Below are 72089 nucleotides of genomic sequence, written 5' to 3'. Positions count from 1 at the left end.
AATTTCACTGAGCAGCACAAATCTCTCCGACTGACCATCCTCTATTTACAGGAACTACATTGACTTTGCGTGAATTAATTTCTAAGTTTGAAGTGCCAAAAAATTTCTTGTTGGAATTTTTATAAATAGCAACTCTTCCAGCTACTATATATTCTCCTCCCAACTGCGAACAAGGTGCTGTACCTCGACAAACGCCTGACGTGGAACCCTTACCACGACTGAAACCTCAGGAGGTTATGACACGACATAGAGCTCTTACAGGACTTCTTGACAAACGTTCTAATTCACCTCTCAAAAATAAAAGCCTGCTTTACAACATCACAGTTAAGCCCGAATGGACTTACGGCTTGGAAGTGTGGAGTTCAGCCAAACATTCCAACATCCGCCGCTTTGAAACTGCCCAATCCTTAATCCTACGAAACATACTTGATGCTCTATTTGATGTATCGACCCTAACCAAACATACAGACGTATCTCTCTCTTTCAAGATGAAATACGTCCTTGATACCGCAAATTTCACAAAACCCTGCCAACTACCGTAAATCGGCTCATCAGAAACCTCGCATCGCGACGAATTGCCTTGAACCCTCCTCATGGGTCTCAACATCCATGAGTAAAGATGGGAATGTACAGTTGTTGGCGTGGGCGGTGGATCAAATATTTTGATTTTATTTTAATAAGTTTGCTTAGTAATCCCAAACAGTCTAGTCAACAGGACGAAATAGTGCAATCAGTCTGCAATATTTCCTTGTTTCGAAAAGACACGTTGAATCTGTGGAATCGTTTGAGAATTTTTTACCTGACGTTACAACAGCAGTGCGATATATAGTACTTTTGGTTGAATATACAGAGGAGCAGTAAAAGTAGACAGATGGGACAGTTTTTCAGGTATGAGGACAAATTGTGTATTGGTACTTTAGGTTAATTTGTTTTCCATTGCAGGTGCTTGTAGGTGTTTGTGTTGTGTTCTAGTACATGACGATGGGTTTAAAGGATGTAGATGAACATGATTGCTGTACCGTTTGTTTACGCAAAAGTTATTGGTGGGATGCCATGGGGGAGCTATGTAAATTGTGCCCAGTGGGGGAACAAGTATGATTTCCTAGGGAAGGCCAATTCAATAAAAAACCAGTGGTAATGATATTCAAATGTTAAAAAACCTGTACGAAATATACGAAGTTTGTAATAATTGAATAACTACGGGAATTGAGATGTTTCAATAAATGCGGTCCGAAAGGATAAAAGTTCGTGAGGATTTATAACACCACGTCCACAAATGCCTCCGCATTAACAACAAACCACGCCTGTTGTTTACGATAAATCGACACCCGACGATATGATCGCACCTTTTATAATTGCTACGTGCCGAAAAAAATATCTTTTACAAAATAGTCGTAGCTGGTCTGAGCCGCCCCGGGGCCTAGAAAATAGTCGAAGGATAAATCACTGCATCGTTACAGGGATGGACTATTAGCCGTGACTTATGACCTGTACCGGCCTTGATCCTCTCGAGCTGAAGGCGTGTGCCAAAGAGCTATCGCTCTCAAATGTTTTCAATTTTTCAAAAATCGATAATCCTCTCCGTAATTTATTAACTGGAAGTAGATAAGAGTCTACGTACTTCAACCAATAATCTAATCTCGTCTATTAAAAGTTGTGTACCCTGGAGAGAGGTGCCGTCTATTAAATAATTAAAACCTGATTATTTCTAAACACTTGGAACTCCCATTTCATAAACTGTATGTCTATCAAATATCATAAAAGAAATCAATTCTACTTACTTTCTTTACCACTTTTCATTTATTCGTTATTTTATTATTCGATAAATTTTGGTAATAGTTACAACTATTATAAAATGGAAGAGCTAGATTGTGAACACGAGAGAGTCGACAGGTTGTGACTATTCTGAATAAAAAATGTACCTAAAAACAAAAATAATTGCAATAATTGTGTAATGATTCGACACGACTCCCTCAGCGCGGCTACTGCTGTTCGGGAAGGTTTTCCGTCGACGTTCTCGTGGCTTTTGATTGAAAGATACCACGAACTGGAGCATCTCGGCAAAACGGTGGCTATTTTCTGGGTGCCTAGACACATATGTCTGAAGGGTAACCAAAAGGCGGACGAGGAGGCTAAGGCAGGGACGTCCCAACTTCCGGACTTAACTACCGCGATAAGGCCTGATGCTAAAAATGCAACAAAAATATGATTAAAAGAAAGCGGACCGGATCGGCGAAGAAGCTCTGACATATCAAGATCACTGCCGATAGGTGGCCATCGGAGGGTATGACTCGTAAAAGCGGGGTGATCCTTACCCGATACTCTATACGAGGTTGACACATGGACAATTAATTTTGGGCCTTTTCAACCATTTCACATTTTAATCCAAGGAGAAGCCAGAGCAGCAACCCACAGGAACATAAATGGACAACAATCTGCTAGGATAGGCCATATGAATAAACAATTGAAACTGAGGAAGGAGATAAAAGTAGATGCCATTCTAGGAATGCCAATTCATGCCACTACTCCAAAGTACAACTTCACCAAGGAGTACAAAGTCCTGATACCAGAACGGGAAGAATGGGCCAAGGGAACACCACTAAAGGCAAATTACTACTGGTATACTGACGGCTCCAAAACCGACAAGGGTACGGAAGCTGGGGTCTTTGGAATGAACCCCAAGACCGAACTGACTAGGAATATATTCCTGGAAGATAGCCATTTTCTCTGACCGTGAGGCAGCTCTCAGGGCCTTAGCCTCATGCGAAGGCAAAGAGTGCTTGGAAATGCATGGAGGCCCTGACGGAAGTCAGCGACACTAACGACCTGACCCTGGCATTGGTCCCTGATTATTCGGGGCATAGAGGCAACGAAAAGGTTGGCATGCTTGCCAAAATCGGAGCCAACATGGATTCTATGGGCCAGAAACCTACTGCGGTCTAGCACCCTGCCACAAAAGAGGATACATCTTAAAATGGATCCTTAGTGAGTCCAAAACATGTTGAAACAATACCTCAGGTTGGTTACCTACAATTACCTAAGGTGGATCTTAGAAGGTCAATCCACAAAACTTTGAAAAGAATTACTGGAAGGCTACCGCAACCGAACCACGATTCTGGTCGGACTCCTGACGGGGCACTGCCACATGCACCCGATAGGAGTACAGACCGAAGAAACACTGGTCAGATACTGCCAGGGAAAGGAGGAATCCGCAGAACACATTTTATGCTTCTGTGAAGGTCTATGCTGGGGCAGGTTCTTGCAACTAGGACAATAAAATCCACAAGCAAGATCTTACATCAAGGAACCGCTGGTAAAGCTGTGGATGGTGGTTTTTTAGTGCTGATTGTTAAAAATGTTTGAAGTCGTGAGGAGTGGTCAAAAATGAAGTAGTTTAGAAGAACACCTTTATACTTTTTCGATCTTCATCTTAACTGCATGTCTAAGGGCTGTACTATCAATTTTGGTGTAGTTTGGCACAACCAATAAGTATCTTAACTGCTGAAATGTACTTTTGCAGACGTACCAGCGACGTCGTAGTCCGGAATGCGTAAGCGAATGTAATACATAGCACACAAAAAATGATGTATTCAAGGTATAATTTAAATGCAGTTTTAATTTACGTGGAACTATAGAATTTAAGAAAGTTTCCTCATTTTTTGATAGAATCCATCCTAATTTTGTGGAACTCCATAATAAATTGTCTTTTTCACAATGGGCGTTTATTTCGTCAGATGCGTTTCAGTCTAATACAGATCATCTTCAGTGACTTTTTTAAAATAAAGTAGCTTGACGAGCTATTGAGCCCATTCTTGACAGACTCGCCATGTCTATAGTCGCCCAGTTATCCACTTTTAAACTTTTAAGTATGTAACAAACCGCCAAACTACTTTGTATAAAACAAAGTCACTGAAGATGGTCTATATTAGACCGAAAGCGACTGACGAAATAAATGCCTATTGCAGAAAAGATAATTTATTTTCTACCCATCAACTTAAAGTTTTCTAAATATAATACGTGATTTTTATGTTTAATTGGAGTCTGAACGCTCTGTTAAAACCTTTTTTCTAACTTTTCTAAAATGCCAAACTTGAGCAGCAGTAAATAAATTACACCATATGAGCAAAATGCTAAAGTATGGAATCAATGTATAGATCAGAGTATGTATTAGAGAAACCCCTTATTAAACAAATTAAGCGGTTTTTAATTCCATTTAATATGGTTAAAAGCAAGTGGGGTAGTCAGTTCTCATAACGATTTGGAAGGCGGCTGGAGGAAAGATTCCCTCTTCTGGGAATAATTAAACCGTGGTGTTGAGCAAACGCCATTTCAAGTCTCGTACCAAAACGTGTAAAGCACCTTCGCAGGGCAATTAAATAATTAGAAAAAGCAAACAAAAGCACCCGAAGGAAATGGGCTTTGCCCGCAATAGTCTCTAATCCCTTGTAATAGGCTAAAGGAGTCGTAAACTCGGAATGGGTTTTCGACCCAAATTTCCACACCGTATTTACTTAACAGCTACCTAATGGATGATGTCCCGTTTACTGTTGTGACGAATGGGAAGATGAGAGCTTCGAATAGCCACTGATACCTTTTAGACTTCGGAAATGAGCTTTCGGACGAACTGTAAAAAGCGGTAGCTAATTTTTCCGATTGTTTCTGGCCGTTGCCCCCAATTTTGTCAAAGTAGTGATAAACTCTAAAATGCTGTGGCGTCCGAAATTCGTTCTCACCGAGCCTTTTTGTCCCTCAGACGGGTAAATTAAAATCATCAAGGAAAGCAATAGAAAAAATTTGTTCATACAGAGTGTAACATGTGAATTGCGATGGTGACGATGAAACAAACCTCCAGCACAATTGCATAACATATTTCGTTGTAATTTGGTTGATACTGATTATTTTGATTTGCCAGGCGCGTTCGGCCTTTTGCCATCTTCAGTGTGCCTGTAAGGACTGATACAAGTTCATCAACCCGCAGAGCACACTTGCAAATCTACAATGCATTAATATATTTAGAGGTAGAGGCTGGTCGGCGAGGCATCAACAACAACAAACATGTTAAACAGGCCGGCTCTTGATCACTCTGCACTCTTGTGAAACTGCGCTTATATAAAAAAAAGTTATAAAGGTTAGTTATAATAGTCAAAGAAGCTTTTTAACACATTAGCAAGTTACCTATTTGAAAATTATCTCGGCCATTGTAGTTTGTCGAGTGGAACGTACTTTCTGATAGACTGCCTGCATATAAACTATAAAAAAAAATTAGGTTAGTTGTTTCGTATCATTTTGGTCTGCCATCCTCGATGTTTTGGTGTGTCAGACACGCAGTGTAGGCTGTAAAATAAGGCCTTGAGCTTTTCAATATTTTCATTCTATCTGCCTTACGTTTTAAGGGTATTACGTTTGTAAGATGTTAACTCGTGTTAACTCGAATAAAGAAATGTCCAGTAAGATCGTGAACGCGCCCTTCTTTTCTTAGCATGTTAAATGTTACCTTTTCAACAATGCTGCGCGTGGCGATTGGTAGAACCAAAAATAAAGCTATAACAGTCCTTGAAGGCTTGCTGTTGTTTGTTTTGGTTTTCGTCTAAGAGCCTACTACTTTGATGTTGATCTGTAAGATGCCAGATGTTAATAAAAAAGGAAAATTAATCAACTCTTTCATTCAAAATGGTATCTATGCACTCNAAACATCTTGGAGGAATTCTTTAGTCAATAGAAATGATCAATGATGGAGTGAGTGTAGTGTTCAATCCTTTTTGTAAAAAGATAGAACCTACTCACAGTAAGTCCTTGAAGCCTTGCTGTTGTTTGTTTTGGTTTTCGTCTAAGAGCCTACTACTTTGATGTTGATCTGTAAGATGCCAGATGTTAATAAAAAAGGAAAATTAATCAACTCTTTCATTCAAAATGGTATCTATGCACTCAAAAAGTACTAACAAATGGCACGCTTCAATTCGTGCCGACGTACCTAACCTGTATCCTAACGTCTAACAGCGTACAACTTTATAGGACATGGGATGTATCTATTATGACTGAGAGTATAAGGACAGGTCAGAAATTAGCAAAAGAAATGTATTTGTTTGATTTAATTAATGCGTATTCAATAATAAAAATACGTGTAAACAAAAAGCAGCTATTAAATTCATGGCTGCCATGTTGGTTACCTAAGCCCTAACGGATAGCAATGTGACTACATTTTCGACACAACCCCTAACATTGGCTCTGGGCTGCTAGATCGATCAATGTTAACCAGCCGATTCTTACAAGTCTACGTCCTCATTTTTCTCGATCTAAAAGCACCTAACAGCGTTAACATGGTTAACACAAAGATCGCGAATACCCCTAGTATTTATTTAGCCAATGTTTAAATATTCTGAAAAGCGATTATTGGAGGTGTTTTTATTCATCAGTTTCATAAGAGGTCTCAAATCGAAGAATTTAAATTGGGAGAAAATATTGATTTTATTATTTTTTTTATTAATGCAAACGGAAAACTACAGCTCAGACTTCTAAGAAAATTTGTGTTGTGTATGGTTCTTTCGCTTGCAACAAAAACGTTCCATTTTGAAAATATAACTGGGGATGAATTTGGATCCTTTATAACAATGTTAAAAAGGATACTTGATTACTTTCGAAGAAGGTACTGCGTATGGAATAGGAAAGGGGTGCTTTTTATGAACTTTTTCAGTCTAAGCAAACCGTCATTTCTAGTGTATACTGCATACATTTAGAGTGATTAAAATCAGCAATGCACGAATAATTGACCAAAAAACGACCACCATTGGCTATTGCAATGAAATATTTTCCATTATCTTGCCCTACATTTTTTTACAGGCACGCCAAAGATTGTTGTTGCTTGGCTGGGCTGTGCTACTCACCAACTTAATATGCCTGACATTACTCCTTCAGATTTTCAATTATACTCTAAAACACTTTATTAATGGGAAATTTTTTAATAAACTTGAATCTTACAGAAAACACATTGAGGAGTACTTCGTTCAGAAACGTGAAAAAATCTGGGAGAACGAAATTACAAAATTACATTCACTAATTTCTTGGTCCGCTTGACCAATTAATATATTACAATTAATTAAAAATGGCAAAAAGGAGGGAAAACTCATAAGGTGGGGTTGAGATGGGAAGTTGATGTCCGAGTGGATCGAGGTCACGATAGCTCAGGTGGTAGAGCAGCGGCGTATCTAGCCGAAGGTCGTGGGTTCGAATCCCGCTCGTGCCATTGACTTTTTTATCTCAAATAAAAACCTTAATTAATTGTAATACAAAATTACATGGAAGGTGGCAGTTGATAGATCAACAAAATCGAAAAACAAAAAACAACGTATATTGTTGATTAAATTTATTTTCAAATATTTGGAATTTTCATTTGATTTATTGTCTAAAATATTATTACCAGATTTTAAATAAATGTGAATGTATATTATATTCTTCTAAAATTATGTTCCCTTATACAGGGTGGTTCACTACTAATACGACAAAGTACGTCAAGTGCTTCTCCACCTCAAATTCAACAAAATAGTTCGTACGAACCATGGTCTGAATTTGAACCCTTTCTTGGACTGTGTCGTGATTAGTGACCGTTAATCGATAATTATTCAGAAATCGTGAGATGCGGTCTGGTGTGATGTTGGTCTTTCTTAGACATTCAACATTTTATGATTTTGTCAACGATGTACGGTTTTTGTCACAATCTAGCTGATTACCTAGTACTAGTAGGGTGCCTCCATAAAGGAAATTTAACGCGTTTTCAATGCTATTTTTTTGTTCCCACAAAAATGAAGTTCAAGAACTACGAGTTCTATCTATGACTGAATATCTGCGAAAGGGTGGGCCATGCGAACTTTTTGTCGCCCGAGTTAATCACCCTGTTATGTTAAATATTAAAGATGCTTACAATGTAAGTGAAATCCTTCTAAAAATAAAAAAAAAAGAAAATCAGCTGGAAATTAAAAGTTTCAGTTTTATTGATTCAACCTTTGAAAATATTTTACAGACCTCTGCGATTCTTGGCATACCAGGAAAATTACGAAATTGTATTATTTCTATAAGCAGAAGGGCTTCACGACCAACTACCCGTTGGGTGTTGCGAATGTGGGGTCAAACCACTTTACAATACTTTTTTCTTATTATTCTCAATTTAATTCATGAGCTAAGCCGGGATTCGAACCCAGTGCAGCTTGGCAATACGAGTCAGACGTCATTATTACGACCGACTCCCCCCCCCTCCATATTACATTATTATTGTTCGTATCTTAAAATGTGAAGCTCTTTGTAAAGTTGTATGAAATTTATTTGTTGAAAATAAATAATTTAGGTAATTCAATCCTACCCACAATTGATATGATGATGGCCAATGGCCGAAATGCGCCTGACAGACCAAAATGATCGGAAACTCATCTTCCCGATGTGTTAAATTTCACGATAAGGACGTCTTTAATAGGACAATCTAAAAAAGACAAACTAAGAAAGTAAAAATATCGTATATTTTCGAAAAAATTTACATTTATAAGAATATATTTGTTTTAAACCTGTTATAAGGTCGGTCAAAGTAATAAAAAGGCTCATTAAAATGAAAGTTTCCTTTTCTATTTTTCCATTTTTCGGTGGCGTGAATCCGGAGTACACTAATTTTCCAAACTAGTTTCGCATTATAGTTGATTCATGGACGAAAACTTTCTGTGGACCTGCTTTACGACCGTTCGCAAATTGTCCTCCGGTCCAAAATTCCCGCTGTGATCTGAAATACAGCGTGAGCAGCTTTTGGTTTTCTGTTTTTTTTAACCTCCATTCAACAAATGCAAATTAGCTACCATCCTTCGTACAAAATGCAATTTGAAGAGGATCACAAATTTCGGGATGTTTTAAATAAAATTCGTCTTTTAAATCCCCAATATATTTGTGAATTAATGATAAATTTATATTTATAAATTAATAAATTAAATTAAAAACAAACACAACAAAATGTTAAAAGTTGCTTTTTTTTCCAATGATTATTATTTATACCCAATAATATTTTATTTATCTGTGTCAATTTTTACCATTAATATTTTTCAGTACTTCAGAGAAAAACGGATATAGTTTTTAGTAATAATGTTCAAAGTCCATTAAAAAAGATTACTTTTAAAACTCTTAATGCCCATCCTAGATTTACATACTGTCATTTCTTCACACCGATTTTGTTTCAGACTTTTATTCCATGTTTCAGTAACGTTTCAGGATTGTTGGCACTATTACCTCTCTTCTAGAGAACGAAGAGTACTGCTCGGGTACATTGCTAGACATGTCCCAAGCTTTTGCCAAGGTCTAGCACCAGGGAGTTTTCCTCAAACAAGCAATTCCTATCCACTACTTATCACCAAATAAAAAAATCCTATCTAACCGACCGTTGCTTCAGAGTAAGATGAGGCAATGAGTTTTCGGAAGACAGACCCATCAAGGACGGCGTCCCACAAGGGAGCATTCTTGAACCCATCCTACATTAAACTGCTGATCTGCAAAAACATTCCAAACTTACAACCTACTTGGGCGATATTACAATTATATTTTCTAACTCCAATCCTACAAAACGTCCTCCAATAAACAAGATCATCCTGAGCTCGTCGAACAATGATGCAAAACGTGTATTATGAAACTGAACGAGGACAAATGCGCCAAAATATTCACGTTAAACAAATATCCTTGCCCACGTATGTATGTTAATAGCAAGGAACCACCGACATCTACAGAGATAAAATAATTAGATCATTACTTAGGCAGTAGACTGACATTGAATCCTTACAATAGAGACAAGCTGAATAGAAGATTTTCACAACTACTTCACTACGAAGTAGAACTACTACGAAAATTCATAGGACTGGGAGAAGCACTTACCACATATAGGGGTTAATAATAAGGCTGAGTGCTGAGTAAGAAGCGTTCCTCCTCACCAAACGGGAAAGAAAAGGTAAAAAGGGAAGGTTCAGGTTCCGAAATCAGACATGAATGTAAAGAACAAAGTGACCCTGGACAAAACAATACTTCGTCCTATATGGGCGTCGTACCTGTGCTGCGTAATGAAACCAAGCCCTCTAATAACCGACTAAACCAAGCATTCCAATCAAAAGTCTTTGGAAGAATTTTCCAAACTCCTTACAACCCTATAAACCTATTGTTCAAGACCTCTCAACTACCAACCTTCCCATAACAACTACTTCACATCAATTGACGATAGCTGCGAGACCTCCTCGCCCATCGTTCGGACCGAAAATAGACATGACTGTAAAAAACAAACCAACCATGCCCAAAACAATACTTTGGCATCTTTGGACATACGGAGCTATGCTACGGAATGAAACCAAGCTTCAAAAGTCCTCAGAAGAATCTTCCAAACTCTCTATTACTTACAAATGCACCACAATACAAGTTAAGCAAAAAAGCCAATAGGCCTATTGCTCAATCCCTCTCAACTACCACCCTTCCCATAACGACTACGTCACATCAATTGACGATGGCCCCGAGACCGCCTCGCCCATCGTTCGAACCGAACGTAGACATGTAGAAAACAAATTAACCATATACAAAACAATACTTTGGCATCTTTGGACATATGGAGCTGCGGAATGAAACCAAGCCTTCTAACCAAACCAAACATTCCAATCAAAAGTCCTCAGAAGAATTTTCTAAACTCTTTAGTACGTCTATAACCTCGCTATCCACATGACCTTCACATCCTTTCGTTCAAGTATTGACCCGGTCATGCTTTCTTAAGTTTCACTACATTCTTTCACCCATTCTAATCTGCTCAAGCCCTCTCAACTACCACGCCTCAATCAACGATATCCTCGTGACTTCGCCCGTTACTAAATTGAGTACCTGAGCTGGCTTCTCATAACACATTTTTCCAAGTGCAGTGCTGGCACAGTATTAGTAGGGGGCAGGCATAAATATTACTATTAAAAAAGTTTTTAGTTTAGATTTGTACAATTCGGCTTTTGAAAAATATCCCAAAGAAATTAAATTAGTACAGATTGATCAAGTAAGCAGTGGCGAGAATCTATTTAATAGGCCAGGGCCAATGTTAGGTGTTAGGTCGAAAATGTAGTCACATTGCTATCCGTTAGGGCGTAGGTAATCAACATGGCAGCCATGAATTTAACAGCTGCTTTTTGTTTACACGTATATTTATTCTTGAATACGCATTAATTAAATCAGACAAATACATTTCTTTTGCTAATTTCTGATCTGTCCTTACACTCTCATTCATAATAGATACATCCCATAACCTATAAAGTTGTACGCTGTTAGACGTTTGGATACAAGTTAGGTATGTCGACACGAATTGAAGCGTGTCATTTGTTAGTACTTTTCGAGTGCTTAGATTGCATTTTAAATGAAAGAGTTGATTAATTTTCCTTTTTATTAACTTCTCGCATCTTACAATTTAACACAGTACAAAACCTAACAAGCCTTCAAGGACTGTTATAGCCTTATTGTTGGTTCTACCAATCGCCACGCGCAGCATTCCAGAAAAATTAACGTTTAACGTGCTAAGAAAAGAAGGAAGTGTTCACGATCTTACTGACATTTTTCTTTCGAGTTAACACGAGTTAACATCTTACAAACATCGTGAATACACCTAATATTTCTAAGGGTGAAATTCAACTTCAACAAAAATAAAACTTTTGTAAGCACAACTATCGATTCAAAATTGGACTTTCTGTCTTATAATTTAGTTTTCTAAAACTGATTTGATATGCCGTTATACAAATTGTGGAGGAAACCCGCCGATCATGCTAGTTCAACTATAACTGAAGAAAGTTTGTTGTTTAAGACTTTTGTATAAGCCACAATTAACTAATTTGTACCCAATAAAGGGCCGTCAATAAACACCTCGGGAGTTTCAAATTTATTTAATTAAATTAATAACGGGAGATACAGGCGGAGGAAGGAGCGGTATGCTGTTAATGGGCGGAAACGGAGAGCGTGACCGAAAGCGGTCTCCCCATACCGAAATTGCTTTCCGGCAACGTACAGAACTAATGCTTCGCCAGACCTTTAATTTCCTAACAGATGTTTCTAAATTAACTTGCGGTAAAGTGATTGATGCAAAAGTAAATATTCATTTCCAATCAATAATGATATTTTTCTCCCCACTCATTCTTACAATACAAGAACACGTACAACACAAATCTCACTAAGCTTCTTTTCATTTATCCCCTTTAAAAGTAAAAGAAACAAAATACAGTAAATAATTTAACTGAATGAAGCTGCGGAGGAAACTTGGAAAGGAAGAGTCTATCTGGTAACTGTATGTTCATGCCAATTCAAAAGTGCACAATGCTGACTAGCAGCTGAGTCCACCTGCAGTTTTCCCGAAGCACACTGACATTCTTAAAAAAAAACCATGCTAAATAATCAGGTTATAATTTTTTGACTTGTCACTTTTCTAGTGGATGTCTGATATGTGTTGTCCGGATTTGATGTTTTATAACTCAATCAATCAACATATTTTAAAAGTTCGATTAAATTTAATTCCAATTTCCATTAAAACATTAGTCCATGTGGATCTATGTTGAACTCTATTGAAACCGCCCGCACGCCAAAAATCATTTGAAATGTGCTGGTATATGTTTTAGACCGAGAAGGTCCGCTCTGTACACTTTTCTTCTGGCCGCATCCATAAATTTGTCAAATTAACAATCTCTCGATGTCATCTAGGTGGACCAGGTACTCTCTAAGGGTGACGGCGAGAAGGGATCAAGATGAAGAAACTGACCGAGCTGATCAATATTAATGTACGTCGTCACCTGGGCGGACAGATTCTATCGCCAGTCACCCCCGTAAATGTCACATCCACTTTTTCCAGCCACTTTACAGCTCTTGCGCATTTTTTTTACCTAGGTCAGAGCGCCATGGGAAACGTCCAAAGTGCCCGACCATGTCCGATCAAACGGTACATTTAACAATAGTATAAAAAAGGTCTTCCTTCAAAATCAGTATCCCTCTGAGCAGCCTTTGTTCGACTAGCAATTAATAATTATATATTAAATAATAAATAATAATAATAATTATTATTATTATTTATTTTAGTATAATTATACCTATTTATAAACTTTATAATTTCTTCATTTATCTTTTAGTGGTCTAATTGTCCAAGTTACTTCTTTCAATTAATTATCCTTTTTATGTAAGGTCTTGGTTGAGATATGAAAAAATTAGTGTCAAGAGCGTGATTCGAACCCACGACCTTTGGCTAAATACGCTGCTTCTCTACCACTTGATCTATAGTGACTTCGATCCTCACGGACACCAACTCTCCATCTCAACCTACGTTCGGAATTTCCCTCTTTTGGCCATTTTCAAATTTCTAATCACGATTCGATTCTCAGCGACTTAAGAAGTGGCCACGGCTATTAGTGAAGTGATACTTCTTTTATTTATTAAATATTAAATCATTTATGTTTTAGTAATTGACCAATTGATTAATTGACCAAGTACTTCTTTCAATTAATTATTCTTTGTATATAAGGTATTGATTGAGATAAAAAAGTCAGTGTTACGAGCGGGATTCGAACCCACTATCTTCGGCTAAATACGCCGCTGCTCTACCACTTGAGCTATCGTGATTTCGATCCTCTCGGACACCAACTCTCCATGACAACCTACAAACGTTCAAATTTTCCCTCTTTTGGCCATTTTCAAATGTCCTGTAATCAGGATTTAAGTTTTATCTCAACCAAGACCTTAAATAAAAAGAATAATTAATTGAAAGAAGTAACTTGGTCAATTAGACCACGTAAACATAAATGGATTAATATTTAATACGTAAAAGAATTATCACCTCACTAACAGCACCCCGTGGCCGCTTGATAAGTCGTTGAGAATCCAATCCTGATTACACGACATTTGAAAATGGCCAAAAGAGGGAAAATTCGAACGGTTGTAGCTTGAGATGTAGAGGGTGTCCGAGAAGATCGAAGTCACGATAGCTCAAGTGGTAGAGCAGCGGAGTATTTAGCCGAAGGTCGTGGGTTCGAATCTCGCTCGTAACACTGACTTTTTTATCTCAACCAAGACCTTACATAAAAAGAATAACTTATAATTTCTACTTACCTCACATCGCATTTCTGGAAATTGGTATTGCTTCAGGAAAATTAATGTTGTTAACCCAATACCAGGACGGTTGAGGAAAATACCATTTGTCGGTGGCATTTTCTCTAACGATATTTTTCAACGAAATGATCAAAATTTCTATGCATATATTTTAAATAAAAGCCAAAAAATGTTGAAAACTTTCTTTTGGAGTTAATTGACATCTACGTATCTAAAAGAAATGTATTGTGAAAATGAGCCATTTTCGGAATGTTATTCAAGTTGCTACAGACCCATTATTCGTCCTGAGTTTCTTTGGCAGCCAAGTTATTTGAAATCGAGATGTTTTCCATTCTGTTCCAGGGACGAGCGGCACTGAAAATGAAGAACGCCGCGCTTATTAAAATGTCTTAATTAGCAGTTATCCCAGGAAGATAAGAACTACTGACCTTTAACACGAAATCAGGAACGCTACGGGAATAATATTGATCTACGACAATGCTCAACAAGCCAGAGTTGTGAGAACCTAAGTACAATTATTGTACTTAAGTACTTCCTTCATTTGAATAAATGTGTGAATGTTTTATTTCAGGAACTTCAGTGAAAGAAAGGGCAGGACAACGCAGGTATTTGAAAGTCTCAAGTTCTTCAAAAGTAATTGCAAGTACAAGTACTTTTACACGTACTTGCAATTTGACTTCCAGCGAGAACAAGTACAAGTAAAAGTACTTGACACAGGTAGTACAAGTACAGTACTTGTGTTTGTACTTAGGAACATTGAATACAATTACAAGTACTTGTACCTCTACTTGCGTGTTCCTGAGTACAATTACTTCTACTTAAACTTGTACTTGTACTTCCGTTTACAAGTAGTTGTAGTTGAAACTGTTGTCGTTGTAAATTATTAATATCGCAATATTATTACCACAATATGAATTACACTTATAATAATTTTTTTCAACCAATGTTTTTAAACAATTTTACCGTATAGCTTTATTCATTCAATTTTATTCTTTTCTCACTCACAATCAATCCTTTCCTATTCAAATCGCCGTTATCGAATGGTTTTACTCCAATCAATTTGAATGTGATCGGTGTTAATTCTTATGGAAAAAATATCTATTTCGAAATTTCGAATAAAAGAGGTAAAGAAAACCAGGTGATTTCAGAATAGGCCGCGAGGTAAAAGATATATACACAATGTCAAGGAGATTCATTGAACTTTATTTATAAATTTTCATTAAAAAAAGAAATAAAATTAAAACTAATATATCAATGAGGAAAAATAAAAATTACTTCAAAGCATGATAAAAAAATAATAAATAAATAAGATTTATTTTACCGGAGAAACAAAAAATAATTTTACAATCTTCTAGGAGTTAGTTACGAGAGAAATATCAAAACAAAATAAAATTATTTTCAAATAAAATTATTACTTTTTAAAATTACTCTCGCCTCAAAGTTTTTGTCTGTTAAACGATTTGCTTTGGGTGCATTAGTCATCGAGGCGAACGAGAAAAGTCTTTCGACTGGAGCAGATGAGGGGAGAATCACATTTGTTTTAAAAAAATACTTGCTTTATAGCTGGATAAATTTCTAGCATTTGAAATTCTTGAGAGCAGTTCGTAAAATAGTTGTAAATTTGCTGCTGGGCACTGATGGAGCTCACTCCTCCTCGCCGAAATCGAAATACTTCATGTAGGCAGATGACGTTGTAGCTTCTATCGGGATCGGCCTCCCGGAATCCTCTTCTATCTCCTTCATCAAGCCGCTGTAAACATGTCCAACAATTCATCGTGTTTGCCTTTGTCGAAACATTGTAGCCATCGTCTTTTCATGGCTGGATGAGAAAAGGCCGCTATGGCAGCCGTCTTTGCAATTTCTGACTGGACGCTTAGGTAGTCTTGAAATCGGGTTTCCACACTCTTGATATAGTTTTCAATAATAGGGCGGCAAAAGATCCACGTTTTTTTGGCCAACGCTTCTAACTTTCGTTGCAGTGAAAGTAACAAGGGGAGTAAAATCCCGAAGTATATATCTTTTTCTCCTTGTAAAATATCAAGGAAACAAGCCAGAGGTTGTGAGCATTCGATGTACTCCTGAAAGTATACAAAATCTGTGTTTGTGAGTTATTGTTGAGGCTTACATTTCAACAAACGATACAAGTCAGGGCATTTGCCTTTTATTTTGGAAATTTGGACCAGTGAATCGTATAGTAAATTCCTCCTTGTTATTCCCGGCCTTGAAAGTGCGTGGCCTAATACATGCTGTAATATTTCTTCGGATTTGTATTTTGATGCAACATTTCCACAAGACACTGGATTTTGACATTACTGACTTGTTAAGTTCACCTATATTAAAATGCTGAGACATCAACTTATTCAAGTCAGAGTCGGCACACAAACTGAGAGTATGGGAGCAACATCTTATGTGATTAGGCAGGACTTGGACGGCAGATGGCACCATTTCTGTGGCCGCAGACGTCGGTACATGTTCCATTTCGTTACCCATTTAGATGTCACTTTCCGAAGAAATCCTGTTAAATTATTGTTGAGCACTTTGGTCGCTATCTGATTCCAGTCGCTCACTATCGTCAGGGAAGGTGTAGGTCTCTTCGCAAGCTAGCACTTCTTTGCTGATACCGAATCGTTTAAAGGCCTTAACGAAATTAGATCCATTGTCCGTCACTGTGGCCACGACATTGTTCGAATTCAACCCAAACTCCGCAAAAATATCTTGGAGCAAATCCGCAATTCTCTCGTTTGTGTGGGACCCTTTGAAACGCTTGCAAGCCAGAGCAGCAGACTGCCTTTCATAGGAATTGCTTATCCAATGAACTGTAACCCCCATAAAACTGCGCTTCTTCTCCGACCAAATATCTGCTGTTGCACAGACGTATGTTGTCTCCTGAAGCAGATTTCGGAGATTTTCATTATTTTTTTCGAATAATGCAGAGGTAGTTTTTACGACTGACTGCCTGCTCGGAAGAGAAATACCAGAAAACTCAATTTTCAACTGGTTTAAAATCTCCTTGAACCATTTATCCTCGACGACACGAAATGGAATCATGGTACTTACGATGGCTTTAGCTATGAGATTTTCAGTCTTCTTGATTCAGAGAATCTTCGCACTTGTTCTTCCACCCGCCTCAACTCTTTTTTGAATATTTTTAAATTTAAATATTCTTTGTAACTGTCAACAGCAGCCTGTCCATGTTTTCTTTTTAAATGCCTGAGGAAGTTTTTGGAAGCATTAAATTGTCCTTTAATATGAACGGCTTTTGGCTCACAGAGATGACAAAGACCTACTGCTTTGTTACATAGGACATCAGATTTTTAATTTATTAGAGAGAAAAACTTCCCGTCGAGAATTGAGAGCCCATTCCAGTGCGTTTCGTGATCTCCTTCATCTTCTGACCTCATCTCTAAATCTGATGCACTCCAATCACATTCACTTTTACTCATTGTGGAAAAAATGCAAACGATTCACCTTCTAATTATAAATAAAACGCGGACAACAACTGACCGTGTATCCCTACTATGAGCAAATCCCTACGTGTTATCATCTGCGTTGAACCTGAACCCAATAATATATTGCAAGAAACGGCTGGCTTATACTCTTTATCTGTAATCAACATAAATATTGACCTTTCAACTGGATATGAAAGAGCCCTCACTACACAAGCTGTAATGAAAATATAAATGCTTAACCTACAGCAACGTAAATTTTGGAAACGTAATATAGAATAGCTTTAAATAATAAACCCTAGCAATATTCGAAAAGTCTGGTAAAGTTCCAAAAAAAGAAAGTACTCGTTGTACTTAAAGTACAATTACTGACCACAACTACAATTACTTGAGTAATTGACCTTAACAAGTACAAGTCCTAAAGTGCATGTAATTGTACCCTGAGTAAACAAGTACAAGTACTTAGACTTGTACTTGTAATTTCAATTACATGTACTTTTTTCTTTTTTTAATTGGCGTTATGATCTTTGCATATTAGCCATGACGAATCTCCTATATATGTTGTTCAAATTGGGCGTTATCGGGAAAAAAGGGCCAGAGGCGACGGTGGGAATCGAACCCACGACCGCGGCGTGAGAGTCTCTCATGCTAACCACTCGGCTACCGCGGTCCCCCAATTTTATGTACTTGTACTTGAACTTATTCACTCTATTTCAATTCCAAGTACAGTATTTGTAATTGTACTTGCAACTATTATTCAAGTACTGTACTCGTACTTTGTACTTTGTATTTGAAAGTACTGATTTTCCAACTCTGTCAACAACCCGATAGACGGCTGCCTTACGCATAAATATAAGAAAATGTTTTGAACGGATTATCAATTTCATTATAAGTTGTATAAAAACAGTTTCACACTCGAGCAAATAGGCGTTGAAAATCAAACCGTTCACGTCCCTTCGAGGATCGATTGTTCAGAAAAGCGTTGGAGGATGATGTGACGTTTCTACCTCATATCCAATCTACTAGTTGCCAATGGGAACAAAGCCGATTTTTTGTCTCCCCCTATCGAAAAACAAAAGGAAGTTGCTATTAGGGGATAACGGGACGAACGGGCAATTTGTATTCCCCTGATGAGACGGGGAGGATGCGTAAGTTTCCGTCGGTTGACAGCCGATTTTCGACTAATTGCCAGAGAGCTATGACTTTTTTGCTGTCTGCCACTCGTCAGCGAAAACAAATTAGGACTTTCTATCCCATTAATTGGATACACGCATTCTCTGGAATCGGGATTAAATTCTATGGGGTTGAGGCCTTTTTTACGCCCCCTTCTTTCTTTTTTCTAGAATCGAGCTTCACCGGTGGCCCCGTAACATATTTCGAAAATAGTTCGGATTTACGGATCGGCCACGTGCTGTTATGGGACAAGTTTAGGCAGTTATAAAAAATGTTTAAACTTTCTGAATACCAAAAGCCCTTAGTAAAAACTATGTATATACATATAAGGAAGTACAGCGAACTTATATTTAACATTTGACTCCCAAACTATTTACTCCTATTCGGAGAATAATAACACGTTACGGGCAATAGCACATTTCATTAAAATAATTACAGGATAGAGAAGGAATATGTAAAAAATGAAAAACATTGATATATTAAACATTGAAACATTAAAGCAGTAGACTTGTCTATTCCCGACTCTTCCGTTGAGAACGTCACGATCTTCTGGTACATTGATGGTTCTAGAACGCAAGAAGGTACAAGGCAAGAGTCCATGGGTTCTGGATCCAAAAACGTAGTACCCTTGGGAAAGAACTCTATTGACTGCCAGTCTGAATTACAAGCGATTGAGATATGTAATACTTCTTCTCTTTATTAACAATTCAAATGCTTCCTATGATACTAAATTTCTATGATGATGAGCTTACACTATTTAAGGTCATTAAATCATGATCAAGTCTTACTTCAGGTTAACTCTATATTATTTCGTGGTCTATTAACCAATATATATTATTACTTCTTTCAATTAATTAATCTTTTTATGTAAGGTTTTTGGTTGAATTGAAAAAGCTAGTGCTAGGAGCGGGATTCGAACCCACAACCTTCGGCTAAATACGCCGTTGCTCTACCACTTGGGCTTCGTGACTTCGATCCACTCGGACACCAACTCCTCATCTAAACCTACAACCTTTCGAATCGCCGAGAATCGAATCCTGATTACACGACATTCGAAAAATGGCAAAAAGGAGGGAAAATTCTTCAAGATCTCTTATAAGTAAAGGGGTAGACCCAGAGTTTTTAGTTTGTACTTTAGAGCTGTGTGCCCACACTTTATCGAATGCTTGAGAGAGATCGAGGAAAAGGCCCATATGTTATTTTTTTGTTCGAGCCCATCTATTGTGATCTCAGTAATTCTTTTTAATTGGTGCAGTGTTGAGTGATGGCTCCTAAAACCGAACTGAAATGCTGGAACTTTTTATTTTCTTTTGTGCAGATAATTCATCTTTTCTTTAATATTTTTTCGAATATTCCTAACGTTGGTAACTGACTTATTCGTCTATAGCTAGTTGGGAGGTAGTTTACCTGGGATTACTATTCCTTTCTAACACAAATGCTTGAAAAATGCCCTGTCCTTAAGCAAGACTTGTTTATGGCGGTTAGGTGGCTCTTTTAGGATTTTTTGTACAATTAGATTAGTTATCAGATCATGTCCTGGGGATTTACTGGTTTGAATGCTTACATTGTTATTTCTATTTCGCCGGGGGTGATGGCTCTTTACCGTCTTGTAGTATTTTCTTCTTCGGCTCTTTTCCGGTCAAATTCGTGAAATGCTAACTCTATTTGGAAGCATTTTTCCCAGTGTTCTCCGAGTAATTCACTCTGTCCCCATCGCTGGAATGTGATCATGTTGGAATCTCCAGGATCAATGCCTGTTAGATACTTCCGATACTGTTCATATCTATTCTTGTCCAATGCGTTTTTTAACTTGATGTGTTACCATGTTTACTTCTCTCTTGATCTATGGTTCTCTAGTTCTCTTAGATAACGTTTTCATTTTGTGCTTGTTTTTGTCCTCTATTAGTTTTAATATTCGTTCTGGAGGTTGTAGGTAGTTACAATTGTTTCTTCGTTCGTTTGTTACCTTGGTTGAATTCTTAACCGCATCTATAATGGTTTCTTGTCGTATATTACCATTCTCTTCTAACTCTTCTGATGTTATAATCGTCGGTGTGTGCAACGAGGATGTTACAATTTCACCAAATCCGTTCCACTGTATTCTTCCTCTGATTAAGTTCCTCTGTGGAGTATCTCTTTTAACTGGTGCGTTGAACGATATTACTCACGGGAAGATGATCAGGGTCGAGCTCATGCAGAACCTGTTGGTATGATGGTATTCTTATGTTTTTGAATGTAACGATATCCAATATATCCGATTGTACATTTCTTCGCACTTGCGGGTAAGGGACCAGATCCTGTCTAAATATATATATTGAATATACATACGGGGGAGGGTGCTTAACCATCTGTACTGCCAGCGCATTTTCGATACAAGTTCAGGCTCAGCTGTAAGGACTCGCAGTGGCTGAGTGGAGAGACCTCTGGCGGGTACGTAGAGAAGAGGCTGTGTTTCCTTCGTGGCCGTGGACAGTAGTACTTGCGCATGACTTCTGAATTACCTCCCGACCTCGTGGGAATCGGAAGGATCGGATTTCCGAGAGCGTATAGCCAGCAAGGAAGTATGACTACGCTGCTGGCGTCTCTCGAATGCGTGAGGAATGGGGGGGGGGTGCTTGTCGGTGGCGGACGTCAAAGCTGCCTTTAACGCTGCCTCTCCTCTAGGGGGTGGTTAGAGATTCCACTAAAATCAAAACCGCAGGTGGAGCGTATCCGGAGGTTTCGACGCTAGCGGACCCCCTACACCAAGGGAGATAGAGTGGTCGTCTCTATCTAGGGAGTCCGTGGGAGACTTGGCCGATGCATTTCGACCACCTTTTGGGTATCCCTTTACGCGCGGCATTGGTTAATAAGTGGACAACGTTAACCCACCCCCTCCGAAGGGGCAAATGGGAGAAGTCAGCATGTCTGTCGATTAGTCTGTGAATATGCCGGCTTTACACCGAACCTCACGGAAGAAGCTGATTTTCCATGCGCGGAGGTAAGTCGTTCCTAAATTGAGAATCTAAACGTGTGGTAAGGCGACGGCTAGGTGCGCAGCTAAAGAACCAAGTTAATATAAGACATTGCGACCATAGTGGGAACGTATGAACATTCCTTCGGTACGGAATGTATGTGGCCTCTTCTGGAGCTTATATCGTATCTGTGATATCGAGTAGTTCCCATTATCATCCTAAATGAAACCAATTTCCATTTCGAAGAAAAAAAATTAAAAGCTCTTGAAACTGGGAATTCGTGCTGCTCTTTATAATTTACCATTCTTGCTCTGTGCACATGGCGATATTTCGATCGGGAAGAAAGCTTTTCGTATTTAGAACCAGGTTTTAGGGTTATTTTAAATTTTGTCTGAGTGGTAGCGATAATAATCAAGCCGATATCGCTTTCCATTGACTAAATGGACTTTTGAAAAGAATCCTCAATTAGCTAATTAGAATAGTTCAATAGTTCAAGAATTTTTAATCATTAAGATAACCGTTAATTGAAACATTTCTCTCTGGAGATGCGTTGGTGCATTAATGGGCTCCCGAAACTTGGGTGGGCCGGGGCGTCAGAACATTTACAAAAACTAACTCCTTGTCTTATATTCAAATACGAATTTGCGATCCTCGGACGGGTGGCGGCCCTGGCCCAGATCCTCGGGCAGGTGGTGAGCACCTGGGCCCTACGAGCGATTGACAAAGAAATCGGGCCAAAACGAGTGACGTGTGATAGGGGGTGATTTGAACGCGCTGAGAAAGGGTGCTAAACGCCGAGGGTGATTTCCACGATTATCGCCCAATTTCCTATCACGCGAGAATTTCAAAACACGCTTCGCAACGTTTTCCATATGTAAACTTTTAATTCTTTTTAACTGAGATTCGTGTGACATTCCAAATACGTTTAAGAACGAAATTATCTCGAAATGTGAGTCTTGGAGGAAAATTATTCAAATAAATTGAATAATAGAAAGACGAAACTTCATTCATTTTCATCAACGACATTGTCAAGTGTTTTTCAATGTGTAAATTTAAGCTGTTCGCAGATGATTTAAAGATCTATAGAGTAATTAAGTCATTAGAAGACTGTGATATTGTTCAATCTGAACTGAACAACATAATCAATTGGTGTGATAAAAATAATTCGTACCTGAACATTAACAAATGCCAAATTATACGCTTTCATAGAAATCCTAATCCAATTATATTTAGTTATAATATTTATGATATATATTTAAATGAGCAAAAATCAATAAAAGATTTAGGCATCATCTTTGACACAACTCTATCTTTTACTGATCATATAGATGCAATTGTAAATAAAGGCGTAAAACTGATAGAATTCTTACAAAGAAACTCCAAGGATTTCAACAATGTAAATTGTATAAAAATTCTATACTTTTCAATTATTCGTTCTATTCTTGAGTTCAACTCTTCAGTTTGGTCTCCAAGTTATTTCAAATACATCAGTAAACTTGAAAATGTTCAAAATAAGTTTTTAAGATTCTTAGCCTATAAATTATACTTAAACTTAGACTATATAAATTATGATGAACTAAGAGCTGAAAAAATAAACATTCAGGGTGACCTTCAATGAACTTGTCTCGCCACCATGTAAAATTCCTGCTGGAGTTCCACAAGGTTAGGATCTAGGGCCAACCTTGTTCAATATATTTTTGAATGCACTCCCTAGGCTAGGCTGTGTTCGTAAGGATATGTTGATGACATAGCATTATACTGTTCATCGTGGAGGGTAATTAGTAATTATTTATTAACTTGCTTATTTATTATATTAGTTATTACTAAAGTAAATGTTTTTTTTTTTACGAGGATTCGCAACAGCAGAGGTCATATAAACCCTCAGGGTGCCGGTGTTTTTGAAAAAAAAGCCCATTTGTAAGTATGTCGGGTTCGAATGCAGGGCCGCTGGATTCGAACCCGGGACCTTTACCTTACAGTGATGAGTGCCGTGTCAAAGACTAAACCTTGCGGCCACCGACGCCCCCCAAAATGTGTTGTTATCAAACTTATCGATTGTACATGTCTAATCAATGATTTATAATTTATAATACATGTAATTATTAATAATTTCCTTATTTATTAATTTATTAATGTAAATGGTTATCTCTTGATGTAAATGTGTAAATGTTTAACTTAGACAACATACAATTCTAGTACAAAGGCGCTATGTCGTAACCCTTATATTTCTTTAATCTTACTGCAAGTGGTTTTCAATAATTTTTCACCAGTGTTCTTTATTTCTTTTGGCCAAATTAGCAAAAATTGTAAATATTCTTAAGCCATCTGCCACAACTATGTATAATGTCCAAGATATTTCTCCTTTTATTTCACTTTTTTACAAAATGTATGTAAAATTATCGATTAAATAAATAAACAATACAATACAACTAAGGGCTGTGATGGAAATTATTCCCCTTAAAATAAGAAGAGATATTTATGATGTTATATTTTTATATAAATTGTTAAATTTTATTATAGACCTAAGTTTCTGCAACGAGTTTATTTCAACGTTCCTTTGAAATTAACTAGACATAAAAATTTATTTTCTATCCCTTTCTGTAATTCTAACTATTTATTCTCAGCAGGTATTATCAGAGCATATATTCTCATGAATTCAGTAGGGATGGATCTATTCTGTAATAGCTTAAAAAACTTTAAAAATAAAATTAAATCCGCTTTGAGTGTTTCTCCAACAGGAACGATGTATTGCATGTTATGTATTTTTATGCGATGAAAAATGGCTAAAGCCGTGAATAAAGATTATTATTATTATTTTTACGAGGGTTCGCAATAGTCGAGGTCGTATTTACTCTCAGGGTGCCGGTGTTTTTGAAAAAAGCCCATTTGTATGTACGTCGGGCTCGCATGCTGCGCCGCTGGATTCGAACCCGGGACCTTTACCTTACAGTGATGAGCGCCGTGTAAACGTCTAAACCGTTGCGGCCACCGACGCCCCCTAAGAAAAAAAAGAAAGATTAGTATTATTCAATTAATTAAGGTTTTGGTTGAAATTAAAAAGTCAGTGTCACGAGCGGGATTCGAACCCACGTCCTTCGGCTTGATACGGCGATACTCTGATCTCAACCTCACCTTTTGAATTTTCCCTCCTTTTTGCCATTTTTCAAATGTCGTGTAATCAATTTGATTCTCGGCGACAAATGAAATGGCCACGGAGAGCTTTAGTGAAGTATACTTCATTTCACCTTATTAAATTCATTAGTTTTCGTGGTCCGCTTAGATGGTAAGTAAGTGCCTGGGTGGATCGAAGTCACGATAGCTCAAGTGGCAGAGTAGCGGCGTATCAAGTCGAAGGTCGTGGGTTCGAATCCCGCTCGTGACACTGACTTTTTTATCCCAACTAAAAACCTTAATTAATTGAATGATATTTATTGGTCAAGCGGACCACGAAAACTAGTGAATTATTATTATTAATTGTTCATCTAAGTTGATATTTTACTCCCCTAATTACAAATGTATTTACTTTATACTATTTACTAGAAAGTGAAGAAATCACCGAGTTATCCGTCTAGTAGACACTCAGTTTCACTCGGAATCGCAAGAAGAAGCATGACGGCGTGTTTTGGCAACTACGGCACGGAAGACTGGGAAACTATTAAAATTCATAGATTATTTAGAAATTACCGGTCAGTACTACACAGTGTATATAATAGTTCTTAAATGAAATTTCACCCTTTAGTATTTGTTGAACTTGGTATACTATTTGAACAAAAACTGAATGAGTGTAATTGTGCAAATAAAAAAGTTTCTAAAAAATTTCAGAATCTGCTTGATCTGAACTCTAAAAATAAGGAAATAATGCGTGATTCAAGTTAATTATGGGGATATGCGTCCAAATTTGGTCCATAAAGGTTTACGTAATATAGTTATATTCAGGATAAAAAAATGTTTTAAGAATATGCAAATAAACTTGAAGTGATATAATTGTGAGTGATAGTCAGCTGTGAACCAAAAAACAGTACATCGTTCTCAGTCTGTCCTCTGACAAACTATCTGGAAGTTTTATTTGTATACACAGTCTGTAATAATTATCATGGTTGCTGTTCATTAATTTTCAATTACGGACAAATGTCTATTGTAGAGCTATAGACTTACAGCGCAAACCGAAAAAAAGGAGAAGCAGGTGTCTCGGAAGAAAGTTCCGATTTGTTACCGGTCGGCGGTAGTTCCAATTTTGCCAGCAACTTCTCCCAGGAGCAGGTGCGTTCCTCTTTTCGTTCTTGTCCTAAACGAATATGTTTTCTGTCCGGTTTCCCCGTTTACATCTCATTCGGCCGGCCGTAAATCAACGCGATCATCCAAATGTGTCGCGCATCTTTGTTTTAGCCCCCGTGTCATGGAATCCAGTCGCTCCGGTCGATGTCGTAAATGACGTTTTCGGTCACTCCAATAAACGGAGAAGAAAAAAACGAATACACCTCCAGTTTCGACCGGACCCATACACCAGTAATATTTTATAGAGAATCACCGTTTTTCTTGCATAGCATCATCTCCTAACACAAGGTCTATTATACTGAAGTCATAATTTTTAACCACGCTAATTTTGTGATTTTTTTTATTTTGAGAAATAAGCTTGTTTTGGGATATATGAGCATAGTGGTTTGAGTATTTTCAACTTGGTTTCCATTATTAATTATTAAAAATTACTATTGAGATTCAAAAAGATATTCGCGCTAATTTAAAGAAACGTCTTGTTAATTAACTTTTACATAATTAACTGGACCCGATCATTGATTAGTGATATAACCTAGCGGGTGAAGGTGTAATGTTAAGTGTATGCTTCACAGGAAAGAATAATTACAAAGGAAAACGTGACAGTGATTTTCCCCCTAGGTCCCGTTTTGATAGGAAGAAATGACATTTTCAATGCAAATCGTCCAAGGTGCTTTTCCTGGGTGGCAGGTGTTTTCTGGGCAGATGTATGTATCCACCTGCCGTTTCTCTCTCTTTCCTTCCACTACTCCGGCTATCGGCTCTCTTCGTCTTCGGATTAATTAGGATAATGAGAAAGTTCATGTCGGCACGAGCCCGCCTGGCCGTTGTTTCTTCCCTTCTTAGGCAGACACCGGCGGCTCATTTTTTTTCTTCATGCCATTTTCTGGCGTTTTTCAAGAATTTATCGCCACTGGATATCAGGCTCAGTATAAAACCCGATGAGTAACATTTCTGTCATGTTTTTTATATACACGTCAAATATTTTATACATGTACAAAAGCAAAGACGAGGTACATTAGCGTTATTCTCGAAAGACGCCCGAGCTACACGAACTAGAAATGTAAAGGAAAATAAGCAAAGTTTTTTAAAAACATTTTTCAATTGATCCCCAAGTGAAAAATTAGGTCCATTCCATCCAAGAAAATCTTGCTAAAGAACACTGATTAATGTATAAGAATTTTTGTTCAAGATATTCCAATTTGTATGATTTCCTTTCCTAATTTGTTTAAACGCAAATAAACGTTTTGTAATTGTTATACAACAAAGTTTGTCAATATTTATCAAAATATTTAAAAAATTAATAATTATGTAACAATTAATAATAATCTAATAATGATCGAATCTTTATATGCCATCTGAGCGAAAAACAGCTGTAAGTTTTTTAGGTGTTATTTTTTTTAACACAATAAAACAATATCATTTTAAATTATGATATTTTCCTATGTATTTTCTGAGTGATGTACTTGTAATTTATGATCTAACATCTTGGCCTTCCTATCCTGGACAGACATACTGAAGATCCTCTGACAGACCAACCCAGTGAGTATAGTGAGGCCAGACGATCGGTAATGACCAAATTTCAATTAACAATACAATAAATATATTAGAAATAAATAAATAAATATATATATATAATTTGGCAAAATATGTGCATTGATTTTACACTTTCAAGTACAAACATTGGTCCATTATTATGATTTTGCAACAACAACCTACTTTTCTAAAGTTTATTTATTTAGAAATCGTGAGATCCGGTCTGGTGTGATGTAGGTTTCAGAAAAACATTTTGTTTATCGTGCCAACGTTTCGATCTTTATTGAGATCATCTTCAGGGCTCAAAGTGTTTGTTTTCCGTGTAGATGTGTCATTCGTGCCCCACTCTGGGCTCTCGCGACAGGACACCCAAGAATGACACAATTACACAGAAGACAAACACTTTGAGCCCTGAAGATGATCTCAATAAAGATCGAAACGTTGGCACAATAAAGAAAATGTTTTTCTGAAACCTACATCACACCAGACCGCATCTCACGATTTCTGAATAATTATCGATTAACGGTCACTAATGACCACACATTTCTACGTTTTTTCACGTGTTTTCTTATATATTTTTTTATTATTAAACAATATCATTTTAAACCATGAGATTTCTTTAGTTTTGTGCGTCGTAATGAACCTGTAATTAATCATCAATACGGAACATTGGTCTGTCTATCCTGAAGGCACACACTGAAGATGGCGAAATGCCGAAACCCAGTCTGACAGAACAACCCAGTGACGATAGTGAAACCAGGCGATCGGTAATGACCAAATTTCAATTCACAATACAATAAATATGTTATAAATAAGTATATACATATGTATTGGCATAATTTATGCACCGATTTTACACTTATCAAATACAATCACTGGTCCATTATTATGTTCTAGCAGCAACAACCTACTTTTATTTATTCAGAAATCGTGAGATGCGGTCTGGTGTGATGTAGGTTTCAGAAAAAAAGGCACTCTCAACACGACACGCAAGAATGGCACAATTACACAGAAGACAAACACTTTGAGCCCTGAAGATGATCTCAATAAAGATCGAAACGTTGGCACGATATAAAAAATGTTTTCCTGAAACCTACATCACACCAGACCGCATCTCACGATTTTTGAATAATTATCGATTAACTGTCACTAATCACCACACATTACTTACTTTTTTATAGTCGCATATGTTTCTCGTGATTGGGTTTTTTGAGTACCCATTGATCAATTGTAAACCTGGGATTATGCAGTAATTGATTATTAATTTATGTTATATAAAAAGAAAAATGTTTCGCTTTCAAGGAAGGAGGTTGTGAGGGATTCTGTTCACTACCTAACGTGTTTCGTTTTATAACATTTATGTTTCATTTTTTACTTTATAAAAAAATAAACAAATGGACCTGATTATTCATCTATCTCGATATATCTATTCAGATAAGCAATAGATAGATAAATCAGCAATTTTTATATCTTGAAGTATAAATATATGGTAATGATGATAATTTGTTTGTGTGTTTGTATGTTTGTATGTGTGTGTTGCGTGTGGTCGCGGGCGCGTGTCGGTGAGTGTGCCGCGAGAAATTGGCACAAAATTTCCTCGTTAGGGGTTCGCGATTCTGGTAGAAAAAGTCGTTTAAGCATACAAAGGCCGGGGCTGACGTTCGCTAATTAAGAGAAAGCGGAGACGCCGTTTTCAAGCGCGCCGCTCCTGGTTTTGACGTGTGAGATGGAATCTAGTAATTGGCGAGATTTTTGTTCGGATTCCGATGGAAATGCCGGCATTTCGGCCACGATTTGTGGAAATATCGGAAACCGTTTTGCCGGGCTATTTTACTCTTTCTCCGAACATTCTTTCGTCGGAAGGAGGAAACTCGTGAGATGTCCAATAACTTATTGGATCCTATCGGTTAGATCAATGTTATCACCTCTGCCTGAGTTATGTAAGTGGACGCCATATTTAAAAGGTAGCTCATTAACACGGCGTTCGAATAAAGTGTAGAGACGGTAGATGCTCGTGAAGATTTTACACACGTATACACGACGGATTTCTTAGGTCAAAACGTGAACAATTAATTTTCATGCCCTTCCGAAAGCCGTCCGTTCTACCACAGAACGAAAATTAATAACATTGTAAAAGGTTTGTCGCTTTACGAGGCCAACGATCTTATTTATAAATAAGGTTCTCTTTATCTAAGTTCATTATTCGGCGCCGGACCTAAACAAAATAAAAAAATGTCTTTTCTTCTATTTTGCCTTTTTGCGTAGAGATTTAATGACTACGTAAAAACCCTAAATTATGGCCAAGTATTAGCTCAGGTGCCTATCTTGGCGTTGAAATAAAAGAAAATTTACGGCGTTATTTGATTTATATGTTAGTATTGGGCAAATTAAGCCCGACGCCTTGTTTAGTCGAAATTGCGCGTGCTCGTTTTGGCCAACACCCAAAAACCCAAAAAGGTTTTTGAGAACCCAAAAAGAAAATTGAGCGATAAAGGTAAAAGTATAATTGGAAAAGGAAATTGACCAGTTTTTATAATTTGGCTGTTGGATTCTTTTCATCTCCATAATAAAACCTTTAAACACTGAGGATGGTACACACGCCTGAATATGTATTGTAAATGTCTCATTTGAAAAAAGCTTAGTCAACTCAGAAGAATACCCAGACAATGGATTAAATTTCGTTTTAATTTAATTAAATTAAATAGGTTTATGCAACATCAAATTAGGTCCTCAGATGTACTACAAAATAAATCTTATAGATGAATATTTTAAAACAAAATAAAATTAAAACAATAAAATGAAACTAAGTAAATGCATATTTTTTAAATAACGCAAGATAAACCCATATAAAAATAGTTATTCAGATATCGTGAGATGCGGTCGGGTGTGATGTAGGTTTCAGAAAAACATTTTCTTTATCGTGCCAACGTTTCGATCTTTTATTGAGATCATCTTCAGGGCCTGGGATTTACAAACAATGTTTACGTTTAACAATTACATTTAGGATGTGAAAAAGTGAATTTATAAAATGCAAAATATATTTTATATTCAAACAAAGTATTCCTACTCAGTCAAACTGTTTGTCTTCTATGAAATTTAACTTAACTTTACACAGAAGACAAACACTTTGAGTGAGTAGAAATACTTTGTTTCAATATAAAATATATTTTGCATTGTATAAATTCACTTTTCAACATCCTAAATGTAATTGTTAAATCCCAGGCCCTGAAGATGATCTCAATAAAAGATCGAAACGTTGGCACGATAAAGAAATTGTTTTTCTGAAACCTACATCACACCCGACCGCATCTCACGATATCTGAATAACTATCGATTAACGGTCACTAATCTCTACTCATACAAAAATATTTTTGAAAAATGGCAAAAAGAAAAATTCGAAAGGTAGGTTGAGATGTGGGGTTGGTGTCCGGGTGGATCGAAGTCACGATAGCTCAGGTGGTGAGAGCAACGAAGGTCCCGTAAGCCGAAGGTCGAACTTTACATAGAACGATTAATTAATTGAAAGAAGTAATTTGGTCAATAGGACCACGAAATTTAATGGATTTAATAAGTAAAACGAAGTATAGCTCACTAACAACTCCTCGTGGCCACTTCATATGTCGCTGAGAATCGAATCCGGATTACACGACATTTGAAAAATGGCAAAAAGGAGGATAAATTCAAAAGGTAGGTTGAGATGGGAAGTTGGTGTCCGAGTGGATCGAAGTCACGATAGCTCTAGTGTAGAGCAGTGGCGTATTTAGCCGAAGATCGTGGGTTCGAATCCCACTGGTGACACTGACTTTTTTTATTTTAACCAATACCTTACATAAAAATTATTTAATTGGAAGAAGACATTTCGTCAATCGGACCACGAAATATAATGGACCTATTTATTTACATTATTTATAACAATAAATCTATTATCTTACCTATCCTTAATACATAAATGTGTGATGATTAGTGACCGTTAATCGATATTTATTTAGAAATCGTGAGATGCGGTCTGGTGTGATGTAGGTTTCAGAAAAACATTTACTTTACATTAATCCAAATTACATTGTTATATGTAAACAATGTTTTTAAATCCTAGGCCCTGAAGAAGATCTCAACAAAACTCGAAACGTTGGCACGATAAAGAAAATGTTTTTCTGAAACCTACATCACACCAGACCGCATCTCACGATTTCTAAATAAAAATTAATACATAAATTTTAAATTAATTAATTAATCATTTTATCCAAAGCGAGGTTGAGGTGACAAATTACAAGCGGGAATCGAATCCAAGACATCCGCATTACTCAGGTGCTACTGCTTGAGCTGTCGTTAGTTAGGACCTTCGAGACACCAATTCCTCATTTCAACCTACAACTATTTATATACACATATCCCTTTCTTCGCCAACATCTCTCATAAAATAATTAATTTATGAAAAAATCTATGAAAGATTTTTTACTAAAATATTACACCTTATAGTAATAAAGGATTGGGGGATTTGCAAAAAAATGTAAACAGGTATCTAACGTAAAGTGCTTAAAGCGCACGTCAAGTTTACTCCGTTAAGTCATTGCTTGTAATTCAATTTAAGCATGGTCTTTAGCCTACTAATTACTTTCTCAATACGAAATTTAATATTTCAAGCCAAGTTATGGATAAATCAGGAGTTAGAACAACAAGAGCACAATCAAATAATTTTGATAGAAGTTCTAATCGATATAAAAATAAGCAAGTTTAGAACAGTGGCAAACATCATAAAAATATCTCAATAAATTTTACTCTGTAGTTGCCCCAAATTAGTATAAATCTATCTAAATTCATTTAAAAAACTTGTCTTAACAGGTTGAATTTTATTTGTTCCTGATTTGAAAACAATATTTTCTCTAAGAGAGTTTGAAAATAAAATTTTACATATGTTAAACTAATTTGCAATTGAATTTTGATATGGAATAGCGGCGTTTTTATGGTAAGGTCGAGCTGGTAATTGTAAGATAAATTGATATTCTCTTTTCACAACTTTTTGTCTGAATTTGAATAATTAAATTTTATATGTAAAATGTCTAGAATTGCATGAAGTTATTATTGACGGTTCATGTTTAATTGGTGTTTTCCTATTTTCAGTTTGTCGAGCACGTTAACAGTTATGGATCGTTAATTTGAGTTTTGTCATATTTTTTCCCATCTGCTCTACGTCCGAACATGCGATGTCACCCCTTTCTGACTCGCATCTCATCATCGCCGACCTAGGATAAACTTTAACTGTTCTCATAATGAGTGGATGCGGAAGCTGTCTTTTTTTTTCCCGAACGCGCCCGCCCCACCAAGTCAAAGAAGCCGGGTGTTTCTTTGTAGCAGGTGCACCAAGGAACTCTCTCTGATCTTTTGAGATCGGTTATCGTTTTTTCGCTTCTTTTTCTCCACTTGAATATCCAGTTTTCATTAAAATATCAATCCCTGATCTATACGAAAGCAATATAAGATCCTGAATAGTTTTCGCTAGTAGTTAATCACATCCTCACTTTAATAATCTTGAGTGATTCGTAATTTCATTTGAGAATTTGAGAACGGAAAAAGAAAACCCACCAAACATATTTTCTTTTTTAAATCTGTATCGTTATAAATACTCTTATCCTGCTAAAGACAACTTTATGATGCTATTGTTCATATAGGTAATACAAATCCGTCAGTACATTTACATTAAAGCCAATTAATTACAATAAAGCGCGCGCGCGCACACACACACACACACACACACACACACACAACAGTCTGAGAAAGAGAAAGAAAGAGAGAGAGAGAGAGAGAGAGAGAGAGAGAGAGAGAGAGAGAGAGAGAGAGAATTGAATTGAATATTTATAATTTTAATAAATCGTCTAATTTTTAAAATGGATAAATTCTAGAACCATATTGTAGATTACGAATATAGCGAATACACATATTTATAGTAACATGTAACTTATGAAGATTTTTACTCGAAAGATTAGAAATTACTGCAAAATCATAAGTTATATTTGGAAGCATTACATTATGCAGTAACGCTTCCAAATATAACTTATGGTTTTGCAATAATTTCTAATCTTTCGAGTAAAAATCTTCATAAGTTATATGTTACTAGAAATATAAAGCTTTAGCCTCCTGGATATATTATTAAAATTAAATAACGTTTTTTTATTGACATTGTTGTTTAATTGACATTGAAAGAGAGAGAGGGAAAGAGGGTGAGAGTGAGAGAGAGTGAGCATGAAAGAAGGACGGATAGAAAGCGTTAAAGTTAGTGTGAGAGTGAGCGAATGATTAAAGGAGAGACAGAAAGAAAGAAAATGGGCGAGAGTGAAATAGGGAGAGAAAGAGAAAGATCGTAAGAGACAGAGAGAGAGAGTGAGAGAGATACTGCATGAAAGAGGGACGGATAGAAAGAGATGAGTTAGTGAGAGGGTGAATGAGTGATTAAGGGAGGAATAGAAAGAGAGAAAATGAGCGAGAGTGAAATAAGGAGAGAGTGAGAGAAAGAAGAATGAAAGAGAAAGATATAAAGAGACGTACAGAGGGAGAGTGAGAGAGTGAGAAAGATAGAGCAGGAAAGAAAGACCGATAGAAAGAGATAGAGTTAGTGTGAGAGTGAGTGAGGGATTAAGAAAGGAATAGAAAGAGAGAAAATGAGCGAGAGTGAAATAAGAAGAGAGTGAGAGAGAGAAGAGAGAAAGAGAAAGAGAGTAAGAGAGAGACAGAGATAGTGAGAGAGATAGAGCATGAAAGAGGAAGGGATAGAGTGAGAAAGGGGGAAAGAGTGAGAGTGAGCGAATGATAGAAAGAGGGAGAGAAAGAAAGAGAGAGAGAGAGAGAGAGAGAGAGATAGAGATAGAGAGAGAGAGAGAGAGTGAGTGAGTGAGAGTGACAAAGACAGAGGGAGACAGACAGACACACGTACAAGCGCGCGCGCACTCACACACTTTAAATTTTTAGTTTTTGAAGTGAAAATGGCTGGTAGGAAAAGTATAAAACTTTTTTTTTCTATTTTGTCATCACGTGGAACTTTTCTAAACTAGAACACATTACAATTAATTAAGGTTTTTAGTTGAGATAAAAAAGTCAATGGCACGAGCGGGATTCGAACCCACGATCTTCGGCTAGATACGCTAGATTACACGACATTTGAAAAATGGCAAAGAGGAGGGAAAATTCAAAAAAGTGGGGTTGAGATGGGAAGTTAGTGACCGAGTGGATCGAGGTCACGATAGCTCAAGTGGTTGAGCAGCTGCGTATCTAGCCGAAGATCGTGGGTTCGAATCCCGCTCGTGCCATTGACTTTTTTATCTCAATAAAAACCTTAATTAATTGTAATGTATTAATTGGTCAAGCGGACCACAAAATTAGTGAATTTAATGGACTAGAACACATTGTATAATTTTTGTCTTATGTATGATTTCTTAACTTTTTAACCTTTTACAAATGGTTTGCAGTCTTAAAAGTTCAATTTTATGATGTAACTTAATTTTTTCTATTGATAAATTACAATTTTTTGCCACTTGTTTGCAGTTACAATTAACGCTATTAACTGGAGCAATGTTAAAATAAAATATTTTTATGGTCTCACTCTATTAATCTATTAGAGGGTCATTGTAGTCTAGACACGTAGATGATGTGAATTTGTTATGTAATTCACTGAAGAAGACCTTGCCAAGTAACCTAAATGTTACATACATTAGCATTAAGTTAATTTTATAAAGTAAGCAATGCCGGCTGCGGGAGAAAAATAAACATTATAAATGAGTGTACAGTGCGTAATTGATCACAATCTCAAAATTACTGAAAGGCACGCCATGGAAAATACATGACGTGCAGAATGTGAAACTTGTACATTCTGAAGGCTTGCAACTACATCCATTTAGAAAATATCAAATAAATAGCAATGTTTTAGCAGGAGAATTAATAATGAAAGTATCCCGAAAGCGGTTTTGGGCTTGGAGAATTCCTCGACGCTCATTATAAATCTGTGGGCAATTTCTAGTTCATTGCCTTGATTTTTAAATTGAACCGTTTTTTTGTCGGATAAAATGAAACAAATATTGATATTCTTGAAGAAAAAATACTTTTACTCTTTTAGCATATAAGCATAATTTGTTTTCTATATGTAATCTTTATATTTGTCCTGGCGGACACCACTTTTCTAACAATTTCATGTAACGGTAGCCATTTTCGATCAGTCTTGCCTATATTAGTGTGTATATGTCTTTCTTGTACCTACGAAAAATCGTTGTCTAAATGGAAAATTGTGCTTCAGCGACGAAAACGGCGAATATGGACCAGAATAATAGGTAAAGATGAGATAAACACTATAGAGACATAGCTAAGGTAGTTAAAGAAGAACATTGATTTACAGCGTTAACCTTTTCTGAAATTTTATTTTTATAGTCGGATCCACGAATAAAAACCAGTTATTCCTGGGAGTTTCCAATCCTCCTATTTTCTTGGCCTGACGAAAGCGCGAGACAAAACGTATTTGTTGAAGAAAAGTTGAGAATTTCTTGAACAACCATAAACTCGAGAGAATTTGCTTAAAAATATTACACTTTATTGAACAATTAATTGGTTCAATGGATAAATGACACTTGCACTCGTTTACCACACGCATTGAAATCGCCGGTGAACATCTCATTACGGGCCAGAATTTGACTCTCTTTCACTAAATCATCGTTCCTGGTTCCCTGTAATTACAAGAGATTCAGAATGATCGCTTTCTGGCCCCTTGACGGATACCCACCTGCCGGCCGAAACTCCCGTCACTTCCATATCCAGGGTAAAGTCTCCAGTCCAAACAACTTTTTATACGGGTTAATAACGTTAATAATGCTCGGAGGAATTAAATAATTATTTCTTACAAAATTGACGCTAATGCACGGCAATGACTGCCTGCGGAGGACGGCGTTGCGCAACTGAACTGGAAAATTGAGACGATTCACTCGAGTTCGTAAAACGATAAAATATTAAAACATTTGTAATTAAAACTATTTCACAAGAAGAATTATTTATTGGTAAAAAAAATCCTATTTTATCGGACTGGCCTGTACCATCAGAAACCAACTTCAAACATTTCCAGGCATTTATCATATCGAAGTTAAACATGTTTAGGTACTTCATGCATAATTATTTTTGGAAAATTTCCTGTTAACGATTTATCCTTAGCTCGACTGTAAATAATGTGTATAATCCATTTATGGTTGAATGGTCAGTTGACCAAGTTCTTTCAATCAATTATTGTTTTTAAGTAAGGTTTTGGTTGAGATAAAAAGTCAGTGTCAAAAGCGGGATTCGAACCCATGAACATCGGCTAAATACGCTGCTGCTCTGCCACTCGAGCTATCGACTTCGATCCTCTCGGACACCAACTCTCCATCTCAACCTACAACCGTTTGAATTTTCCCTGTTTTGTCATTTTCAAAACCTTACATAAAAAGAATAATTAATTGAAAGAAGTAACTTGGTCAACTGAACACTAAAACGTAAATGGATTAATTTGTAATAAGTGTTAAGAACACTTCACTAACAGCACGGGGAGCTTCAATTCATAAGTCGCTGAGAATCGAATCCTGATTACACGACATTTGAAAATGGCCAAAAAGGGAAAATCCAAACGGCTGTACGTTGAGATGGAGAGTTGGTGTCCGAGAGGATCGAATTCACGATAGCTCGAATGGTAAAGTAGCGGCGTATTTAGCCGAAGGTCGTGGGTTCGAATCCCGCTCGAGACACTGACTTTTTTTATTTCAACCAAAACCTTACATAAAAACAATAATTAATTGAATGTGTATAATAATTATTTGTAACGTATCACAAGAGGTTAGGTATAATTACAACAATAACCTAGATCATTTGAAAAATCATTATTTTAGTAAAACCTAACACGTCCAAATAAAGGAACTATTATTAAGATCCAAATTAATCGACGAAGTAAGTCTACGTAAAGCGAAAACTACAATTTTCCTTAAAAAAATCTTCATGACTTTCACGACGCAAGCCGGCTGTGCATGTCATTATCATGCATTATAAATAGGAAAATTTACCCAAACTGAGACTAGTTAGAACATGGAGAAAGATAAAATACATCCTTTGTTATGAATACAATCTAAAAACATGATAAAATCTCGGAAAATTATTATAAAAAAAAAAAATTAAGTGTCTATACACGATCCAGTATAGTTGTATTTGGCAAAAAATGTTTTTAAGTTTAACATTGTTTTCAATTGCGTCTTCGTTTTATTTCTTACTTTTTATTCTTCTATCTTTCTCTGAATTACTTGTTAATATTGTTATTAACTTATTATACATATTAACTGAAGGACAATCAATAGGAAGTGCGTCGGTGCCCGCAACGGTTTAGGCATCGACAGGCGTCATCACTGTAAGGTAAAGGTCCAGGGTTCGAATCCAGCGGTCCTGCATTCGAACCCGACATACTTACAAATTTTTTTTTTTTCCAAAAAACACAGGCACTCTGAGGGTTTATATGACCTGCTGTTGCGAACCCTCGTAAAAAAAGTTAATAATTAAAAAAGACATATGTTAATCAAGCCCGGATTTTTACGATATAATGACACAATCTGGGTTGACCAAGGAAAGTTACATGGTAAGAACAAATCTAGTGTTATATAATTCAAGTTTTGTCAGGTCTGATGATATTCATGAAACCACGAATAGCTCGGAAAATAATCAATTTGTTTATTAATATCATATTTCCATCATTTTATTATTTGTCAAGCAAACAAAATAAAAAATAAAGATAAAAAAATAGAAAGTGCTGTTGTGAAAGCAAATAAAATGTTATTTATTTCAACTAATTATATGTCAAGACACTAAATTCTATTGACCATTGTTATTAAGATCAAGTCAAAAACAAGCCAATTTTATTATAACTTTTTAATAGTTGAGGAATTTAATGTTACTGTGTGAGTAATTGAATAAAATAAAATAACTTCTAAAATTGATTTTTCTTTAAGGGTTATTTTCCATTCTTTTATTTCACACAACTCCAAAATAAATCATACTTTTATTGAAATTCTTCGAGCCGGAGCATAACGAAAACTAAAACAAATTATAGACTCGTGTTATTAATCAGATAAGTTATCGAGATTCTTTTAATAGCTAGTAAACCAACCAAGGAACCTGCTTCAGACTTGAAAATGGGACATCGAAAGTCCCTCCGGATAGCCCCGTTTTCTAAACCAAATAAATTTAATAAATAAAGCTATAGATTAATAATGATAGCGTAATATGGGCGCATAAATTTTACTGAAACAATTTGGGTTTAGGGAACGGGATACCGTTGGGAGTTGAAATGGTATATAAGAAGTATAATTTTTGTGCAGGTAAAAGTTGTAAAATTTAATGATTTAAAATAGGAACGCTAAAATTTATAAAGTCTAAATTTTAATCTGCGAAACTTCTCAATAAACATAAAATTCAATAAATTTTCTTTAACTTCCTGAAATACAGATCGTCTTAATGAAGAGGTAAAGAATATATGGCTGTTTTTACATGTCTATTAAGAAATGCATATTTAAAACTAAATTAAACTGTAGAAAAACATTAAAAATGAACATAGGAAAAGTCTTTCATACATTATTTTCGTTTTGGATTTATATAAGCTCAAATCACAGGTATCTACAGCACGTACAGACTTGAACCTACCGCTTCTCGTAGTCCAGCGGCAATTCCAGCTTTTGTAATTTACAATAAATTATCCGCAGGCCTCGAGAATGTTGGCATTTCGGGGTTAGACCTCAGTCTTGTCGGTCCAGCCGCCGAGGTTGGGCTTCGAGTGCTGTCAAAAGCTAGGTCATGTCAGCACTCAACGCAATCAGTTCCTTAATCTAAACCTATTTTTACTCTCACTCGCTCTTAAATTCTTTCTTTCCTATTTACATGCCGTTCACTCAATTAGGGTGGTGCAGTGCTACTGATTCCTTCATCATCCTCTACACAATTGTAAAATTAACATATAATCAATGAGGTACTCATTCCGCCATAGACTCTCACGTTGCACATTCACGCTAATAAATACATTCACGCTCAACACACGCTAGGGACGACACTATCAGTATTACTTACAAGAAAACAAACCCTGATGCCTCCACCATTCGGGACAGAAGACCCATAGGTGTGGGGGGGGTGGCCGCAACGGTTTAGGAGTTGACACGGCGCTCATCACTGTATGCTAAAGGTCCCAGGTTCGAATCCAGTGGCCTTGCATTCGACTTACTTACATTTTTTTTTTTTTTTTTAACACCGGCACCCCGAGGGTTGAATCTCTGCTATTGCGAATTCTAGCAAAAAAAAAAAAAATAAATAAATAAATAAAAAATAAAAATAAAAAAATAAAAACCAGAAGACCCAGGTACTGGCTGCTCAACCACGGTTACATTGTAAACTATTTTAAGTAGGAACAATTGCCCTGTAAAAAAGTGAACAAACCAGCTTTTAATTTGTATTGCTGATCATGTTTTAAGACATACCTGGGGAAGGCGATTCTGGGCTTGATTCAAATATGATCAGATAGACTCCAACGGGCATGGTGATTTCGTCGACCGTCTCACACCAAACATTCACCCTGAAAATACATTCACTCCTCACATACTAGGGACGCACACTATCAATACTATATATAGAAACCTTGTTTCCTCCAAGGATCTGAACAGCGGACCCAGATACTAGCCACCGTGCTCAAGCACAATTCTCTTATTGGGTGGCATTCCTACGCGCTCTCTATACAGAGCCAAGGAATTGCACCCTTCAACTAGGTGGGGGACACATCGAAAGTTTTCTCTACATGCCGGAAATATACGCGGTTTTTGACCAAAAGGTAAGTGTCAACCTTGCATAGCCCATTCTTAATTGATGGCATTAGCCGCTTTGTTATTTGACAGCTTTCCCAATTTCCCCAATTTGCATTTTTACTCTTTCTTACAGTTTGATACTGTAATAACTATAGTAGGGTAAAGTTTATTTTTATAAGTTACATTTTTCTTATCTCCTATTTCTTCAGAGGTTATACTTTGTTTAAAATGATTTTTATTGTCCATGAATGTTGCTAATGACGACATCTAGTCTCTCAAAACTATTTATTCGTTTAAGATATAAAACTTAAACTCTCACAATATTTTATTATGGTGTAGTCAGATTATACGAGAAAAACATAAACATGTAAAATGTGAGATTGATCATTGATAAACATGTAATTGTTAATTTCCGATCATTGTGATCTGCAGAAACTGTTGGTTAAAATGTGATTCCGTGATGGATTTCTTTTTCTTTAAATCTGGTTTATATGTTTGATAAATATAAATGGAATATCCACTGTAGTGTTCATGGCTGCCATGTTGGTTAACTACGCCCTAACGGATAGCAATGTGACTACATTTTCGACCTAACATCCAAACACTTTGAGCCCTGAAGATGATCTCAATAAAGATCGAAACGTTGGCACGATAAAGAAAATGTTTTTCTAAAGCCTACGTCACACTAGACCGCATCTCACGATCTTCAAATAATCATTAACCAACGGACACTAAACATCACACATTTCTACACGAGAAGAACTAAGAACATGGGATTCTATGAACATGATGATTTCAACTATTTTCACCACCAAAGAGTATTCTGAAGGACATCGCCAACAATGACTAACTTGCATCGGCTATCAATCAGAGAACTTTTTTTTGAAATGCAGACAACACAAGGCTCTGAAGATGGTCTCAATAAAGATCGAAACTATTACAATTAATTAAGGTTTTTAGTTGAGATGAAAAAAAGTTAATGGCACGAGAGGGATTCGAACCCACGATCTTCGGCTAGATACGCCGCTGCTCTACCACTTGAGCTATCGTGACCTCGATCCACTCGGGCATCAACTTCCTATCTCAACCCCACCTTATGAGTTTTCCCTCCTTTTTGCCATTTTTCAACTGTCGTGTAATCGGATTGGATTCTCGACGACAATTGAAATGGCCACGGAGTGCTTTAGTGAAGTGTACTTCATATTAATTCTTTAAATTCACTAATTTCGTGGTCCGCATGACCAATTAAATCATTACAATTAATTAAGGTTTTTAGTTGGAATATCCACTGTAGAGCTTTCTTTCCAAATAGGGTCAGATTTTAGTTCGCGAGTAATCACAATCCGTCGATCGGATGAAAGATTTTTGTTTTCGTGAGGTCAATCCCCTGGGACTGGAAGACCGGTAGAAAACCGAATGTGTGGAGTGGTCGAGTGGGTGGTAAATTCGTCGTCGTATCGTAAGGAAAGCCACCAAGGGAGAGATGTGAAATGTCACCCGGGCGAATATGCAAATTTCACAAGGACATCTCGGTTTTTCCATAAACAAAGCACTTGCCCAGAGAGGCTGACGAATTTGGTTTGAAAATTTCTGCGGGGTAAACATCGTGTATTTTTAAGCTTATTGTAATCGATTAGACAGTAAATACTTTCATTTACAATCGGACAAGCTTTTGTGCTTCCAGACCGAATAAATATTAATCTTGTGCGCGCAGTACATTATAGGTTTACCTTGAACAAGTAATGATGATCTCTTTTCTCATTTTTCCATTAAGATCCTCACCTCCCGCTCCTTGAATATTAATTTTCTTATTCCCCCCACAGCCATAAGCATTTATGGAGTCCTATTTCCGATGGAATAATTGCCACGGCTATCCTCACGATCGGCTATTATGCTCGTTTCATGAGCTCTGCAAAATTGCCGGCCGCCGCCAGAAGCATTTCCGGAATAGAAATTCTTTCTTGTCATTTTATTGCCCACGTTTCAACCGGGTTGAGCCACAAAATATTACAAATCACACTACATTACAATTAAATACAAGGACAAACTGACAGGTTTACGAAAAGCAAGAACGCTATTAAATAATTAAATTTTAATGTTATATCGGACCCACTGTCTGAAGACATAAGAATAATTGTAATTAAGCAAAATGAATATATTAGAAATGGATTACTGGAGAAGAATTGTCCAGCCCACAATATTATAAATTCCAACTAAGAAATATAAAATAAATGGAGATGAAGAAACAATTGTTGAGACAATTTTGTCATAGCAGAGTCACTTAAACGGTTGCCAAATCACTGTACGTACTTAAAAATTATATTGCAAATAATTTTTGATGTACAATATTTGTTTACATAAAATAATTTAGGGAAAACATTTATTTAAAAAAAAAAACGGCATTACACAAAACAATGAAGGTGTAAAACACAACAGTAGATGGATCCATGGGTCAATAAATAAATTAGACAATAACAATACACAAGTACATACTTATACACAAAAAATCAACTACCAGACTAGGGCTTAACATCTATTCACACATTGCGGTATTCTCGATCTTTGTGTTAACCGTGCTAACACTGTAATGTCCTGTTAGATCGAGAAATATGAGACGTACATTAGTAAGAATCGGCTAGTTAACATTGCTCGATCTAACAGGCCAGGGCCAATGTTGGATGTTAGAAATGTGTGGTGTTTAGTGACCGTTAGTTAATGATTATTTGGAGATCGTGAGATGCGGTCTGGTGTGACGTAGGTTTTAGAAAAACATTTCCTTTATCGTGCCAACGTTTCGATCTTTAAATTCACTAATTTCGTGGTCCGCTTGACCAATTAAATCATTACAATTAATTAAGGTTTTTAGTTGAGATGAAAAAAAGTTAATGGCACGAGCGGGATTCGAACCCACGATCTTCGGCTAGATACGCCGCTGCTCTACCACTTGAGATATCGTGACCTCGATCCACTCGGACATCAACTTCCTATCTCAACCCCACCTTATGAGTTTTCCCTCCTTTTTGCCATTTTTCAACTGTCGTGTAATCAATCGGTTTGGATTCTCGACGACAATTGAAATGGCCATGGAGAGCTTTAGTGAAGTGTACTTCATATTAATTCTTTAAATTCACTAATTTCGTGGTCCGCTTGACCAATTAAATCATTACAATTAATTAAGGATTTTAGTTGAGATGAAAAAAAGTTAATGGCACGAGCGGGATTCGAACCCACGGGGGTTGAGATAGAAAGTTGATGTCCGAGTGGATCGAGGTCACGATAGCTCAGTGGCAGAGCAGCGGCGTGTCTAGCCGAAGATCGTGGTTCGAATCCCGCTCGTGCCATTAGCTTTTTTTCATCTCAACTAAAAACCTTAATTAATTGTAATGTATTAATTCGTCAAGCAGACCACGAAATTAGTGAATTTAATGTTATGTTTATTTTAAACTTATTGTCCATTCTCCAGCTGACGGTTGTAAACCGTTTTATCCTATATTAATTGTAATGTAAAATATTATTTTTGTTAATGTTCATTCATGCTGCGACCTCTCCAATATGAATGTATATATTAGCGTGAATGTTTTGTGTAAATGGACGTGGATGTCGAGGAATATCGAGTACTCCACAAGCCCGTCAAAAGGAAATTAGTCTAATGGATGATTGAAATTCTGTACATACTGTATGAATGTATTTATTAGCACGAATGGAAGGAAGTCGGTAGGATTATTACTATCCTACCGACTTTTTCATTCTTTCCCACCCATCATTAGTTATTATTTTGTTACTTTCGTATTTGTTTTCATAGTATTTAGTTTCGTCATAATTTTATTTATGAGATCACATCATCAGGAATTAGAAAGTAAACACGCATAATCTCCCTTCCCAAAAATGGTAAAAATGTAACAAAGTGTGTATTTTTCTATTTAAAAAATCGACGAAACTTTATTTATTGAATATTCAGAATATCAAATTTCAATACTCATTTGGTGATTTAAATTGCAAATTATACCCACAGCGTTTTCTTGACATAGAAACTGGAAGAAACGGAATCGTAAATTTAAATCTATCATAAACAATCGAAACGGCCATTTAATTAACTGGCCCGGCCTCTTTATGAATATTTAGCATTGCAAATTGTATTTTTTAACACTACCACTTCACCTATGCAGTCCTGTGTTTCACGTAGCAGACGATTATCTTTATGTATTGCCATTTTAAAATAATAATGAATGTTTAACTGCTTTATTGTAAATTTAGTCAGATGATTTGTAAATAAATTATGAAAACGAATTCAGTTTAGTACAGTTAACTTCTAGGAGGAAGTCAGAAATTTATCGTCTTGTTGTTCTTGATGCAATGTAAAATTCGCATTGTCGGACTTTTACCCTCGGATCCTCAAGTCCGGTTTTATTATATCGTTAACTGGAACCTCGTTACAGTTTTATGAAAAAATGAAGAAAAAAAGGTGAAATTATGCCAAAACGGGGTCCCGAATTTCATGGCACCCGACCCGGATCGGTCTCGCCAGAAGAAACATGGCATTAACGGCTAAACGGAGGCAAATTTTGACCAAGTCGCCTCGTTCTGCTCCCGGGCGGACGCTTAATTTAAATAGGAGCCGAGGAGAAAAAAAAACGTAAAGATGATTGGGCCCTGGCACTTGGCAGTCATTAACCGGCTATTAAGTTCCGTTTCAAGCTCTTTCCAACTTTCATCAGCCGACATTCCGCCTTCTTACAAGGTTGTCGCATCGGCGAAAATCATCAGGGTGCAGAACGGTAAACCGATACATTCACAAGACGGCAATGACATAGAATTCGGCTATTTTTCTACAACGTGTTAATAGTACAGTTTAAATGTGCTCATATAAATCAAACCTATAAGGGAACGGCAGGTATTTCTATAGTTAAAAAAAAGAAACGAAAAAGAATATATTTATTAATAACCTACTCACAGACTATTATCTCCTTATTTATTATAATACATTAATGTTTTCTCATATATGAGAAACCTGACATGAAAAAGCAATTTACGAGCAAAGAAGCAGAAGAAAATTCCTTAAATCCTGAGAAATCATTCACAACAGTTCCCGAACAATCTTACCCCTTGTTGTTTTGCGTCCGTTAAACAAATTTTAAATAAAAACATTCTGTTCGATGATTGTTTGATAAAGATGTTTTTATGGCGTTAATGAACGAGAGGGAGTGGGAGAGAGAGAGAGAGAGAGAGAGAGAGAGAGAGAGAGAGAGAGAGAGAGAGAAAGAGAGAAGGAGAGAGAGTTATAATCAGAGAAGAAGTGATAGAAAGAGAGTGAGAGAGAGATTCGCCTTCTATTTTGAGATCTTTATAAATCTCTTAGCTTGTCTCATAACTGGAGTGTTTGTCCAGTTTTTGAGTTTTTCTTTTTCAATCCAGTTCAAACTTAAGCAAAGACCCTGGAGCACTTAGTCGTGATTCTGGTCACGTGGGTGGGACGGTTGTCCTTTTTTTGGCTAGTTGGTTTTAGTCAGAGAATGTAGGGATAGAAAGAGAGTGTCAGAAAGAGAGAGAGAGAGAGAGAGAGAGAGAGAGGAGTAAAATTGTGAGAGAAGATTGTGATAGAGATGGAGAGAGAGAGAGAGAGAGAGAGAGAGAGAGAGAGAGTGAGTGAGTGAGTGAGTGAAATTGTGAAAGAAGTAGAGATAATAAGAGAGAGTCAGAGATAGAGATAGATAGATAGAGAGAGAGAGATTGAGAGAGTGAGAGAGAAATTGTGAAAGAAGTAAAGATAATAGAAAGAGTCAGAGAGAGTCAGAGAGAGTGAAATTGTGAGAGAAGTAGAAATAGAACGAGAGAGATAGTGTTTGAAATAGTGTGAGAATGAGAGATAGAGAGAGAGAGAAATTGTGAGAGAAGGAGAGATAGATGGAGAGAGAGAGAGAGATTGAGAGGAAGAGAAAGAGAAAGATAGGGAAGGAGTGAGTGTGAGATGGGAGGGATAAAAATAGAGATGTGAAGGAGTGGGAGAGACTGAAATTGTGAGAGGAGGAGATACAGAAAGAGAGAGAATGAAATGAGAGGAGAGAGAGCGAGAGAGAGATGGGGAAGAAGTGAGTGTGAGATTGGGAAGGATAGAAAAAGAGAGGAGGAGAAGGAGGAAAGAGAACGAAAGGAAGAGTGTTAGAGTGACAGTAAGCGAGTGAGTGAGTGATACTTGATACTTCAACTTTTATTTATTAAGTGTTACAGCATAAGACACGTATGACCTTTTTCCTGCTACCATCGGTAATCGGGAAGGAGTGAGTGTGAGATAGAAAGGGATAGAAAGAGAGGGAGAGAAAGAGTGAACTAGAGGGAAGGAAAGAGAAAGTTAGAGAGAGATAAAGAGGGGGGCAGAGAGAGAGAGAGAGAGAGCGAGAGGGAGAGAGAGAGAGAGAGAGAGTGAGTGAACGAGAAGGAGGGAGAGAGAAAGATAAAGATAGATAGAGAGGAAGAGGGAGGGAGGAATATAGGGAAGGATTGAGTGTGTGGTAGGGAGGGATGGAAAGAGAGATGAGGAGAGAGAGAGTGAAATTGTGAGAGAAAGAGATATAGAAAAAAAGAGAGGGAGTGAGTGTGAAATAGGGTGGGATAGAAAGAGAGAGTGAGAGAAAGAGGAGTAAATAGCGTGGAATGGGGGTTTTCACGTGGCCGGTGGAGTGGTGGGCAGTGGTCCCGTGCTGGAACGGGCCGGCGTGTGCCTTGGCACGCGACTGCCCCTTCCAGTTCCAGTTCCAGTGCCAAAGTCGGACGGCCCAACACACGTCCTCGATACACTTTCACTCCTTCGGCTTGTACGCCTGTCATTACTTGCCCTTTCGTTCCAAATACCCGACGCGGATGGAATTATCTCTATAACTTTATTTGGACATGATTGAAAATGAAGTCAAAGCACACGTTAACAGGCCAATGTCTCGAAGGCTATGTTATTTACTTATCTGGTTTTAGTACTTTGCCAGATAAAACCCGGCTACTATTAACCTAATGTCGTCATTTCATGAGCGGTTATTCGCGAAATTATTTCTCCTTATTATTGCTTATTGTGTGCATTATGTAATTTTTGTGTCATATAGGTTCTTCCATCATTATTAAAAACGTCATAAAAATGTATTTTTTAAGGATGAGAATAGTTAATTCTTGGGTTCAAATCTTTGGAAATGTTCGTGATGTAAATAATTTTATTAATGATATCCAATGGTCAATTTAACTCTCACCCCTTATTAGATGCACCAATACCCAATACATATGTCATCAGGGCTTGCAGTCAGGAGTCCTGCCTATTCAGGACAGTTAAGGACTGGGTTTAAGGTCCAGAAAAATTCTCGAGATGAGATGGAATGTGTGTGTTGTGAAAAAGAAATAAACATAGTTCCGCAAGATATATGATCAACTTTATCTACGGAATAGTGGTACTAGTGGTACTAACTACATTAGTTTTATAAACGTGTGACTGTTACATTCTAAAAAATGAATTTTTGCTAAGGGAAATATTGAACTTTTTAAAAATGAAGTGTTTACAATTCAATTCGTTCAGCCGATTATTATTCGATACAAGTAGTGATCTAACTTCAATTCTAATTATAAATCAAAAAACATGACAGACGAGTCCAATTAAAATAAATAAAACCAATTCTTTCGACGGATGGAGCGCTTAAAGTACATTATCGAAGATCCAAAAAACATTGGATGAATCGTCATTATCACCTAAGTCAAGAACCTCGATCGAAGTCTTTTAAGATGCATCCACTTTTTTAAAGCTCGTACTTTTGGATTACTTGTGTGGCCAAATAGATTGGTTGATAAAGAGGTGTTCGATGCTGTTTCTTTTTTAATTTATGTCAAGTTTTTTCAATAGATGCTTGGAAGGAAAGTTGATTTAACACTTTCTTTTCATTCAGAGTGAGACAGACCCTTAATTTCGTATATTAGTTTATCGTTAATTTAGTTTTTTTGTTAATAATTTGGCAAAAATTTTATACACAAAGGTTAATGTTAACACCTCATAACGTAATTTTTGATTATTTTATCTCCTTTGCTAATTTAAACAAATGGGTATTGAGTAGGTGACGAGGAATCGAATAAGAAAAGCGTTCTCTCCACCGCGATACCCCTTAAAAAACTGACGATATTTTATATTGTCTTACAAAATAACTAGAAATCAATCCGTTAATAACTTGGTCCAAAAATAAATAAAATCTTTCAATTTAGTTCAAATTTTACATTATTATTTTTCAAATTATTACTTACCATTAATTAACGTTTTTAGTTGAGATAAAAGTCAGTGTCACCAGCGGGATTCGAACCCATCATCATCGGCTAGATGAGCCGCTCCTCTACTACTTGAGGTATCGTGACCTCGATCCACTCGGATTTCTTTATTAATTAATTTATTTTTATCTCAACTAAAAACCTTAATTAATTGAAAGATATTAATTGGTCAAGCGGACCACGAAAACTAGTGAATTTAGTAAGTTAAAATGAAGTATACTTTCACTAAAGCTCTCCATGGTCATTTCATTTGCCGCCGAGAATCAAATAGATTACGCGACATTTGAAAAATGGCAAAAAGGAGGGAAAATTCAAAAGGTGGGGTTGAGAAGGGAAGTTAGTGTCTGAGTGCCGAAGATCGTGGGTTCGAATCCCGCTCGTGACACTGACTTTTTATCTCAACTAAAAACCTTACATGATTGAAAGATATCAATTGGTCAGCGGACCACGAAAACTAGTGAATTATTATTTACGTTAATTAATTATACTTTTTATCTAAGGTCTTGATTGAGATAAAAAAGCCGATAGCAGAAGGTCGTGGGTTCGAGTCCCACTCGGTGCCACTAGCTTTTGCATCTTAACCAAGATCTAAGATAAAAGTACAATCAATTGAAATAATCATTAATGCCAATTATGGTTACTGTTGACATTATTCACTAAATTCAGGCCTTATGCTAAATACTATCTCATGTTTAGAAAATTTATTGTTCTTGTTATTTTATTTGTGGCCAATTGTTCCAAACTTAGAAAAATCATTTTTTCGTTTTGTCCGAAGTGTTCCTCTACTTCTGCATTTTTCCAGTCGTTTGGGATTGCATTAACGCGCCATCAGGCATTGAGGACATGAAAAAATTACATTTGTCTGGGTGCCAGGTCACCTACAATGCAGAGAGACAACGAAGTGGCCGATAAATTGTTTGACGAGAGCACCTATTGGCCCTGAACTCTTTTGTATCATGGCTTACTGTCAAAAACATCGATCCGTCAGAAAATTTATTTAAAAAAAGTCCTCGGTTCAATGAGAGTGTAGCCAGTGGAATACGGAAAAGGGCCATCTCAGAATCTTACAGCAGATTTACTAAACATAGGTCGTGTTAGGCCTAGAATAATAGTTGGATTGCTCACTGAACACTGCAGACCCCGGAAGCATAATATAGACTCGGAGCGGAAGAAACGAACCTGTGCAGGTACTTCCAGGAAGAAGAAGAGATAGCAGAACATGTCCTCTGTTGGTGCCAAGACCTGCGCAGGTTGAGATTCCTACTCCTGGGAGAGGAAAAGCCAAGGACAGAAGAATAAAAAGGGGAGACTTTGGAAAATCTTTGGGATCGGGCAAAAAGCTACAGCTTAATGGAGATGCTCTATAGACCAAGCATGTCGTAAAAAAGTCAACCCCTTTTCTAATGTAATCTAACTTTTTTTTGGCTATGATCTATTTCTTCAGCCATATGAATAATTGTTTTATAGGTCACTTACAGCAGTTACAAACTACAACCAGTTCTTTTTAAAAAAATCGACCAAAGCCCGATAAATGTTGCACTTCTTTGTATATATTAAAATTTTGTAATTATAAGGCTTTGCAATTTTGCGTTGATCTGTCGTATGGAAAGAAGTCTTTCTTTCCCAATTTTTTTTGCGGTACCATACGATATGTTCCGCGTTTTCAACTTGGTTGCTTATCGTATACAGGTCACTGTCTCCTGTAGAGTCAGAACAAATCAACACCTGATTGTTGCCGATAGATTCTGCGTATTCAAGAGCCGTAAGGTTTCGTACCTTTCGCATGTAAAGGAGGAGGTCTCATTAGGGAACGGTACGATACATATTTTATGTTGGAAGAGTCATAATATGCACCACCCGAGAAGTTGTGTATCATCTCAGTCGAAGTAACTTCATAATGTTTTCGATTTAGAGCTTAGTTTTCAAGCGTGCATTGTAATTTTATATAAAGCTTTGCCATTTTTCTGTGTGATAAAAGTGATACTGATCATTGAAAATTGTAATCTTACCATCAGGATCAAATCCTTTTTTGGAGTCGTGAATCGGCCGGTCTCCCGTTTTCAAACCCTAAAATAATGCCTCTAATTACGGATGGAAATGTATGTAAATATTAATATTAGTTGGAAGTGGTCAGAAACATATGTAAAATATATAGAGCGCATTTATCAAGTTTCGTAGAGCACCTGCTAGCTGGCGGCCGTCGGGCCCACCCCAAGCTAATAAACATTGCTCTTTCACAAACTCGAGCATTCATCTCATCGACATTAAATTAGTTATTAACCGGTTCCGATTCAACACTCACTATTCGAGTCGTTTTACGGACGTACTACGGAATCTAATCAGGTTGATGTATTTTGAAAATTAAGAGGACATATAATGGCCAAAATAACGGAACAGATCGTATGACACACGACTATGAAAAAGTCTTTTGACTAAAGTTTGTCCATCAAGCTGCTTCCCTATCTCCGCCTTTTGATGTCCTTAAAAAATACCCTGTCTGGGGGATTGAATCAATTAAGCCGGATTCAGGACTAACGATGCTCGATCTTAGGTAATTTTTAAAAATCAGTTCACAAATTTTGTAGTTATAATTAGTTCATTAACCAAGCCACAACATACGATCTTAGAGTTCCAATATGTATGTTTTTGGCAGTAGTGACATAAAGTAAAGTAATTCGTGTCATGTAGGAGAGCTTAAAGCGCACGGGTTAATATTTTTGTTTTTTTGCAGGGGCATCAGACAGCTAGGTCATTTCAGCCCCGAGCGGAAATAAAATACTGCAACATACACTCAATACAAATCACACAAATAAATACATTCATATCATACAATGATCGCACTCATTCTGTTTGGTAGATGGAGTACTCGATATTCTACCTGTTCACTATAATAAACTAATCTAAATTTGGGTCGATGGGGTACTTGTATAAAATTTCCGCCATCAATCCAAGTTATACACACAACCTGAGGGCCGGTTGAGAACCTACTTCACCATCAGCCCCTCCCCATTCACACCAATAAATACATTCACTCATACAATACCCAGAAACACAAAACACATAATGTAACTTCTATACATAACACAATTAATTAAGGTTTTTAGTTGAGATGAAAAAAGTTAATGGCACGAGCGGGATTCGAACCCACGATCTTCGGCTAGATACGCCGCTGCTCTACCACTTGAGCAATCGTGACCTCGATCCACTCGGACACTAACTTCCCATCTCAACCACACCTTATGAGTTTTCCCTCATTTTTGCCATTTTTCAAATGTCGTGTAATCGGATTGGATTCTCGACGACAAATGAAATGGCCTCGGAGAGCTTTAGGGAAGTGTACTTCATTTAATTCATTAAATTCACTAATTTCGTGGTCCGCTTGACCAATTAATACTTTACAATTAATTAAGGTTTTTAGTTGAGATAAAAAAAGTTAATGGCACGAGCGGGATTCGAACCCACGATCTTCGACTAGAAACGCCGCTGCTCTACCACTTGAGCAATCGTGACCTCGATCCACTCGGACACTAACTTCCCATCTCACCCTACGTTTTTTGAATTTTCCCTCCTTTTTGCCATTTTTCAAATGTCGTGTAATCGGATTGGATTCTCGACGACAAATGAAATGGCCTCGAAGAGCTTTAGTGAAGTGTACTTCATTTTTAAATCATTAATTCACTAATTTCGTGGTCCATTTGACCAATTAATACATTACAATTAATTAAGGTTTTTAGTTGAGATGAAAAAAAGTTAATGGCACGAGCGGGATTCGAACCCACGGTCTTCGGCTAGATGCGCCGCTGCTCTACCACCTGAGCTATCGCGACCTCGATCCACTCGGACATCAACTTCCTACCTCAACCCCACCTTATGAGTTTTCCCTCCTTTTTGCCATTTTTCAAATGTCGTGCAATCGGATAGGATTTTCGACGACAAATTACATGACATTTGAAAAATGGCAAAAAGGAGGGAAAACTCATAAGGTGGGGTTGAGATAGGAAGTTGATGTCCGAGTGGATCGAGGTCGCGATAGCTCAGGTGGTAGAGCAGCGGCGTATCTAGCTGAAGATCGTAGGTTCGAATCCCGCTCGTGCCATTAACTTTTTTTCATCTCAACTAAAAACCTTAATTAATTGTAATGTATTAATTGGTCAAGCGGACCACGAATTTAGTGAATCTACACACAATAAAAAATTCCCAATTCCCTTAAAAGGCGGAACAGGGGACTCTGAAATCCGTTGCTGTGTCCGAAAACCCCTTTTAAATCTGGCGGCATGCCTATTCGCGCCTTTTAGGGAGCCAAAGGACGATACGCTTCGATTTTGTGGGACACATCGAGCAATCTTTCTCTGCATAAGGGACACCTGGGGAGGATTGGCCCACTAGCAAGTGCCCGCCCATGTGACAACCACATACGACCTATTTCTCAATATTATTCATAATTAAAAATCCATGGTGCTAGCGTGACAAATACGAGTCGGAAACCCTCATAATTAACTTTAAACCCTTGGCCCCTATCCAGGCCAAAATTATTTACATTTTGTTTGACCATTCAACATGTTCATCGATGATCGTAAAGACTCGCAATGCTTTCCTCTATGATTTTTTTTCTTTGTTTAGTTCTTGTTGTTTACACTACCAATGTTTTCCTGTTTGATTGTTAGTTTTTGTTTATGTCTTGTTGTTTCTCACAAGTTACTAGGGAATGTTAAGGCTTATGATTTTAGTCTGTCTGTCTTTCTACATCGTCCGCATCACCCCGTTTTACTCCTTTTCACGTTATTTCCTCATGTTTTATTTTTACTTGTTCGCGACGGTGTTCACTAAAAACACGTACTTCTTTCCATTTTTAATGATGAACGTTAAAAACTCATACTCAGGAGGTTGAGACGCCACGGGCACGCTTTGGCACTAAGTAGATTAAAAGTCTCGACATAGAAGTATTATTTTCTAACAGCCAAGAAGAAAATATAACCTAAACAAAGCACTAATCTCGACTTAGTTAGGATCAAGGACAATAAGGGACTGCCAGGTTGCACTGGAAGAAGTATGACCAACCTACAAGCACTCACTTTTGTGCGTTCCAGAGCAGAAAAGGACTAGAAGGCAATAAACTAGACAGTAAATTTTTTCAGCAATACCAAACCCTTCTGCCAAATTACAAACTAGGGTTATTCACAACTCGAAGAGAGGAATGTCCAGTAAGATCGTGAACGCCCCTTCTTTTCTTAGCATGTTAAACGTTAATTTTTCCGAAATGCGCGTGGCGATTGATAGAACCAAAAATAAAACTATAACAGTCCTTAAAAGCTTGTTGTTGTTTGTTTTGGTTTTGTTTTGTATAGATCGTAATATGCAAGAATTTAGTAAAATAGCAAAATTAATCAACTCTTTCATTCAAAATGCTATCTATGCACTCGAAAAGTACTGACAAATGACGTGCTTCAATTCGTACCGACATATCTAACCTGTATCGTAACACCTAACAGCGTACAACTTTATAGGATATGGGATGTATCTATTATGAATGAAAGTATAAGGACAGGTCAGAAATTAACAAAAGAAATGTTTTGGTCTGCTTTCATCGATGCCTATTTAAGAATAGAAAATAAGAAATACGTGTAAATAAAAACAGCTGTTAAATTCATGGCTGCCATGTTGGTTACCTACGCCCTAACGGCTAGCAATGTAACTACATTTTCGACCAAACGTCTAACATTGGCTTTAGCCGTGTGTCGATATACCTAACTTGTATCCTAACGTCTAACAGCCTATAACTTTATAGGAGAGAGGATGAATCTATTAGGAATGAGAGTATAAAAACAGGTCAGAAATTACCAAAAGAAATGTATTGGTCTGATTTAATTAATGCTTATTTAAGAATAAAAATACATGTAATCAAAAAACAGCTGCTAAATTCATGGCTGCCATGTTGGTTACCTCCGTCCTAACGGAGAGCAATGTGACTACAATTTCGACCGAACACCTAACATTGCTCTGGCCTGTTAGATCGAGCAATGTTAACTAGCCGATTCTTACAAGTCTACGTCATAATTTTTCTCGATCTAACGGGACCTAACAGACATAACAGGGTTAACACAAAGATTGTGAATACCCCTACTTCCTCAAAAGAGGAGCAATTGCTGAATAGACCAATTCAAGGCTCGTAATGGCAAAACAACCCAGGAAAGCAGAATGACTTCGAAGAATGCCTCGCCTAAACTTAGAACAGACTTGTTTCAACAAAAGCCGGAAAAATATCATAGCATGTTATCCATATCAATCTATAAATATGTGGATTAGAAGAAGATACCTATATTCTGCAATGGAGAGAAGGTAACAGCAGTACATGTTATATGTTAATGCTTTTTAGTGGTATATATTCGACTAAACATTCATAGAGAAGATACACCATACCAATAAATTTGCTTTGTTGTACAGGGAGAGCCCAGTAATTTGAAAACAAACGGTTATAACGGTTGGACTGCTTTGCAGAACATATAAGAAACACATTAAATCGATAAACCTGTGGTTGGAGCAAGAATAAAATGTAAAATCTTTTGATATAATAATTTAGAGGTAAATAAAGATGATATACATACGACGTGGAAAAGTTATATCCTCGTCGATTAAACGTACACTTTTATTATTGTAATTTTATTGCTTTTTGTTCGACCATGCTGTGCCTTAGTTTCGCCTAATTAAGACTAAAAAAGGCGGATCTCCATCTCCTTTTTTTCCTCCGCAAGAGCTACCGCAGCGGCCTTCGCCGTCGAGCGCCGGGCTCATAAATATGAAGAATCCTAGCTAAAAATTATCGGCGGTCTTTGTAAAAAAAAGGGGGGTCTAGGATATCGAAAAAAAGGCATGCCCAACAATTCCGAAATACAAACAAGTTTCCGGCAATTATAAACATTTCGACCCGGCCAGTTATTCAGGCCGGCCGTTAATGAAGGACGGCGTTCAAATTCTTAACAGCGATCCGAGCCGGACGTAAGTTGTAAATATATAATATATGAGGATAGAAACAATTTCGACAAATATTTTAAAATATAATCAGGTTGAAAAAAAGTCGAAGATATCCCGAAAACCTTTAATTAGGAGATATCTTCATGTTAACATTATTTACGCAAAAATAAGTATTTGTACTCAATAAATACTCATATAATTCATCATTTATAAATTATTTTTAAAAGGAAAGGAAAAGGGAATAAATAATTTTACACGCTCCTTTTCCAATGTATTTACAAGCGAGTGATAAACAACACTTTCGAAAGATTAGATAAATAATTAATATGTAAAGGGACAAAAACAAATTATGAAGCATGTAATGGGTTTAAATAGTCGACACGCAAGTTATTTTTTTATAGCTAAAATCACCGTAAATTAAAACATTCATCGGCCTATTCTTTTCACGTAAATCATCACCAATACCCCATGAATATTCATTGCATTTTTCAATGTTTACAAACATTTCACTGGTTTAGTATTAATGCATAGGTTTTGTTAATTAATATCTGCCCTCGGTTTTTGTTGAGCTTTCTATTACGTCCCATTTAACGAAGGTGGCTGGCTAATCCTTATATAAGCCTTTTTAAATAAAACCTTTAAATCTGCACTGATGGACCACCGTTAAATTTTTATGTATTTAGGTTTATTCTATTTGGCACACTAAAAATAGGTTTGGTTGTAAAAATAAAACAATAATAAATAAAAAGAAAATTATTTTTACCTAATTATTAAAAAAATAAAAAATAAAAAGAAATGTAAAAAAATATAATTAAGGTTTAGGTTGAGATAAAAAGTGAGTGTCTCAGGCGGGATTCGAACACACGACCTTCGGCTAAATACGCCGCTGCTCTACCACTTGAGCTATCGTGACTTCGATCCACTCGGACATTAACTTCCCATCTCAACCCTCTTTTGAATTTTTCCTCTTTTTTGCCAATCTCTAAATTCTCAACCAAACCCTTAATTAATTGAAAAGAGTTTATTTGTTCAAGCGAATCACGAAACCTAATAAATGTAATAAGCAAAATGTAGTGTACTTAACTAAAGCTCTCCGTGGCCATATCATTTGTCGCCAAGGATCAAATAGATTACACGACATTTGAAAAATGGCAAAAAGGAGGGAAAATTCAAAAGGTGGGGTTTTGAGGAGAGGTGGTGTCCGAGTGGATCGAGGTCACGATAGCTCAAGTAGCAGTATAGCAGCGGCGTATTTAGCCGAAGGTCGTGGGTTCGAATCTCTCTTATGACACTCACTTTTTATCTCAACCAAAACCTTAATTAATTCAAAAGAATTTATTTAGCCAAGCGGACCACGAAACCTGATAAATGTAAAAAAAGTTTTTTACCCCTTTACTACTGAGTATTTCCACTGTAAACACCTTTTCATTCTTTGGATAACAATTTTGATTAAATCCTAAGGAATTAATTCCCCCAATTTTTCTAGGGTGTTAAGACCTGGGTTGCGCCGTCGTACTCTTCCTTAAATTGGTCCCAAATGTGTTCGATTGGGTACAAATCTGGACTTCGAGTTGGCCACGCAAAGCACGCAATGCCAACCTGAGTCACATGGTCATCCATAATACGCGTTCCATGGGGCCTGGCAATATTCCGCGTTAGCAAGAATCTCTCAACGATGTGGGTGGCAAATGTTTCTTTGATTATGTCTTGTAAGTCCCTCTGGGAAATTAGAGATCCTCCTCGCACAGCGACCAATTCGGTGCGGACGTCCGAGGAAATGCCGTCTCAGAACATCAATGTCTCACCGAATGAGGACCACTCCAGACCACTCAGTGCTCATTCAGAAACTGGCCAAGTGTTAAAGAATAAAAATAAAAGAACAGCGTTGCTCATAAAAATAGGAGTGAAGTGAGGTTGGTCACAATGTAGATATCGCTACTTAGACTTTTTTGGGAGTGTGTCTGGAACTTTTATCTTTTCTTTTAAGTACGTTTTTTCACGATTACGTGTTTGTTCGCTTCAGCATAGCAGATATCATCTTGGTTTGGGTATACCTACCTTTGTCTCAAATTTCACGTTTCACGTTCACTAATTTTGAGAAATAACAATTTTTAGATTCTTACGTTGACATATAATACAAGACCTAAATTTTTGCTAAATATCACATTTCTACTTATTCGGGATGTACTTATAATTTTGATGATGTGACTACCCCTTAATCTAAAGCGACATTAATTTTTTGAAAACTGCAATTTTCCGGTTCCTACTTTTTCTCAATGTAATACCTACCTCTTTCAAATAATTAATCTTTTATGTAAGGTTTTGGTTGAAATGAAAAAGTTAGTGTGACGAGTAGGATTCGAACCCACGACCTTTGGCTTCATGCGCCGCTGTTCTAACCACTTGTGCTATCGTGACTTCGATCCCCTCGGACATCAACAATAGACAACTAAATATAATGAATTTAATAACTTACTTTTTCATTTCAACCAAAACCTTACACAAAATATTAAACCTATCTTTGTATAGAATTTCATGTTTATATCTATATGGGGAAGTGCCGTATAATTTCCATGGTGAGACTACCTCCTCGATAATGCACTAATTTTGAGAAAACTGCAATTTTCAGAGTTTTTCCTTTACTTGCGGAATATAAGCTACCGTTTTACTGAATTTTACGTCTCTAGCTATTCGGGAAGTAACTTATAATTTTGATGATCAATGAGTCAGTCAGTAAAAAAAAAAAACAAATGTTTAAAATCTCCCTTTTCGAAAAGAGAGAGTTCAAATTTTTACAATGTCCTAACCCTTAAGTTAGGTATGAAATTTGAAAAGCCCGTCTTAAGAAGAAGCAGAGATAATTAGGGTGTGAAAAACCGGGTGAATTGGTTCGAGTAAAGATACACATGGAAGCTTGCCGTCCGCTCAGATCAAGAAATGCGGGCCTGCTCGCTCTCTACCCCATACCATACAACTTCCATCATAATAAAATTTCATATTTATGTGTAAATTGAGATTTACAGAATCGGCCAATAAAGATGAGCCGAGATTAAAACAAAAGGGCAGACGACGACAGATCTTTATCGATGATTTACCGCCCGGCACTCCTGCCCTTGCGATATTATCTCGGTCGTTTAGAGGGATAGACATAAAATTATGGAAATGAAGTGATTCCGATGGAAAAGGAACTAGTGTGCAAAATTGGTCATGGCAGATGATATATCATGACTTCTCCTGTCAAGCAACAATGTTGCTGTTTACAGTGTGAATTTTGGATATGTTTCTATGAAAAGTATTTTTTTACATCAGTGGAAGTATCGAAATGCACAACAATTTATATATGTAGATGGTTCTGTGGAACATAATTTCAAATTGTTTTATTAGATAGTTTTTCTTGAACAACATACTACTTAATAATTATTGTAAACCTCAAATTATATGACAGACGATTTCATTAGAACTATCAATGAACTAAATAAAACATATTTGGAACTGTAATCGTGGGGTCCAAAGATTACAGTTGTATGTGAATTTGCTGTTTATTTACTACAACAGGTAGTAATTATTGTGTGACTTTCCGCTGATAGATTAATCATTGTAATCTGCAGAGGAAATAGTCATCAAGAATTTTATTAAGCTTTTAAACTTTTTTTATTTAAAGCTAGTTCGTTACGATTGCTATTTACTCTAACGAACTGTAAAATGCTTAACCATTATTAAATGTGTTGTTCTTATTGTTATAACTATTTTACTTATATACTTTTCAAAAGTTAAATGATTAAATGCCATTTTTTTAGAACAACGTTATAGAAAAGTCATGATATTAGGGGTATTCACGATCTTTGTGTTAACCCTGTTAACTCTGTTAGGTCCTGTTAGATCGAGAAAAATTATTACGTAGACTTGTATGAATCGGCTAATAAACATTGCTCGATCTAACAGGCCAGAGCCAATGTTAGATCGTAAATGTAGTCACATTGCTACCTGTTAGGGCGAAGGTAACCAACATGGCAGCCATGAATTTAACAGCTGTTTTTTTGTTTAAACGAATTTTTATTCTTAAATACGAATTAATTAACTCACACCAATACATTTCTATTTTTAATTTCTGACTGTCTTTATACAGTCTCATTCATAATAGATAGATACATCCCTTATCCTGTAAAGGTGCAGGCTGTTACAGGTTAGGATACAGGTTAGGTATGTCGGCGAATTGAAGAGTGTAATTTGTTAGTACTTTTCGAGTGCGTAGATGCATTCTGAATGAAAGAGTTGATTAATTTTCCTTTCTTACTAACTTCTGGCATCTTATAAATTAACACAAACAAAACCAAAATAAACAACAACACGCCTTCAAGGTTATAGCTTTATTATTGGTTCTACCAATCGCCACACGCAGCATTGCGGGAAAAACGTTTAACATTCTAAGAAAAGAAGGGGGTGTTCAAGATCTTCCTGGACATTTTTCTATTCGAGTTAACACGATTTAACATCTTACAAACATCGTGAATACCCCTAAAACGTAAGACGGATAAAATGAAAATATTGAAAAGCTTAAAGCCTTATTTTACAACCCACACTGTGTATCTGACAGACCAACACAGCGAGGAATATATATATATATACACTGGCAGTCAATCAGAAAGTACGTTCCACTCGACAACTGTTTTTTGGTTACACGTATTTTTATTCTTAAAAACGCATTAATTCAATCACACCAATACATTTCTTTGGTTAATTTTTGACCTGTCCTTATACTCTCATTCATAATAGATACTTCCCTTATCCTATAAAGTTGTAGGCTGTTAGAAGTTAGAATTGAAGCATGTCATTTGTTAGTATTTTCGGGTGCATAGAGAGCATTTTGAATGAAAGAGTTGATTAATTTTCCTTTTTTATTAACTTCTGGCATCTTTCAATTTAACCCAAGGAACATCAAGAACTGTTATAGCTTTATTTTTTTGTTCTATCAATCGCCACGCCCAGCGCTGGGGGGAAGCAATGTGACTACATTTTCGACCTAACATTGGCCCTGGCCTGTTAGATGGAGCAATGTTAACTAGCCGATTCTAACAAAACTACGTCATTATTTTTCGCGATCTAACAGGACCTAACAGACTTAACAGTGTTAACACAAAAATCGTGAATACCCCTACTGTATAGTAATGCATATATGCTAAAAAAATAAGAATATTTTTAGACACCTAGCTTTACGTTTAAGCTAAACTTTCCTTTTCTACTAATCAGTTTAGACCAACTACTTAAAAGAAAAAGAAAATCGTTTTGTAACAGGAAATTAGAATATTTTATGTAACACATTTTCACATGAAAAGGCCTTCTAAAACTGGACAAATTTGGTGTTTACACCGCTATTAACCGCATACTGAAAAATAAATTACACATTAAGTCATTATTAAAACGTTTAGCACAGTTAACCGGGTTAATATAAAGATCGTAAATACCTCTAATTATCATAAAAGATAATGGGCCGGATTGGTAGATTTGGAATCGGCTTTCATCACAAGATTAATTAGTAAATAAATACTAATAGAACATTTTATAAATTAAGTTAATTTTCTACTTACTAAGAGCTAATGAATTGATTTAAGAGGATTAGAAAAACAACGCAAAAAGAGAGCAAAAATGTGGGCCCTAGGGCTAAAACAGCCTTGGGTGGCCTATTTTCTATCATAGAGACGTTTAAATGCTAGATGGCAACTACAATTTAAATAAATAGCTAACGATTATCTTGGGTTTTTAATGAAAATATGAGTGAAGACTGACAACCTTATTCATATTAATTTCATTGTCTTAATTTGCCAAAATACTCAAACAGACAGACAAGCTGAAGGTATGTTAAGAATAAAGAAATTATAAGAGAAAAAAAGGATTGTAGAAGAACGCTCATTAATTAAATATGTATAAAACTTGTCTTTATTCAACGTCAACAATTTAATTCCCCGAAATCTATATATTTATTATGTTAATAATAGCTAATAATGCGTGATAATAAATAATGCATTTTATTAATATTTACAATACAAACTGCACGGACTCTTATGTTAAAATTTAAAAATACAAATAATAAAGGTCCTAATTAAAAGTTGAATTCTTCAATTAAAATTTGTCTGTATTTATGTAATTGCAACACATCACTAAAGAAATTTTGCCAATAGTTTATAAGTTCTTCCAACGAAATCTGAGGGGTCAAAGTCAGACCCAGATATTTTGTACCGCGACACTATTTCTATTTCTTTCTTATCATAAAATCACCTTTCATTGTGTGTTTGTCGCCCTCTTTTATTTAAATCCATTATTTTTGATTTTTCTAATTTATAAGTTAGGTTCTATAGCTGATAATAATCGTATAGTTATATTAATCATGTTTTGTGTAACGCGCGGCTCGCTTGCTTTTGCGGGATCCTCAGCATACAGGATTTCATGTAAATTATTTAAGTATAATGAAAAAAATGGCAATGAAAGTAGACAGCCCTGTTTCCCCCCATTTGTTTGAAAAATTTGCGTCATGTTTCTTCTATTTTCAGTATTAGTACTACCGACCACTTTTTTTTTACTTACGAACACTCTGGATCAAAGTATGGACTTGAAGAAGAAAACAAATTTAAGCTTTCGACCTATTTTAAGGTCGTTTTCAGGGCAAAACAACCTTAAATATGTCTACAGTTTGCCATATTTAAGTTTTTACACACGATCTCAAATTTCTTTGAGACTCAGTCCCAACATTGCTAAGGACTGTGACCCAAACAATCTGTAGACATATTTAAGCCCTGATGATGACCTTAAAATAGGTCGAATGCTTGACACTAGCAACAAAATTTGCTTTCTTCTTCAATACCTTGATCCAGAGTATTCGTATGTTTCGCCGAAACAGCAAATTCTATGGGTTTATAATAGTTTTGAATCATTTACACTAATTTGATTGAGAAAACACAGGTATAAAATTTAAAAGAAAATAGCATCCCTGGTTGAATCAAACACAAAACGAAAATCGACCAATAACTTAAATACCTTTCGCCTTTTTAACTACATTTTTATTGTGATTATATTGAATAGATTACAATTTTTTACTAATCAAGCTTGATCCATTTCCAGACCCAGCTTGATATTGATTTGGATATCGTCGTTCTGATATTTTTATGTTTTGCAATATAGTAATTCTCTATATCTTTATCCTAAGATTTACATCATACTTGAAATAAGTTTGACTATAATTATTAACTCCATTATATTTAGTGGTCTATTGACCAAATTACTTCCTTCAATTAATTAATCTTTTAATGTAAGAGATTAATCTTTTGGTAGAAATGAAAAGTTAGTACCACGAGCGGGATTCGAACCCACGACCTTCGGCTAAATACGCCGCTGCTCTAACCACTTGAGCTATAGGGACTTCGATCCACTCCGTGCTGGTGACCGAGTGGATCGAAGTCACGAAAGCTCTAGTGGTAGAGCAACGACGTATTTAGCCGAAGGTCGTGGGTTCGAATCCCCTCGTGGCACAAGCTTCTTCATTTCAACCAAAAGCCTTACATAAAAAGATTAATTAATTGAAAGAAATAATTATTAACTTCACTAATTTCGTGGTCCGCTTGACCAATTAATATGTTACAATTAATGAAGGTTTTTTTAGTTGAGATAAAAAAGTCAATGGCACGAGCGGGATTCGAACCCACGACCTTCGGCTAAATACGCCGCTGCTATACCACTTGAGCTATCGTGACCTCGATCCACTCGGACAACAACTTCCCATCTCAACCCCACCTCTTGAATTTTCCCTCCTTTTGCCATTTTTCAAATGTCGTGTAATCGGATAGGATTCTCGACAACAAATGAAATGGCCACGGAGAGCTTTAGTGAAGTATACTTCATTTTAAATCATTAAATTCACTAATTTCGTGGTCCCCTTAATCAATTAAAATATTACAATTAGTTAAGGTTTTTTTTAGTTGAGATAAAAATGTCAAGGCACGAGCGGGATTCGAACCCACGCTCCTTTTTGCCATTTTTCCAAAGGAGGGAAAATTCAAAAGGTGGGGTTGAGATGGGAAGTTGGTGTCCGAGTGGATCGAGGTCACGATAGCTCAAGTGGTAGAGCAGCGGCGTATCTATCCGAAGATCGTGGGTTCGCACCCCGCTCGTGCCATTGACTTTTTTATCTCAACTAAAAAAAAAACCTTAATTAATTGTAATAATTATTAACTTTGAAAAGATATATCTTTTCTTGTTTAGATGTTCTGAGTGAAAAGTTTGACTTGTTTCATTATTTGATTACTGCATAAATACTTTGTTCGCGGTTTAATAAATCCAAGAAAAAACAACAAAAAACGTTTCCATTTATTTGCTGTTGAGAGTGAATTTATCTATTAGCGTGAATGTGTTATGCGAAAGGGTTGATGGTGGAATATTGTGTAACACAGTGACCCATAATTAGGTTACTTTGTACTATGAGTAAAGTGTGCCAAATTGATCTAGCTGTTGACAGCCCGAGAGCCGACCTCGGTGGCCGGACGGAAGCATGGGAGACATGCATGTGCAGATTTATGCTTAATACACAAATAATATATCCTATATTAAATTTTTACTAATAACTCGCATTATGTTATTTTTGTTTCAATTCTCTCTAAAACAACATTTGGTCCATGCATAAAATATATTATGTATTAGATAACGTTTCTCCTTATCATTAAAAACTTAATTACAGTGATATTGTTTGGATGATATCAATACGGCATAATTAGGAATGTACGGTAATTAACTGGCAAACCATTGATTTATATTTCATCTCTGTAGCCTCCAGGGGTAAATTATTCGCATCAATGGTGGAGGAATGACAAATCGCGGCTTAATTGGTCTCTTTTAGTGTTTCCCGATCAGAAGGACGGAGGAAGTCAACGACCAAAAGAAGTGGCCACGATTAAAGTGGATTCTTGTTCTAACGAGATTAATGTTATTAAACTAATGGTCTTTGATACTTTCCAGAAGACAAGATGTTGGAGATGTGATTAATCTGAATTTAAAAGGTGGCGAATGCAACGTCGCTGCGGCTCCTCTGACGAAATGTTTCCATCGCCATGAAATGCATAATGAATGAACGAGCCATCAATGATTTACAAGACGTTACATACAGATTAAAACGATCGCTCCGATAAAATAAAATGTGAAATTTAATTAAAAAGATTTGTAGACTTTTTTTGAAAAATTTTGACACAAGCGACAAATACCACCTACTTTATTTATGGAAATTAATTACACACCGCAATGAATCCTTGGTCCTTCTAACCATATTAATTCAATGCCTCGAAAAGGAAAAATAATTGCAATAATAATAAATCTTGTCCTTTTCATTTTATTCTACACTGGCTCGTATTTCATTATTTCTCTTATATTTAATTAGTAATGGCTTCTGTATTAATCTATTATTTATTAATTGCAGTGCGATGTATGCAATAATACATTTATCGATTGTACAAACTAATAGATAAAAAATTTATTTCACTAATAAAATACGTGTGCTACACTTTGATGTGACTACCTAGTCTGCACCGACTCCCTCAGCGCGGTTACTGCTGTCCGTGACAGGTTATCCGTCGATTATCTCGTTATGCTGTTGTTTAAGAAAAACTAGATGGTAAAATGGTGGTTTATGTCTGGGTTTAAGTCTGGAAGGTAATGAAAAGACGGACGAGGCGGCTAAGTCCGGGAAGTCCCGATCTCCGGAATTAAGCTCTGCGATCCGACCCAGCTACGCTAAAAATGCAATAAAAAACTGATTAAAAGAAAGTGGCAGCGTCGTGGGCCGGATCGTCAGAGAATCTCTCACGTATCAAGAGCACTGTGGATAATTGGCCTTCGGAGGATCTGACTGTAATTATCCGAATTTAAAACCAATAAAAAGAACTTGTTTATAAATAATATTATTAATAATTAACGAAACGAATATCTGACTAGTTATATGAAGTGGGAGGTTTATGAGCCAACAAATAGCTGAGTTCATCGCCGGCTTTCTGCGTGTTTCCGTTCTTCCCTTGCATCTGTTTGTTTTTACCTTATTATGTTTACTATGCCGATATTCTAAACTGCTAACCTCTAAATTGTACCTCATGTACCTCTATTGTACCTCAAATAATGGTGGAGCATATACTCATGTCCACGTGTTACATTTATTTATCTATTTAATAATTTATTTATTTANGTTATATTATCTGTCAAATTGGTAATTCACAATCAAAGTAGTCTTAAATTGTTCATATAATTTAAAACATTACCACGAGTCAAAAGTGACAGCGGGTTTTTTATAATCACTTTTTCCCCGCAAACGCATAGCAGGCAAAACAAGTCAAAATGATTACATTGTCAAGGCTGTAGAAGGTTATAAAGCACAATTTCTTTCGAACTTCTAACACAAATAAAAAAGAGTCAGATTACAATTGCAATATTTAGTAAAACATACTAGTTTCCATTTCCTGTATTTGTGTGATATGCATTTGTGTTTTGTATAAAAGGAAAATAAATTAAAGTATATATTTTCACTAGTTTCGTGGTCCACTTGAAAAATGGCAAAAAGGAAGGAAAATTAAAAAAGGTGTGGTTGAGATGGGAAGTTGGTGTCCGAGTGGATCGAGGTCACGATAGCTCAAGTGGTAGAGCAGCGTCGTATCAAGCCGAAGATCGTGGGTTCGAATCCCGCTCGTGCCATTGACTTTTTTATCTCAACTAAAAACCTTAAGTAATTAAAGTATATAATTGATACCACATAGTAAACGTTAAAAACACGCCTCCAAATCTGTAACAAAAACAAAAGAATTTATATTAACTATGAAAGTTAAGTTGTATAAATTTGAAATAGATTTATTTTTAATGTATGCTCTTTGCTTTTGCTACAGTACAACTACTTATTTGAGAGTTACAGTCGTTTGTGTTATGGTTTATTAAATCGAATCAGACTGGAAAACTGAGAAATGCTCTTTAGTCGCTTTTCAGTGTACAAAAAATCGCTAAATATTCATAAACGGATTTTCGTTAATCCGTCAGTTCCTCAAATGTTGGTTTAAACAATTTATTCCCCTTCTTTAATATCCACTCCCGTCCATCATCCCATGGCTCGGGGCTAAAAGGACTTAACATCCCAAAGCGGGATGAATACAATTATCATCGTGACGTTGACAAACGTCTCCGTTTAAGGGAGTCGAACATTTCAAACTGTCAGCACCGATTCGAAACGTCGAATAGCACGTAAACATTGTCATCACAGGCCGCGTAACAAACCTCCAGTGGCGATTTTCTAGTGTAAAAATTGTAATATACAAACATTTGTTGTAAACATCCGTTGTAAACAGCAAATTCCAAAGTCGTTAGGAAAAGATCTACAGTGAAAGCAGATTAACGTTGATCACCAATTAAGTGATATCATGCGAATCCCGCTTAGAAGTGTAACGATGCCTGAGGCCTAGTCCAATATTTCTGGGCGGTTATCCAAATTTGACACCAATCCGCCCCTGGCACGGAGTAAGAACCGGTAGACCGAATGGTGGAAGCAGAGCTAATAAAAGTGATACAGCGTCTTGTTTGCTAGAAGAAAATTCTTTTTTACGACCCCTTACTAATGATAGGCGTAATAAATTGGTCGTTAAATTCACCTTCTTTGAATTCATTATGACCCCCCTGCCGCCCCACCGGCATAGGTATCAAATAAAACTTTATTGCTAAGCTACGAAATTCGCCCTAGACTTTAAACACTCAAATTCACCATCTCGAAGATATTCGAACTAATTAATTGACTATTAACTCGGCGGACCAACCGAATTCTGATGTAGATTCATTCAAATGTAAAAGTCAATCCTGATCATCTAATAACCTTAGAAATCTAAAAACTCAGAATAATCAACACTAGAATATACCCTTACAAACAGTGTGATGTTTCATCCGAAATATTTTCTCTGTAAAATTATCACATGCTACATTAAAAATAAAAATATATGGTGCGATTGCCTATATAAAACTTACATTGTGTTAAGGAAAGTTTGCAAGACGTAACAATATTATCTCGTAATTCTTGCTGCTTGTGGTACATGCTTTCTTTATTATTAATGTTTTTGGTACATACCATGTAAGTAACATGTAACAATGAGGAAATATATACAAAAGCTTACTTGTCTACTGAACAAAACGCAATGGAAATTATGGAAATTATCACTCGTGTTTCTGGTTTGTCATATGAATTTCGCCTTTTTGTTATCTTCAGTGCGCTGGTCGACTTCATACTAAATCTATCGACTATTTCATACTAAAAATAAGCAGACCTTTAGGTCTTAGACCAAAGCATGTCTCATTTTTTTCTTTTTCAACGAATCGCGACAGACGCCTTAGGGACGTAACCTGATGAGGGCTATCCTAACATTCTCCTGGGGTAAATCGTGAAGGATCCACATCGAGGAGACTTGAGATCCTATGGCAAATGGTGAACATTTCACCATTTATGTTGAGCATTCTTGAGTATCATCAGTGCGTTGGTCGACTTTACTTAGACGGTTGCCTTTTATCTTTAAATGTAGTGGTGGTAGTATTTTTGCAAAACAGAAAACCCAATCGACGAGTCCAGTTAATTAATTATTTACTGATCAGTATAACATTCTCTTTGTTTATGAAAAATGCAGCTGCGAGTGACCTAGCCAGAGGACATGTATACCAGATGATCGGAAACGACTAAGCTAGGACGTCATACCACAGACTTCAAGAAGAATCGTCCCCAATCACCGAGGTCAGTTAATTCTCTTTGATTTCTTTATACTAAAAATAAGGCAGGCCATCACATCATAGACCAAAGCACGTCTCACATTATTTTTTTCTCTTTCAACGAATTGCGGCAGACGCTTTAAGTTCAACCTGTTGAGGGCTATCCTGAAAATCCTCCATGGGTGAGTTGTAGGCGAAGAGTTAATCGAGGAGACCTGGGATCCTTTGACAAATTGTGAACAGTTCACCATTTATCTTCGGTACTCTTGATTATCTTGACTTCACTTAGAAGATTGCCTTTTACCTTTAAAGGTGGTGGTAGCAGTAGTTCCTCACTAGATCTGAAACGCGTTTTGCGAAACAGAAAACTCAGTCGACGGGCCCAGTTAATTATTTACTGATCAGTACAACATTATCTTTGTTTATGAAAAACCTGCGTGTGACCTAGCCAGAGGACATGTATACCAAATGACCTGAAACGACTAAGGTAGGACTACGACAGACTTCAAGAAGAATCGTCCCCAATCTTCGAGGTCAGTCAATCCCCTCTGATTTTTTCATACTAAAGCAGACCATCTGGTCGTCGACCATAGCACGTCTCAAATTTTTTTTTCTTTTTCAACGAATAGTGACAGACACCCTAAGGGCTAACGTGATGAGGGCTATCCTGAGATCCTCCTGGGGTGCGTCGTGGGCGAGGAGTTCATCGAGAAGAGCTGGAATCCTTTGGCAAATAGAGAACATTTTACCATTTATCTTGATTATCTTCAGTACGCTGGTCGACTTCACTTAGATGATTGCCTTTTATCTTTAAATATGGTGGTGGTAGTAGTTCCTCACTGTATCTGAAACGCGTTTTTGCGAAACAGAACAGCTAGTTGACGTGCCCAGTTAATTATTTACCGACCAGTACAACGTTATCTTCGTTATTATTATTATTCAGAAATCGTGAGATGCGGTCTGGTGTGATGTAGGTTTCAGAAAAACATTTTCTTTGTCGTGCGAACGTTTCGATCTTTATTGAGATCATCTTCAGGGCTCAAAGTGTTTTTTTCCGTACATGTGTCATTTTTGTCTGTCGTGTTGAGAGTGTTATCTTGTGTCTTAGTTGTTAACAAACGGAGCTGCATTTGACGTAGCCAGAGGAGAAATGATCGGAAATGACAAAGCTAGGGTTAGTCATACCACAGACTTCAAGAAGTATCGTCCCCAATCACCGAGGTCAGTCAATTCCCTCTGATTTTTTCAAACTCAAAATAAGCAGACCGTCAGGTCGTAGACCAAAATACGTCTCAAATGAACTTTTTCTTTTTGAACCAATCGCGACAAGTTGTTAAAAGTTACCAGGCGGGAAGAAGAAACGTGAGGCGGATTTTGAGGATCGATAGCCTGATTCATGCCTTTCTGTTCAAATAGTACAAATAGAAGAGAAAGAATAAATCAAAAAAAGGTCGCCCAATTTGCTTTTTGAAAAAAGTCACTAAATCTGTTGGCCTCCCGCTTGGACCGATAAATCCTATTATTCGGCGAGCACGAACAAATCAGGGAAGGTCTCAACAGTCGTAAATACAGTACATGTGGAAACCGGCGTTACTGCTCTTCAGAACGGATGGACTTTAGTGATATGATTTAATCGTCATAGTGATCACGCGATCCCTTCTCGCTAGAATCATCCAGCTGAGAGTGAGCATTAACATTCGTTTTTTGAGTCTGCATTAAATCGTAGACGAAGCTGCTGCACAACTTATTTTCATATTGAAAAAGACTTCGGAAAGTCCCTGCTTTATTGAGCGATCTTGGCCGAAGTAAGACAAGAGCCAGTCAGGAAATTAACACACAAAAATACAAGGCAAATATAGAAGGTTCTGCGACTAAGACAGTCTTCAGAAATTATTAACAATGCACCAACAATGTAGGTAAAACGTTTTTATTTTACATATGTTAACGGTTAATCTGAATAAGAAGAAAATTTGAAGTCGTCTTCGGAATCTCGTTCATCGACCTGATGAGGGCTGTCTTGACTAACCTCCTTGGGTGACTCGTGAGCGAGGAGTTCATCGAGGAGACCTGGGATCCTTTGGCAAATGGTGAACAGTTCCTTCACGATGGCGATCATTTCATGGGCGATCTCGTCCTCCCAAACACTGGTCGAGTTCCTCTGCTTGGATTTCTTGTGTAAATTTACAGGCTTCGCAACGGGCGCATCATCAAGCCCCAATAAATCAAACCTCGCTATTATCTCTTTCTGCATTTCCATTAACTGGATCAAATCGCAATCGGAAATGTTCATATGGTAGGCCGCTTTCCTGACCAATTTCTTTTTTATCAATATCTTAGGTTGCGCCTTCCTCACTTTTTTAAATTTGCTCATCCTTTTTAATTCCGTGGGAGGCAAAGTGGATTTTTTAGTTTTGTCCATAACAATATTATTAAGAGATGAGCTTTTAACTTACACGAGCTTTAAAATCGCTTGTACAAACAACAAAAGCAACAGAATGCAAACAACAAAACCATATGTTTTATTTTGTGAATTCTTCTCTGTTAGGAATAGAACACGAATTTTCACTACATTTTAATTTTCTATCTCATAACAAATAAGCATTAGTTGCACAAATCTAATAAATTTTCAAGCCATCGGAACAGAGAATTTTTAAGATGGAAGATTCCATGACAAAGCATTAAATATTTAATCGTAAAATGAGATTATTAACATATATATATAAAATGGCAAAAAAGGAGGGAAAATTCAAAAAGGTGCAGTTGAGATGGGAAGTTGGTGTCCGAGTGGCTCGAGGTCACGATAACTCAAGTGGTAGAGCAGCGGCGTATCAAGCCGAAGATCGCGGGTTCGAATCCCGCTCTTGCCATTGACTTTTTTATCTCAACTAAAAAAAACTTAATTAATTGTAATTATTAACATATATTTTACTTTTTTATTACTTAAACTATAAACATTAGTAACCAAACCTGGTACCAACTGCAATAAAAAAGAATAGTGAGTCTAACACAAAACTACTTTGAAAAATAAGCCTTGGGAAGCAATCTACATTATTAAAATTAACTGTTGACCTTTATAGGTTATTAAATCTATTACAATTCGTGGTCCGGTTGATCAATTAACATTTTCAATTAATTTTTATTTACGAAAGTTATTGGTCGAGATAAAAAAATCAGCGTCCCGAGCGGGATTCGCACCCACGATCTTCGGCTAAATACGCCTTTATAGGTTATGTAGGATTTAAGGATTAATTTAGAAATTTAAAAAACTGTATACTTGTCTAAAGATTTTAATTTATACGTCAAGGAGGTGTTGATCGACTGTGGACTTAAGGAGTGTGGAAAATAATTTTTTCTTTTCAAAACTAAATTCTCTGCCACAGGAGGAGCAAGAAGAAAGTTAAGTTTTTTGTAGTTAAAATAAATTTAGAAACTAGTTAGATTCAGAGATACCATAAGGAAGTCCAACTCGTCCTGGAATGATCCTTATAACCTAAGCGGATGATTCCGCCATCCTCTGATGATCCCTTCATCTCGACTGGAAACCCGCAGACTTTGAGCGGCGGAAGGTGACAATAGGCATCCAAAAATCGCTTTCATCCTTCGGAAGCACCACTGGCTCCAATCTCACAGGTCTAAACATACGATTCAGACTTCTTAAAAATTTCTGGACAAACGATGAAAACTGACTCTACAAAGTAACGAATCATTAATATAACTATTTTGACCGTATCAAAATTTAGGCTTCAGAAAAACGTTCCTACCTC

The 72089-nt window shown here is 36.6% G+C and overlaps 1 long non-coding RNA gene across 4 annotated transcripts; it reads left to right on the top strand.

The window, feature by feature from the left end:
* Nucleotides 1-27340: 27340 nt before the first annotated feature.
* On the top strand, nt 27341-64787 carry LOC106662040. Of its 4 annotated transcripts, XR_001339819.2 has the most exons (4): nt 27341-27499; nt 28117-28260; nt 64384-64512; nt 64573-64787. It is a non-coding gene; the product is annotated as an uncharacterized LOC106662040 (long non-coding RNA). The 4 variants fall into 4 exon arrangements; XR_001339818.2 differs by lacking the exon at nt 64384-64512 and having other exon boundaries at nt 64573-64778; XR_001339821.1 differs by lacking the exons at nt 64384-64512; nt 64573-64787 and adding an exon at nt 32612-32969.
* Nucleotides 64788-72089: the final 7302 nt, after the last annotated feature.

Source organism: Cimex lectularius, unplaced genomic scaffold (assembly GCF_000648675.2).
Source record: "Cimex lectularius strain Harlan isolate CLEC.00 unplaced genomic scaffold, Clec_2.1 scaffold57, whole genome shotgun sequence".
Taxonomy (NCBI): domain Eukaryota; kingdom Metazoa; phylum Arthropoda; class Insecta; order Hemiptera; family Cimicidae; genus Cimex; species Cimex lectularius.
Note: the sequence above shows the minus strand (reverse complement) of the source record. Positions and strands in the feature narration are given on the sequence as shown.